The sequence below is a fragment of the Megalobrama amblycephala genome, linkage group LG4, assembly GCF_018812025.1.
Source record: "Megalobrama amblycephala isolate DHTTF-2021 linkage group LG4, ASM1881202v1, whole genome shotgun sequence".
NCBI lineage: Eukaryota > Metazoa > Chordata > Actinopteri > Cypriniformes > Xenocyprididae > Megalobrama > Megalobrama amblycephala.
Window position 1 is genome coordinate 44255391 of NC_063047.1, and position 72089 is coordinate 44327479.

Consider the following 72089-nt stretch of genomic DNA (forward strand, 5'->3'; position numbering starts at 1 on the left):
ACTATACAACCTGACAAGGGATAGTATACATAGGGTTATGTAAATAACACACATAACCTAGCTCTAGCCTAGCCGCTAAGCTATGGGCCTTCTTACAGGGCCACAAACCTAGTGAAGCCTGGGCTTCACCTCCAAATCTCATGAATAGGAGAAAGAAAGTGAAGCTCACAAGCAAACAATGTCAGGCGGCCGATTAAGGCCGACCTAAACATCTACATATTAGCTGAAGTGACAAGTGCTATCAAATTCAGTTTGCCAAAAACCCCCTAATTTTCCTGACTACATGCTCAGAAAGCTATACAGGAAATAAGGTCTTATTTTAAATGAATAACATATAGACCCTCCTGCGGCTCAAAAGCCAAAAACTCCTAATGCTCCTTTTTACATGAAAGGATGGAATCTAAGGTTCTTTAAGCTTAAAGATCCTCTTACTATCAAACAGAAACAGCGGGCTGATAGAAACAATGACTATGGGCCAGCCATCAGTCTGACCATAAGAAGCATCTGAGCATGACATATGTTTATATATACATATACCCCTAGGAGGTGGAAGAAGAAGAAGAGGAGAGGGTAGCTATAAATCACCCTATATAGCTGGGAGATCGATTACAAACGCAACAGTGTTTACAATCGATCACCCGTCTCACTCTTCCTCCTCCTCCCGTCTGTCTGGGTTCAGATACAAATCTGAATGGCTAGGGGTTTTTCCATTCCTCACCGATCTCAAACGCGGAGATCAGAATGGAATGAAAAGTATGGAAGCTGCCGTATCAATGGACAGAAAGGAACCGCTCGCCGAACCGTCCGCACGCGGCCCCTCTCTTAACGCGCCTTCCCGGCAGCCGCAGCCCGCCGAGAAGCGCGTCCCAAACACACAGCAGCTCGCATACACCCATCAGAGGAGCGCTCGCCGCTGGACGCGATGACGCGTCCACAAGAGGTCAGCAGAGACACCCAATGTGAGACTTTGAGTTTCTTTAACAAGTTTTCTTAGCGAGTTATTTTGTATTAGAATGAAAGAATGTGCTTAAATTATGTTATTAAATTAAATTATTGACAAATCTAGTAATTTAGAGGTAAATAAAATTTTAAAAATATCTTTAAAAAAAGCATTAAAAATAGAAAACTATTGATGAAGCAACAATTCCAAACTCGTCAGGGAAGTATGTGTTTCAGGTTCTGGAGGAGAGGATGAGTGTTAAACCTGAGTTCTGTTGAAAATAATGTTGATCATATCATCAACTTAATACTGTGTGTAATTTAAACTGAAATGTGTTTGTTTAAAAAGTTACGTCATGAAACTGTATTGATAACTTTGAAAATTAGGCAGTACATTTCTAGGTTTTGCACTGGATAGAGAGAATAACTGTTGAAATTGGGTGTGATTTGTGTCTTGTGTTCAGTTTCAGTGTCTCCATCATCATCATCATCATCATCATCATCCTCACAGACTGAGATCAGTCCAGGTCGCTCTGTGACTCTCTCCTGTCAGTTTTATTCTGGATTCTCCTGTGATGATTTGGTCCGTTCTAAAGGACTTCATCTGTTGTGGGTGAATCAGGCTGGTGTTGATCTGAAGACAGACTCCAGATATCAGATATTATTCTCATCAGATCACTGTATCATCACTCTGACTACAACACTCCTGAATGAAGATGACAACAGAGAGTGGAGATGTCAGCTTACTCTCAGAAATCAACTCCAGACCTCAGTCAGATACACTGTCAAGTATTCAGGTTAGGAAACAATCTCATGTCTTTATAAAAATCTTATCTTTTTCTAACAGTCAACTTCTGATACCCCGAACGGATTCTCACTCTACAACAATAAACAGACTGAGACAATACTATCAGAGTTTGAGGGCAGTCCTCATTCTCATTTTATTATTTCTTGCAAAGGCAAAAGCTAAATACACACTCTATGCCAGCTAAGCTGGAAGATCCATGGGCCAGATAAATAATTACATTTTAAAGCTTACCCTCTTCTCTAATCAGTATATGTTATTCTCTAAGAGAATCAGGTGTCTTCTTTGATCTTCTGAGGGTTGTGGTCTGGCGCCGACTTCCGCTTGCTTGTATGCTCTCTTCAACAGATCTTCTTCTACACACACTTAACAGCTGTTTTTATATTCAGTTTTGACACACATTAGCCCTATATTTATGCACATGTGGCTTCTACTTGCGTTAACATATTACATGTAAGCGTCAATTGCTATGTTATTTGTGTCTATTACCTTTTTTGTAAATACATTTCCTTTTTGCGTTAATAGCTTTAGCAATACACACATTTTTTATTGTACATCTTAGGATTTCTTAAAGGGGTGGTTCAATGCAATTTCACTTTTTTAACTTTAGTTAGTGTGTAATGTTGCTGCTTGAGCATAAACAGTATCTGCAAAATTACAGCGCTGAAAGTTCGAAGCAAACGGAGATATTGTCTTTTGAAGTTATGGCAGTTTATTGCCTACAAAAACGACCGGTTTGGACTACAACACGTTAGTGACATTATAAACCCTGCAAAACACCCCCCCGGAAACACGCAACAAAGTGGGTGAGGCCATGTGGCGCAGAAGAGTTGTGTACACCAGACGCGAGCGACTTGACGTGTCAAAAGATATAGAACCCATTATAATCAGTGATATTTTCTACACTGGATGCGGCGCTGAAGAAGCTTCCAGAATCTACACAAGTTCAATGCTGGATTTGCACAAAGGCTTTTAAGGCTTTTTAAGGCTGTAAGTACATTTTATTGTTTGTACATGTCTTTTAAACGTATAGTTCTGTTGCTATTTTTGGTTGTATCAAGGTCATATACAAAGACCAACTCGTTTTTGCTTCACTAACCAGTTAACTAAATTCTAGTGCATACTTCTCCAACAAACACCAACAAACTTCTATGTTCATAGACAAACAGTTGTTCATGCTATAAATTAAATGCTACTTTTACAAAAATGCTACTACTCAGTCATGTATTCAGCTACAGTAAAGCTTTAATCAGGATAAAATTGTATATTGAAAGCTAACAAACAGCAGTGACAGCATATCTAAACTCTGACACAAATACTAAATGAAATGCCATTGATAAACGTCCTTTAAAAGCCGCAATTGCGATTGACCCTCTTCATCTGGGTCTGATTCGGCTCAATTTGATACAGCAATATAGACGCTATTATTTACATTTTGACTGAAGCAATGGATGGTAAGGGGCGTGGCGTTTCCAGACGCTTCAGCGAATCACGATAGACTGGGCCAGCAACCAACCTGCTAATCAAACTGAGCACATTGCGTATTTTGGAGGGAGTGGCTTCATAAAAGCAGGAAGTCAAACGAGCCGTTCATATGACAGTGGAAACAGAGGTATAGAATAAAAGTAAAAAAATATATGAAAAATACAGCGTTTTCAAAAAAAAAAAAAACGAAGCATTAAGACATGTTAAACTGTGCCCCCAAAACACAATCAAGCCTAGAAAAAAAAACACTGAACCACCCCTTTAATTGCTAGACATTTATTTCCTATCTGTCTTCATTATCAGTTACACACAACAATGCTTCTGTCCCCCAGAACCCATGTTCATCTACACACATAATGCAACATTTGTCATCTTTACAGGATGTGATACTCTCGAGCCACAGCATGTGTTTTTGTGTCACATTTATGAAAACTTCATAGACCCCAGAGATTTTCCAAGTTCAACAATTTTGTACTTTATATTATATCTTTTCTTATCTTTTAAATCTTTATCAAATTTTTTGGAAGAGAACACTCCAATTCTCTTGACAGCATGTTTAAATAAATCAATCAATCAAGGTGACAGCCTCTATTTAAATGTTTATATTTCAAAAAACGAATTGGAGTAGAAATAATTTTAAAGTTATTAGACCTATTATTACATTATTATTATAAAAAAAATGTCCTTAATTGTAACATAAGTTTGTATACAATTCAGTTCATTTTATCCTACAATATTAATGTAGTAACAGCATTAGTTTTTTTCTTGAGAAAATTTGTCATCTACTGCACCTGATATACAATAATTTAAAAATAACTTCTAGCCTATCAAATTGAATTGCAAGTTTGTGAATTGAAATGCATATTGTGACATAATGATCTTACTCATCTTTTCATTATTGTTAATAATGGTTGCACTCTTAAATGTGCTTTGAAAATCACCAGCTGATAAAACCTGTGCTCCAGGGACAATATTCATATAACATCTCAGGCTAAATAATGTAGATCTTGACACAGAAAACATCATCAATAAAATTATTAAAATGTTTAGTCTCCTTCTGTTTTTTTTTTTTTTTTTTACAAGACACACGTATTATCATTATGTTTGCTGGTGCGCTGTGGCAAGCTGCATGCTTGAGTTTGAGCACTGATTATATTTAGGCAATTAAAGGCTCATTATTATGATTTATGGCTTATTCATATAAATGTGATTTGTTGACTAATAGCTTAAATGAACAACTACTAGTCGACTAAAAAAAACTTTAGTCAAGGACAGCTATAGTTGTGACTATATTTCAGTTTATTGTATAAGTACATAAAAATCTGTGAACACAAAATATACACTGGAAATGAAAGTACTGAAGTGAAAAGCAATAAACATACCTGCATTAGCAAATACAAATATATATATATATATATATATATATATATATATATATATATATTGAGAACAAGAGTCTCAACAATTATATAAACATAACATCTAAAAAAACAACAACATAATTTTATGTTTTCATTTAGTTAAAGTTGTAGTTTTATAGCTAAACATTAACACTAATGCTGTTAATATATATTCAGGATACTGTTTTTGTCTTCACAATTTCAAAGGTAACTACATGACTGAACATGACACTTCTGAACCCAGAAGAGATACACTGGTTTTTAGACCAGCTGAGACTCCACATCCCAGGAATTTTGCCTCCACCCCAGTCAGACCAATAGATACACCCGTGTCGAGTCCAAGTCCCACTTTCACACTAACTGGACCGGCTTTAGCTGATGCACTGCCGACTTCAGCCTGAGCCATTGCTCCTAATCCAGCCACACTGATTTCAACACCAGCTGAGACATTGGGGCCTTTGGCTTCTGCCTCAAGTATACTGTATTCAGCATGAGCTCGTCCAACTCCTGCTGCTACAGAGGCTCCAGCCCTGGGAAGTCTCTCTCCTGCTTCATCTTTATATTCCATATGTTTATATGTTTCCCTTTGAACATAGGTGCCTGTTACACTGGCATCTGCTTTTCTATCATATGTGTTAAATACATTTATGGCATCGAAGAGATCAACATTAGCTGATACAAGTTCCACACGTGGCCTGAATTCTTTATCCCATTCCGTTTTACACCATGTGTTGCATTCAAGTAATGTCTTATTTATGTCACTTGAAACTGTGAACTCTACTTTGGGTCGTCTTTCCTTTAGCACTTTGTAATAAATTTTACCAGGTTCTGAAAATAAAATAAATTAGCATGAATGCAGTGCAAATTAAGGGACAGACATAAAAACAAGCTTTATATGCAAACAAGCTTTATATATATATATAATGTCAGCTATAATGTAATATATGTATTACATTATAGCTGCCATTTTATTTACTTTAATGTTAGAACATCATGAAGTTGAATAAATATTTTTACTCAACCTTGCAAGCTGTTAGTTCTGTATTTGGTGTTATTTAGTCTAGGTCTAGGATATGTTTTGCCTACTCAGTCCTCTTAAGAGAGTGGCTCTAATTATTCCAAAAGGCCTCTATATCTTCTGCATCGTCATAATCTGTAATGCTTGTGTCTCTTGTGAATGGAGATGTCCAGAAGACATTTTCATAGAGTTGTGAAATATGGAGCTTTTAGGGTGTGAAGCTATTCTCTGTCTGACTGGCATGAGCACAAACTATTGTGTATCACTATCACATTCAAAAGTGTTCAACTCACAAGATTTTAGATCAGCTTTAGACCTGCAAACAATGACAGCAGAAGACAAAGCAATAGTCCTCTTTTGAAATGGACTTCAGGGAAGAGTTCCCCTTGATTTAAATTTTGGAATTAATGAATGCTGCCCAAGCCATGGGTCAGGATTGGAAGAGCTGAACAGATTGATTAACGCAAAATCTAACAAATGGTTGCGCAGCTTGCATTAATGTCTTACTGCAACACTTTTTAAGAAAAAAAAAAGAGCTAATAAAAATTCATGTGTTCAAATAAAATAAACCAAAATGTGTTGTCCTGCTGCTGTATTGTAGTGAATTACTTTATAAAGTGAGCAGTGATGGATCGACAAGGACTCAGTAATGCATCCATGAGGGTCCGTGCACCTTCGGATAATTTGTTTTTTTGTTTTTGTCTTCTAAACGGAAAAACGAAGAAAACATTTATTTATCACATAATCCGCCAAGTGGAAAAACAATAAAACCAAAATGGATAAACAGCTTGATTATTCTCATGGGGAGGGTCGAATATGTGATAAATGAATGCTTTCTTGTTTTTCCGTTTAGAAGACAAAAAGGAGAAGACAAATTATCCGAAGGTACACAGACCCATGAGTCACCATGGAAACAGACACTAAGAAACAGTATACCGCACTACTTCCTCCTTCTTCTTTTGTTTAATGGCGATTCCCTTTCGAAAGGGAACTTCTACTCTGCGTTTGCAAAAACGCTATGGGGAACGTCACGTGATCCGATGTCTGAAAGACAACTATCCAACAATTCCAATCCCTATTGGCCGGCGACAGCCTATGACATAATATGGCGCGACCCGGAGTATAAAGGAGCGCCTGGAGAAACAGTCAGCTTCTTATCGTCTTTCAGGTCTGTTCTGTCTGATTGAAATGGCTACGTCAACTCCAGTAAGGGATTCTTTAATATGCCTTACAAATGTTCAAGAGAGTGTGTTCATCCGCGTCCCAGGGTTTGACACTTGATATACACATATTTATATATATATGTGTGTGTGTGTATATAAAGATATCATGCTCAGATGCTTCTGATGGTCAGACTGATGGCTGGGCCCATAGTAATTATTTCTGTCAGCCCGCTGTTTCTGTTTGATAGTAAGAGGATCTTTTAGGCTTAAAAGAACCTTAGATTCCATCCTTTCATGTAAAAAGGAGCATTAGGAGTCTTCGGTCTTTGAGCCGCAGGAGGGTCTATATTTTATGTGTTTTAAAAATATAACATTGTTTTCCTGTATGGTTTTTCTGAGCATGTAGTCAGAAAAAGTAGGGGTTTTCTAGGCAAACTGAAGTTGACAGACAGGCTAGAATATATATTGTGCAGGCCACAAAATGGCCGCCTCTTAGCCACCTGTTGTTTAGAATAGCTTCTCATCTGCTGTTTTCTAGAGTAGTTTGAGTTAGCATTTGTCACTTCAATATGTATGTTCAATTAGGCCTTAATGGACTGCCTGACATTGTTTGCTTGTGAGCTTTCTTTCTCTTATCCATGAGATTTGGAGGTGAAGCCCGGGCTTCACTAGGCTTGTGGCCCTGTAAGAAGGCCCGTAGCTTAGCGGTCAGGCTAGAGCTAGGTTAGGCATGTTATTTACATAACCCTATGTATACTATCCCTTATCAGGTTGTATAGTTCCTAGTTCTGGCCTCTTCCCAAGGGAGTTGTTAGGCCGTATGCCATTATCCCCTTGCTTATGTAGGCGCAATTGTGAGATTAACAGCTAGGTTGTAGACTGTTTTGACTCCCTGATGCTGTCTCTCAGGTGGTAGGCCCTTATCTTTGCGTAGATAAGTTATGCAGGTATTGATAAGCCCCACTTCCTAGAACTTTCATGAAAATAAAGGAAATTAATTTACTCTGAGCCACTTGATATCTGTATTTATCAAGTTTGAGTTGACGATGTTTTTTTAGCTTTCGTCCTCTAAGGCTTAGAACAGATTTGAGGATCTGTATGAGATTGTTTTTCCTTTTAAACAGCATGTATATCAAAGTTTTGTGTTTTGCTTTGAGTTCTAGACTTTTGTCCTACATTTATATGTGAGCTTACTTATGCTGCCACAGGTTAGCACCTGTTCTCATATTAATAGGCCCTTTTTGCTGTAAAGCGGCCTCTATTTGAAAGGATGGTGACTATATATTCCCCATTTAAAGGTGCCCTAAATTCAAAAATTGAATTTACCTCAGCATAGTTAAATAACAAGAGTTCATTACATGGAAAAGACATACATTGAGTCTCAAACTCCATTGTTTCCTCCTTCTTATATAAATCTCATTTGTTTAAACGACCTCCGAAGAACAGGCAAATCTCAACATAACACAGACTGTTACGTAACAATATTTGCATAATGCCAGCGAACATCTTGTAAAGATCCATTTGAGGGTTATATTAGCTGTGTGAACTTTGTAAATGCGCTGTAATATAGTCAACAGCTCATGTGGCAGGGAGCACGCAAATTAAAGGGGCGGCGCTGCCTAAATCAGTGCATTGTTAATGATGCCCCAAAATAGGCAGTTAAAAAAATTAATTTAAAAAAATCTATGGGGTATTTTGAGCTGAAACTTCACAGACACATTCACATGTGTCACTGAGTGCATCACCTGTTGGATTGCATACACAGGGTAGTTAGAGCCACTTTTTGAGGAAAGTTGGTATCTATTTTAGCTCCCTGGTGATCTTGTTAGCGGTTATATTGCATATAACTCGGATTGTAGGCTTTATTATATGTAGCCTCCTTCTAGTTAGCAGTTGTTTTCTACAATGCTGTTTAACTAATAATAGTTTGCTCACATATGTACACTGCCACAGGCCCTGCCACGTGTCTGTTTGAGGTAGTAGGCCTTATAGCCTCCCTTACACCATGTTGACTTTGTTTGGTTCCCTTCACATGTTACATAGTCACATGTTTAGGGTACATTGCCTGTTGGAATGTGTAGCCTAGTGCAGGTTGCAGTTAGCTTCCCATAGTTATGTTGGGTTAGAGCTGGTTCCCTGTAGCTTGGTCCCCTTTTTAAATTCACGAGCTGGAGCCACGTGTCATTGCAGGATAGGAAAGATGGCGCCACTGCGTTTGGCTGGCCGTCTACATCTGCCTTGTGTTTTATCGTTATTGTTAAATTTGTCACACTTTGCACAGAATGTGTCACCATTGTTAGTATATGATCGCCAGACTCTTCTGAATATAAGGAATTATTTTGTTAAACCTTCAATCTGTGGCTTTAGTGGACAGTCTAAGATGCCACCGCCATTCCTGTCATCTGTACCTTCGTACCTGTGGCGTGTGCCCTGCCTGTTACCTGCCATTAATCACTACCGAAAGCGCAGCAGAAGGCGCTGCAGAAGGCGCTGCAGAAGAAGCAGTAGACTTGTCAGATTAAGAAGAGCCTACCTGACCCTGTCCTCGGCATCTGATCCTCGTTGCCTCAAGGAGCTCTCTCAAGAGTATGACGGCTACGTCGTTAAGTGTTCCTCGGAATACTGTTATCGGTGGCTTCGACCCGTTGTCCCCGATGCTGAGTACACAACTGCCTGTCGACGGCCCGTGAGGATTTACAAACGGCATCCCATAAAGGAGAACCATCGCCCGATTGCACGCATCTCCCAGCAGTCTGGTCTCAACATATTACGAGTTGCTTTGATCAACGCCAGATCGCTTACAAACAAAACTTTTATTTTAAAGGACTTTTTTATTTCTCACTCATTGGATTTTCTTTTGTTGACGGAAACCTGGGCTAAACCAGGTGACAACAGCATCTTCACGGAGCTCCTCCCACCTCGGTGCTGTTTTTTCAGCTCCCCACGTGCATCTGGGCGCAGAGGAGGCGTGGCTACTGTCTTCAAAGACAATTATAAGTGCCGACTTTTATCTATAAATAATTATTCTTGTTTTGAACTGCAGTTATTTTTGAGTTTACACGCCCTGTGTTGTGTGCTGTTGTTTACCGTCCTCCTAAATACAACAAGAATTTTATCCAAGAGTTTTCTGAGTTTTTAGCTGATGTTGTCCCTAAACATGATCAACTTTTGATTTGTGGTGATTTTAACATCCATGTTTGCTGTCCGTTTGATCAGCTGGCCACTGATTTTAAATGACTTTTGTCGTCTTTTGATTTATTCCAACTAATGGATCGACCCACACATCTTATTGGTCACACTTTGGACCTTATTATTTCTCATGGACTCTCTATTTCCCTTACTGAAATATCTGAGACTGCCATCTCAGATCACTTCCCTATTATTTTTTAATTTCCAATTTTGTCATCAACAGCCAATAGGTCTCTTGTTTCTCCATGTTATCGTTGCATTTACACCTCCTCAACAGCTGAAGTGTTTACTGCTGCTTTTATGGACTCTAAACTTTATGCCCTCAGTGAATCTGTCTCTCCTGCATGCCCTGATGACCTTTTTCATCCTTTTATTCCACTTGTTCTGAAATCTTGGACTCTACTGCCCCTTATAAGCACAGATCTCCTAAGTTAAGAGTAGATCCCTGGATGAACGATGTCACCAGAGACCTTAGGCAGCTCTGTAGAAAGGCATAGTACAGATGGAAGAAGGACAAATTACATGTGTCATTGGAAATATTAAGGAGATGTCTTTCTGATTATCAAAGGGCTGTGAAGGAGGCAAAGTCTAAATATTTGTCAAATATTATCACCAATAGTGGCCATTGTCCCAGGGTGTTGTTTAACACAATTAATTCTGTTGTGAACCCACATACCTGTTCTCCAACTGATGCCTCAGTCTCCTGTTGTGAGAATTTCCTTCACTTTTTTATTAATAAAGTGGAGTCTGAGAGAGAATTATAGGGTACTATGTGTCAAAAATGATTGATTTATGGCCCCTCATAAAAATATTTCCCCCCCCCCCCCCCCCCCCCCCCTCCCTCCCTCCCACCGGACTGGACACCTGTTTGGACACCTGTTTTGGCCACCTGTTTTTGTCCTCCCCCACTACCCCACTACCCCTCCCTACTACCCCCACTAAGGAATTTATGACTGTGTTTTGGACTTTGTGTGTTTTTGAAGTGAAAATGTTTGAAAACGATGCTTAAAGTTTTAAAATGTAAAACAGTGCATCGGGGTGACAGACATGGGTTTTTAAGGGATGTTTTTATTAAAGAAAGTTATTTCACATATTTAAATGTTTTTAAAAGACATTAATGAATTGTACAATTAAAACACAAAGACAATTTAAAAAAGTTCAGATCTTCTGAGACAAAAGTATAAAACAAGTGCACTAAGTAACATTAAGCACATTAAGTATATCAAGCAATAGCTGTTAAAATACAAATGGGTTTTTCAAGCAAAAACATTTCTAACATTTACTGTTAATGTTTTTAACAATAAATAATTCTTACACCGATCCGTGAAACACGTCCTATCTCATCCCTGACAAATTCAGAATGAAGGCAGAATGGCCTGTGAAGACACTCACAAGTCTCCGCCCCCTAACACGCCTCCAAACATCAACGTCATCCGCCCCTAACAGGCCCACCTCAACACCGAAAGATAGAATGTGTATATTTAAAAAGCCCAGTTAAATAATTAAACACAAGATTTTAACAAAAAGTGTCAAACAAACAATTGCATTAGCATTAAGTATATTAAACGGACACCTGTTTTGGCCACCTGTTTTTGTCCTCCCCCACTACCCCTCCACCCCTCCCTACTACCCCCACTAAGGAATTTATGACTGTGTTTTGGACTTTGTGTGTTTTTGAAGTGAAAATGTTTGAAAACGATCAAAAAGTATTCAAAAATGGTGCTTAAAACTTTAAAATGTAAAACAGTGTATCGGGGTGACAGACATGGGTTTTAAGGGATGTTTTTATTAAAGAAAGTTTTTTTTTTTTTTTTTTCACATATTTGAATGTTTTTAAAAAGACATTAACGAATTGTACAAACACAAAGACAATTTAAAATGTTGTTAGATTTTCTGAAACAAAAGTATCAAACAAACACATTAACATTAAGTGTATTAAACAATAGTTGTTAAAAGACAAATGGGGTTTTCAAGCAAAACATTTCTAACATTTACTGTTAACGTTTTAGCAAAAAATAATTCTTACACTGATCCGTGAAACATGTCCTTTCTCATCAATGGCAAATTCAGAATAAAGGCAGAACGGCCTGTGAAAACGCTCACAAGTCTCCGCCCCTAACACGCCTCCAAACATCGACGTCATCCGCCCCTAACAGGCCCACCTCAACACCGAAACATAGAATGTGTATATTTAAAAAGCCCAGTTAAATAATTAAACACAAGATTTTAACAAAAAGTATCAAACAAACGCATTAGCATTAAGTATATTAAACAATAGGTGTTAAAAGACAAATGTTTTTTTAAAAAGCAAAAACATTTCTAACACTGCAATTTACTGTTAACGTTTTAGCAATAAATAATTCTTACACTGCACCATGAAAGACATCCTATCTCTTCGTTGTCAAATACAGAATGAAGTCAGAATGTCCTGTGAAATCGGTCCCAAGTCTCCGCCCCTAACACGCCCCCAACACCGGACACCGGAGGGATAGATGAGAGCAGAGATGCACATTTAAATGGGAATAAAATAAAATAACGCTTATAAATAATGATGTTTTACATCATTACAGAATGAAGTCAGAATGTCCTGTGAAATCGGTCCCAAGTCTCCGCCCCTAACACGCCCCCCAACACCGGAGGGATAGATGAGAGCAGAGATGCACATTTAAATGGGAATAAAATAAAATAACGCTTATAAATAATGATGTTTTAACATTCTTTAGTTCATTAACTCATTAACTGTTTAATTTATTTTGAGTTCATTAATTGATTTATTCACTCTTTGATAGCATCATCTACCTCTCCCACTGGGGGAAATTTATATATGGAGTAAAGTATATTGAAACTGTTTAAAACTATGTGCTTTAAAATTTAAAAACATGAAACGTGGGAGGTAAACATTTTTTTCACGCACATGTAACATTTTCACATCATTCAACTTTAAAGTGATGCGGTTTGTTAAAGACAAAAAACATAGGCTAGCATTCAGGCATAGTAAAATGTTATCAGAAAAGGTCAAATGTGTGTATATATATATATATATATATATATATATATATATATATATATATATATATATATATATATATATAGTAAAACATTATGCTTTAAAATTTTAAAATGTGAAAGAATGTATTGGATGACAGTGACAGACATTAGGGAGTCAAGGAATGTTTTTATTAAAGAAAGTTTTGTTTCCACATACATCTGTATAGTTTTTATTTTGAAGACATAAAAATAAAGTGTACCGTTTAAAACACAAAGGCTTAAAAGATATTTTAAAGAGGTACCAGAAAAAGTAAAAACAAGTTAGAGAAAGCATTTCAATGGCATTAAAAACCAAAAAGTCAATGTTCAAACATTTAAAACATTTTCAGAAAAAAAGTAAAACGAGTCAGAAAAAGCCTTTTCATCACATGAAAAACATTAAAGTCAATGTCCAATCATTTAAAAATGTAAAACAAGTTTTCCAAACACAGTTTTAAAAACGGTAAAAACAAAAGTCAGACATTTTAAAACGTTATCAGAAAAAGTGCTTTGAACTTTTAACAAAGGTAAAACAAGTTAGAGATCGTTTTTCACATACATTTGAAGAAAGCTTCTTTCACAATAACAAACATTTCACATAGGGTCTACAACTTTAATAACTTTTAAAAAGATGTATATTGTTAAAACCCAAAGGCCTATCCAGAGCTTTTTAAGCATTATCAGAAAAATGTAAAACAAGTTAGAGAATGTCTTTCACACAAGATAACAGAAAAATAACAGGGTAAAATATCAAACACGTGCATTAGCATTAAAACTATCAAGCAACAGTTGTTAAAAAGATGAATAGTTTTAAGCAAAACATTTTAACACTGCAATTTGCTGCTAAGGTTTTGTTTAGTTTTTAACAAAAATAACTCTTACACTGCTCCATGCAATACATCTTCACTCACCAGCGATAAAAGTAGAATGAGAATAGATCGGCATGTGAAGCCGCTCCCAAGTCTCCGCCCCCTAACACGCCCCCCAACACTGGAGGATAGACATGTGCAGAGGTGTATATTTAAATGGTAGTAAAATAATTAAACAAAATAATGTTTGTGAATAAAGTTTTAACATTTTTTTTTTTATCCATTAACTTATTGATTTATTCTTTCTTTGATAGCATCCTCTCCCACTGGGGGGGGAATTTATATGTGTTCCACCATTTGAGAATGTGTTTTTGGAGTAAAGTATATTGAAAACTATATGCTTTAAACTTTAAAAACACAAAACATTTTTTCACGCACATGTAACACGTTCACATACAACTTTAAAATGATACGGATCGTTGAAAACTAAAACGTAGTATTCAGACACAGTAAAATGTTATCAGAAAAGGTTTCTGAAAACCATGTAAAACATTATGCTTTAAAATGTAAAAATATGAAACAAGGTTTTGAGGTTAAACAATGCAATCAAGGGTTGTTTTATTAAAACTCTTTTCATATATACATTTGAAGGGTGTTTTCCCCCCAGAAACAACATTACAAATGTTAAAAACAACAACAAAAGCCAAAACAAAAAGTTTTTTTTCACATGATGTTCAACAATCTCAAAAGAGGTCAACAGTGCTTCTAAAACAATGTCTCAAACATGCTGTAACGCAAAGTTAAAATGTTGCGTAGTCCAAAGAGAAAAACAGTGTTATACCGGACGAAAAGATGCACGAGAGAGAGAGAGAGCTGTCATAATTTCCCCACGCCCCCGGGTTTAATAGGCTAATATAGCTAAACTTAAACGTCCGCATACATGAAGTGAGAACAAATATACAAATAAACATTAACATAACATAACAACATAACATAACATAACATAACATAACATAACATAACATAACATAACATAACATAACATAACATAACATAACATAACATAACATAACATAACACACAACAGTGGTTAAAATATGTCCAATAAGAAGTTTTCCCATTTTTAACATTTAACAGTGGCTTAATCTGTCCCGTTTCAGACGTCATCACTCGCAAATGACAAACATTTGAAAGAGGATTTTGTGTAAAGCTGCACGAACATCCAAAGGAAAGACATAGCCCACAACAAACAAAATAGCCTAATGAAATATACAAAATAACATTTAAAAATATGATTTTTGTTCATTTTAGTTAATTTAGTTATATTTACTCTTAGATCTTTTCAAGCCTAATACTTTCAAGGCTCTCCCCCCTCTACAACAACAACAACAACAACAACAACAACAACACACACACACACACACACACACACACACACACACACACACACACAGTTGAACGTCTAAACTTTTACGACATCACGAGTGATTGTATCATGCTGTTAGATAACGAGAAAGGTTGTCTGGTCGGGACGTAGAATCAGTAACGCGTGGATATTAGCTCTTCAAAGACTGTAAAACATCTAAGGATGTTTCGGGGTATTTTACAATAGCTCTGGTGAATCTGGAAGAGTCTGACATTGTGAACTTTGTTTGGCTTTGTAAACCTAAGGATTAATACAGGTCGATTAGGACATTTTTTCCAAGTCATCTCAATGGCAAAATGTGTCCCAATCACCCCGAATTCATATTGCGTAGGTTTTCTCTACAAGAAATTGATGAAAACAGTAACATTACTGCAGCTTTTAGTTGATCAAGTACTGTTATTTTACTGAAACAAGACAAAAAGAATGTTTCATTTACCCCCAACAGTTATTTTTCCCAGTTAGCCATAGGCCTATAGTTATTCCTTTTATTTTTCAGACCTAAAATGTTGATCACTACAGGCATAGTTCAAACATGCAATACTCAAGAAAGCTAATTTTGGTGTAATCTTTGTGAGCTCTCACCCAGAACAGAAAACTTTGTATTAGGTGTTCTAGACAAAAGCTTCATACTAACAGAAAATATTATGTAAGTTAAACTGTGAGTGTACTTTAACGTTATACAATATTTTCAATACGAATATTATGGTTTCATGTTGCTTTAAAGATTTTTGTTTGTTATTTGCTAATACTTTTTCAACTAACACTTCAACATCCAGCCCAAGATGTACAGTATGAGCTAAGGATCTTAAAAGGCTGTTAATCTTAAAAGGCTAAGGCTGTTAAAAGGCATCCACACTCTGGTAAAATCATTAGTTCAAATTTAAAAAATTGTGTTTGCACAAAACTAAATTCAAGAGATGAGTTTACTACAAAAGTGTGTATAAGGCATATAGGACGACACAAATTAAAGAGATGTATGAGCTAAGGATCTTATTTGGCCATAAATAAACATGTAATGGGATGTTCAAAGTGACACAATATACAGTTAGATATTCTCCTACTTCATATGTCTGCAAATAGTTGTGCCAAAATCTTTGAAAAGTGCCAGTTAGCTATAAATAATACAGAAATCCTCTCTCCTGGTCTATTGCGAAAGTTTGGTGATTTGTAAATGAATTTTTTCCCCCACTAATCGCTGATGTTGTTTACATTTTGTTTCTTTGTTGTTTTATTTATTTATTTATCTATTTTTTAACATTTGTACAGTTTGTAAAGACTGCTCTCTAAGCATGGTCAAACATGTTCACAGGAGTTCATGAAAACATAAATACAGCATAAAGAGAATTAAATGACCACCTTTCTACATGACACTGCTTAAGACTAAACAGATGACATTTCTTTTAGGTCATCTTTCTGGTATGTCTTCGATGTGGGATCACAAGACACGACGCCCCAACAACAAAAAAAAAAGCGAGTCTTGCTGTTTTTCTGTTACCTAATACAACTATTACACTTCAGGTTTTTCTACTATTACACTTAAAGCTGAGCATTTCACTGTTCTTTTGTGTATGTCTCTAAACATCCATTAAGTAAATTAATTACAGTTGAAAAGAAGTCATTTTAGGTAAAAGGTGGGATGATTCATGACTTTTAGGTGCCTGTCTATTAGGTCTGATCCACAAAACAGATGGTGTGCTTTATGTCTTAATAATTTGTTCTTCTTTTTATGAAAGCATGCTTTGAGATAACTTATATGTGAAACATGCTCAGTCACATTCAGTCACTCTGAATTCTAGTTTATATTAATTGAACGTTGTTATTCCCCAACATGTTTAACAATGCTAGTTTTCTCTGCCTCATCAAAGTTCCCACAAGTCACAAAGTTCTAGTAGTATAGTGAATCTGAAACCATACCAAATATTAGCATGTAACAGTTTGGAGACATTTGTGTTTTTATGATTCTTTGATTTTTGTTTGCATTTCTTCTGAAACTTACTGTTTTAGAAATTGTTTACCAACTTTTAACATCAACATTCTCTGTGTCTGTTTTCCTTACACTTTTGGCTGGAAAAACAACAACTATGTTTATTTGCTGTAATGCTAGTGAGCTCGAGGTGTTCATAAATAGATTTTTTTTGGGCAGTATGTGTATACAGAATGTAGCAAAAGGATCTTTGAAATATTTTATTTTGTAAAACATCTGCGTAGCGAATGGTACCTTTAAAATCATAGTTTTATTATTAATATCATTAAGTTCTTTGTCATGATTATTATTTTTGCTTTTATTTTTACCTCCTAAAGAATCAGGTTTGCAAGTTGTGTAATACCGTTTTTATGAACTCTTGACCACAAAAGAATGAGTTAAGTGATTCAACCTTTTATTTCAACAATATATTGATGAATAGATACGTACATTGAAATAATAAAGAAAATGATAAAAATAGCATTAAATAAAAACAGCAAAACAATAATAACGACATTACCGTTTGTCTAACCAAAAAAGAAAATCTCTGCAGGCTATCATGTTTTGTTCTAGCTGATTAGAGTTTCAACTATTTCATCAATGTCAGTTTTCTCATTTGTTGAAAACATACGTCAGTTACACATGTACACATACAGAGAACCTCTGTAACTTTGAACAATATGTACGTCATGTTTTAAGTTTTAATTTTACTCAATATATTTTTAATTAGCTAAAGGTCTATAACGGAACTTTACCATGTTAATATTTGGAAAAAATTGCTTAAAGCCTACACAAAATGAAATACATCCTATCTTCTTTCTAAATTCATGTTATGGATCTTAATGTAAACAATTCACCTATGCATTTTTTTTTTGTCCTTGTAATCTTTAATCATATTATGCTAACTGAATCTTTTGGTGTAATTAATAGACATCTCTGTTTCATCGTGGCCTGCCTTAATTTTATAAAGTTGTTTATAGCTTGACGACAACCCCCTTTACACCACCCTCCATTGAGGGAGGGTTTACCCCAATCAGATGTCCTGATAACCCACAACGATACACAGAGCTCAGTTGCTCTCTTAAATGAGTTGACCTTCAGTGCAATGCCAGGTTGACGGAGTGGACTCCTGTGCTACTACTACATATCGTTGATTAAAGGTTGAAGGAAATTTATCTGTTTGTTACATGGATTGTCTGAGACTGATGCAAACTGTGATTCTTCGACTAATACTACTTCAGGGGTCTGACCTATAAACCACAACTTCAAAGCATTAATGCGCAACAAGGCCTGGACAATAGTTTAAGGACTCGCTCGAGATTCCAGGAACTATTAAAATCATTCAGCATTGAATAAGAGACAAAGTTTATATCGTGCACAAAGTTGAGTTCTCAAAAAAGTCTATGTTCTACGCGGCAGATTTCTGAAATGGCTACGCAAAAGCTGATGGAGTGTGATGGAGAGTTCTGATGAAGATCATCGATGCTGCATTTGAATTGAATAACGATTGTGCGGGGGATACCAAATATGTAACAAATCTCAAAAATGAAATGGACATTGTAAGAGCCCTGAAAAATTCATGGCCTGATACAATCAGTCATACAACAAGTTTGTGTATTATTAACAGCAAAGAGTCAGTCTGTGTAAGTATTTGAAAAAGTTCTGGATGTGATGTCTGAATATAGCAAACGAGTTCAAAGTTACAGAGGTTCTCTGTATGTGTACATGTGTGACTGACGTATGTTTTCAACAAATGAGAAAACTGACATTGATGAAATAGTTGAAACTCTAATCAGCTAGAACAAAACATGATAGCCTGCAGAGATTTTCTTTTTTGGTTAGACAAACGGTAATGTCATTATTATTGTTTTGCTGTTTTTATTTAATGCTATTTTTATCATTTTCTTTATTATTTCAATGTACGTATCTATTCATCAATATATTGTTGAAATAAAAGGTTGAATCACTTAACTCATTCTTTTGTGGTCAAGAGTTCATAAAAACGGTATTACACAACTTGCAAACCTGATTCTTTAGGAGGTAAAAATAAAAGCAAAAATAATAATCATGACAAAGAACTTAATGATATTAATAATAAAACTATGATTTTAAAGGTACCATTCGCTACGCAGATGTTTTACAAAATAAAATATTTCAAAGATCCTTTTGCTACATTCTGTATACACATACTGCCCAAAAAAAATCTATTTATGAACACCTCGAGCTCACTAGCATTACAGCAAATAAACATAGTTGTTGTTTTTCCAGCCAAAAGTGTAAGGAAAACAGACACAGAGAATGTTGATGTTAAAAGTTGGTAAACAATTTCTAAAACAGTAAGTTTCAGAAGAAATGCAAACAAAAATCAAAGAATCATAAAAACACAAATGTCTCCAAACTGTTACATGCTAATATTTGGTATGGTTTCAGATTCACTATACTACTAGAACTTTGTGACTTGTGGGAACTTTGATGAGGCAGAGAAAACTAGCATTGTTAAACATGTTGGGGAATAACAACGTTCAATTAATATAAACTAGAATTCAGAGTGACTGAATGTGACTGAGCATGTTTCACATATAAGTTATCTCAAAGCATGCTTTCATAAAAAGAAGAACAAATTATTAAGACATAAAGCACACCATCTGTTTTGTGGATCAGACCTAATAGACAGGCACCTAAAAGTCATGAATCATCCCACCTTTTACCTAAAATGACTTCTTTTCAACTGTAATTAATTTACTTAATGGATGTTTAGAGACATACACAAAAGAACAGTGAAATGCTCAGCTTTAAGTGTAATAGTAGAAAAACCTGAAGTGTAATAGTTGTATTAGGTAACAGAAAAACAGCAAGACTCGCTTTTTTTTTTGTTGTTGGGGCGTCGTGTCTTGTGATCCCACATCGAAGACATACCAGAAAGATGACCTAAAAGAAATGTCATCTGTTTAGTCTTAAGCAGTGTCATGTAGAAAGGTGGTCATTTAATTCTCTTTATGCTGTATTTATGTTTTCATGAACTCCTGTGAACATGTTTGACCATGCTTAGAGAGCAGTCTTTACAAACTGTACAAATGTTAAAAAATAGATAAATAAATAAATAAAACAACAAAGAAACAAAATGTAAACAACATCAGCGATTAGTGGGGGAAAAAATTCATTTACAAATCACCAAACTTTCGCAATAGACCAGGAGAGAGGATTTCTGTATTATTTATAGCTAACTGGCACTTTTCAAAGATTTTGGCACAACTATTTGCAGACATATGAAGTAGGAGAATATCTAACTGTATATTGTGTCACTTTGAACATCCCATTACATGTTTATTTATGGCCAAATAAGATCCTTAGCTCATACATCTCTTTAATTTGTGTCGTCCTATATGCCTTATACACACTTTTGTAGTAAACTCATCTCTTGAATTTAGTTTTGTGCAAACACAATTTTTTAAATTTGAACTAATGATTTTACCAGAGTGTGGATGCCTTTTAACAGCCTTAGCCTTTTAAGATTAACAGCCTTTTAAGATCCTTAGCTCATACTGTACATCTTGGGCTGGATGTTGAAGTGTTAGTTGAAAAAGTATTAGCAAATAACAAACAAAAATCTTTAAAGCAACATGAAACCATAATATTCGTATTGAAAATATTGTATAACGTTAAAGTACACTCACAGTTTAACTTACATAATATTTTCTGTTAGTATGAAGCTTTTGTCTAGAACACCTAATACAAAGTTTTCTGTTCTGGGTGAGAGCTCACAAAGATTACACCAAAATTAGCTTTCTTGAGTATTGCATGTTTGAACTATGCCTGTAGTGATCAACATTTTAGGTCTGAAAAATAAAAGGAATAACTATAGGCCTATGGCTAACTGGGAAAAATAACTGTTGGGGGTAAATGAAACATTCTTTTTGTCTTGTTTCAGTAAAATAACAGTACTTGATCAACTAAAAGCTGCAGTAATGTTACTGTTTTCATCAATTTCTTGTAGAGAAAACCTACGCAATATGAATTCGGGGTGATTGGGACACATTTTGCCATTGAGATGACTTGGAAAAAATGTCCTAATCGACCTGTATTAATCCTTAGGTTTACAAAGCCAAACAAAGTTCACAATGTCAGACTCTTCCAGATTCACCAGAGCTATTGTAAAATACCCCGAAACATCCTTAGATGTTTTACAGTCTTTGAAGAGCTAATATCCACGCGTTACTGATTCTACGTCCCGACCAGACAACCTTTCTCGTTATCTAACAGCATGATACAATCACTCGTGATGTCGTAAAAGTTTAGACGTTCAACTGTGTGTGTGTGTGTGTGTGTGTGTGTGTGTGTGTGTGTGTGTGTGTGTTGTTGTTGTTGTTGTTGTTGTTGTTGTAGAGGGGGGAGAGCCTTGAAAGTATTAGGCTTGAAAAGATCTAAGAGTAAATATAACTAAATTAACTAAAATGAACAAAAATCATATTTTTAAATGTTATTTTGTATATTTCATTAGGCTATTTTGTTTGTTGTGGGCTATGTCTTTCCTTTGGATGTTCGTGCAGCTTTACACAAAATCCTCTTTCAAATGTTTGTCATTTGCGAGTGATGACGTCTGAAACGGGACAGATTAAGCCACTGTTAAATGTTAAAAATGGGAAAACTTCTTATTGGACATATTTTAACCACTGTTGTGTGTTATGTTATGTTATGTTATGTTATGTTATGTTATGTTATGTTATGTTATGTTATGTTATGTTATGTTATGTTATGTTATGTTATGTTATGTTAATGTTTATTTGTATATTTGTTCTCACTTCATGTATGCGGACGTTTAAGTTTAGCTATATTAGCCTATTAAACCCGGGGGCGTGGGGAAATTATGACAGCTCTCTCTCTCTCTCGTGCATCTTTTCGTCCGGTATAACACTGTTTTTCTCTTTGGACTACGCAACATTTTAACTTTGCGTTACAGCATGTTTGAGACATTGTTTTAGAAGCACTGTTGACCTCTTTTGAGATTGTTGAACATCATGTGAAAAAAAACTTTTTGTTTTGGCTTTTGTTGTTGTTTTTAACATTTGTAATGTTGTTTCTGGGGGGAAAACACCCTTCAAATGTATATATGAAAAGAGTTTTAATAAAACAACCCTTGATTGCATTGTTTAACCTCAAAACCTTGTTTCATATTTTTACATTTTAAAGCATAATGTTTTACATGGTTTTCAGAAACCTTTTCTGATAACATTTTACTGTGTCTGAATACTACGTTTTAGTTTTCAACGATCCGTATCATTTTAAAGTTGTATGTGAACGTGTTACATGTGTGTGAAAAAATGTTTTGTGTTTTTAAAGTTTAAAGCATATAGTTTTCAATATACTTTACTCCAAAAACACATTCTCAAATGGTGGAACACATATAAATTCCCCCCCAGTGGGAGAGGATGCTATCAAAGAAAGAATAAATCAATAAGTTAATGGATAAAAAAAAAAATGTTAAAACTTTATTCACAAACATTATTTTGTTTAATTATTTTACTACCATTTAAATATACACCTCTGCACATGTCTATCCTCCAGTGTTGGGGGGCGTGTTAGGGGGCGGAGACTTGGGAGCGGCTTCACATGCCGATCTATTCTCATTCTACTTTTATCGCTGGTGAGTGAAGATGTATTGCATGGAGCAGTGTAAGAGTTATTTTTGTTAAAAACTAAACAAAACCTTAGCAGCAAATTGCAGTGTTAAAATGTTTTGCTTAAAACTATTCATCTTTTTAACAACTGTTGCTTGATAGTTTTAATGCTAATGCACGTGTTTGATATTTTACCCTGTTATTTTTCTGTTATCTTGTGTGAAAGACATTCTCTAACTTGTTTTACATTTTTCTGATAATGCTTAAAAAGCTCTGGATAGGCCTTTGGGTTTTAACAATATACATCATTTTAAAAGTTATTAAAGTTGTAGACCCTATGTGAAATGTTTGTTATTGTGAAAGAAGCTTTCTTCAAATGTATGTGAAAAACGATCTCTAACTTGTTTTACCTTTGTTAAAAGTTCAAAGCACTTTTTCTGATAACGTTTTAAAATGTCTGACTTTTGTTTTTACCGTTTTTAAAACTGTGTTTGGAAAACTTGTTTTACATTTTTAAATGATTGGACATTGACTTTAATGTTTTTCATGTGATGAAAAGGCTTTTTCTGACTCGTTTTACTTTTTTTCTGAAAATGTTTTAAATGTTTGAACATTGACTTTTTGGTTTTTAATGCCATTGAAATGCTTTCTCTAACTTGTTTTTACTTTTTCTGGTACCTCTTTAAAATATCTTTTAAGCCTTTGTGTTTTAAACGGTACACTTTATTTTTATGTCTTCAAAATAAAAACTATACAGATGTATGTGGAAACAAAACTTTCTTTAATAAAAACATTCCTTGACTCCCTAATGTCTGTCACTGTCACCCAATACATTCTTTCACATTTTAAAATTTTAAAGCATAATGTTTTACTATATATATATATATATATATATATATATATATATATATATATATATATATATACACACATTTGACCTTTTCTGATAACATTTTACTATGCCTGAATGCTAGCCTATGTTTTTTGTCTTTAACAAACCGCATCACTTTAAAGTTGAATGATGTGAAAGTGTTACATGTGCGTGAAAAAAATGTTTACCTCCCACGTTTCATGTTTTTAAATTTTAAAGCACATAGTTTTAAACAGTTTCAATATACTTTACTCCATATATAAATTTCCCCCAGTGGGAGAGGTAGATGATGCTATCAAAGAGTGAATAAATCAATTAATGAACTCAAAATAAATTAAACAGTTAATGAGTTAATGAACTAAAGAATGTTAAAACATCATTATTTATAAGCGTTATTTTATTTTATTCCCATTTAAATGTGCATCTCTGCTCTCATCTATCCCTCCGGTGTTGGGGGGCGTGTTAGGGGCGGAGACTTGGGACCGATTTCACAGGACATTCTGACTTCATTCTGTATTTGACAACGAAGAGATAGGATGTCTTTCATGGTGCAGTGTAAGAATTATTTATTGCTAAAACGTTAACAGTAAATTGCAGTGTTAGAAATGTTTTTGCTTTTTAAAAAAACATTTGTCTTTTAACACCTATTGTTTAATATACTTAATGCTAATGCGTTTGTTTGATACTTTTTGTTAAAATCTTGTGTTTAATTATTTAACTGGGCTTTTTAAATATACACATTCTATGTTTCGGTGTTGAGGTGGGCCTGTTAGGGGCGGATGACGTTGATGTTTGGAGGCGTGTTAGGGGCGGAGACTTGTGAGCGTTTTCACAGGCCGTTCTGCCTTTATTCTGAATTTGCCATTGATGAGAAAGGACATGTTTCACGGATCAGTGTAAGAATTATTTTTTGCTAAAACGTTAACAGTAAATGTTAGAAATGTTTTGCTTGAAAACCCCATTTGTCTTTTAACAACTATTGTTTAATACACTTAATGTTAATGTGTTTGTTTGATACTTTTGTTTCAGAAAATCTAACAACATTTTAAATTGTCTTTGTGTTTGTACAATTCGTTAATGTCTTTTTAAAAACATTCAAATATGTGAAAAAAAAAAAAAAAAAACTTTCTTTAATAAAAACATCCCTTAAAACCCATGTCTGTCACCCCGATACACTGTTTTACATTTTAAAGTTTTAAGCACCATTTTTGAATACTTTTTGATCGTTTTCAAACATTTTCACTTCAAAAACACACAAAGTCCAAAACACAGAAAAAAATATTTTTATGAGGGGCCATAAATCAATCATTTTTGACACATAGTACCCTATAATTCTCTCTCTAGTCTGTCAGACAACTCACGACTAAGAGCTCTGGAACTGATTTAGCTGTTGCTGCAGCACATTCTGCAGTGTTTGAACAGTTTGAACCAGTCACACTATCATTTCTTAAGGAAGTAGTGCAACAAATGAAAATTACAAATTGCCCCTTGGACCTTGTTCCAACCAAATTGCTAAAAGAGGTTTCTACCACTGTAGGGCCTTTTCTGTTGGTTTACATTAATAAATATCTTAGCTTAGGATCTGTTCCTGCTGCTTTTAAACATGCTGTGGTTAGGCCTTTTCTTAAAAAAAAACTAATCTGGATCCCTCAGTTTTGTCTAATTTTAGACCAGTTTCCCACCTGCCCTTTCAAAAGTGCTAGAAAAAGTTATTTTTACACAATTACATTCTTTTTTAGAAAATAACTCAGTTTTTGAGAAATTTCAATCGGGATTCAGATCGGGACATAGCACTGAGTCTGCACTGTTAAAGGTGCACAACGATATTGCTCGGTTTGTTGATGCTAAGAGCCTTGTTATTTTAGTACTACTTGATCTCACGGCGGCCTTTGATACAGTGGACCATGAAGTCCTTCTGTCTCGCCTTAATCACCATGTTGGCATTCAGGGTACTGCACTTCAGTGGTTCTCGTCATATTTGACCAATAGAACTTTTTCTGTAGCGATTGGGGACTCGTCCTCTTCCACCACCTCTCTCTCTTGCGGGGTGCCACAAGGCTCTATTCTCTGGCCTGTTTTATTTTCACTTTACATGCTGCCTCTCGGGTCCATCATAGCCAGGCACAATATAGCTTATCACTGCTATGCAAATGATCTGCAAATTTACTTGCCTTTGAGTCCAAAAAATGCTGACGCAGTTGGGTCACTAATTGATTGCATTAATGACATTAAACTATGGTTAGAGCAAAATTTCCTTCATTTAAATGAAGAAAAGACTGAGTATATTTTATTCGGAGAGTCTGTAACTTCCGACTTTAATGCACTGACTTCAAAGCTTAGACCATCAATCAGAAATCTCGGTGTGACTTTTGATAGTAGCCTGAAATTTGATAAACAAATTGACAGTGTGGTTAAAGCTAGTTTTTTTCAATTTCGTCTTTTTGGCCATTTTTGAATCTCTCTGACCTTGAGAAAGCTATTCACGCTTTTATCAGCTCAAGATTATGTAACCAGCTGACATATGGGTTGGGGACTACAACTCCCAATAGTCTTTGGGACAATTTTAAGAATTGCGTCATTACGTAGTTGGCATGCTATAAATAGACGCACAGAAGTATAGCGCGTCCTTGTTTCATTCATTCATTGAACCTGGAAATAAGCGTGAGCTTGCATCAGATAATGTTGTTCTTAATAGTTAATTTAACCAAGGGCTGGTCCTGTTTTGAGCAACGAGACTGTTATATTGCCTCATGCTGCTCATGCTTATAATTGTTTGTCTCTAGGTCACCTTTATGTGATTTTGAACGCGGGGCATAAGGCAGTCGTATGTATTTGTTTTATCAAGGTAATGGGTTTATGCAAGGATAATAGTAGGTTAATTTGGGTGGGCAGAAAGTCGTTTTATCTTGTTGTTGCATTTCAGAAGTCCTTGTGTGTTGATGGTGATTGGCCTAGTGATGCAGTCTTCAGAGTGTTGAATGAGTGAGAGCGAATTAGGTAATGACAAGTACCATTTAGTTTTTTTTTTTTATTTCATTTATATGTTTGTATTTTATTTGGTTATTTGTATGTTTTATTTTATTTATATGTTTTCATGAAAGTTTATTTTGTAGGTTCCTTTTAAAGACGAACCGTGTGGTTGATGTATTCCTTTTTTTTTTTTTTTATCCAGTTAATTTAAAGGTATTTGATTAGATTAAATAATTTGATTTACGCAAATTTGTATTTCAGTTATTAATAAAAGATTTTTTTATTTTGCAGACTAGCACGGCTATTGTTATTATTTGATTTCTTTTATTTTTGGTGAATTACCCTCATTTTCCTTTGGATGTTGTGTATTCATATTATTGTATACTTTCAATTGATACTGTTTTCTTTGTTTTCTTTTTAGTTTTCCATCTTACTTCCATGGCAGCTGCAGGGTCTCCTCCAAGGGTGTGACTGGTGAGGTGGTGGGCATTCTTCTGTGGTTTCTGGTGATTTATTTATCCTTTTGAGTGCCGTGGAATTTTGTACTGTATTTGGAGTGTGCATTGCAAGTAGTGGCTATATTTTTCTACACACGTATAGTTGTGCCCTGTTGGAGCCCTGTGGTTTGTCATAAATTTGTTTTGTTTTTGTTGTTTCTCCTTGCTGAATGATGTGTACTCATGTTTTAAACATCTAATTGTTTTTATACAAAATCTGGTATTTATTATTGTGAATAAAAGCTTGTACAAGCAATACATTCTTACTACAGCCTGTGGCCAGTTATTCACCCACTTGTGGTGGGTTTCAATTAGATTATTGTAATGTACTTTATGCTGGTGTCTCACAGTCGTCCCTCAGGCGCCTTCAGCTGGTGCAGAATGCTGCAGCCCGTCTTTTAACCAATACACGCAAACGTGAGCACATAACCCCGATTCTTTATTCGCTCCACTGGCTTCCAGTTTCTTTTAGAGTTGATTTTAAGATTCTATTGTTTGTTTTTAAAGCTCTCAATGGCCTTGCCCCTCCTTATGTAACTGAGATGCTGGCTCTGTATCAGCCAACCAGGGCTCTTAGGTCAACAAACCAACTTTTACTGGAAGTCCCAAGGTCACGGTGCAAACACTGGGGTGACCAGGCTTTTTCTGTTGCTGGGCCCAGACTCTGGAATAAGCTCCCGCCGATATGCGCACTATCACTGACCTGGGCCTTTTTAAAGCTAAGCTTAAAACGTATTTATTTAGACTGGCTTTTAATATCTAGCAGTTGTGGTGGCATTTTGTGTATTTTATTCATTTTCTTGTTGCTTTTTAATTTTTGTTTACATTGTTTTGTTTTTATTGGAAAGCACTTTGGTTCACCTTGAGTGTTGTAAAGGGCTGTATAAATAAATGTTGATTGATTGATTGATTGCATGATAGGCCCTCAAGGCCTCCTTTTTTAGTCGACTTGTTGGCAGGATGCCTGGGAAACCATGCCACCATCGGCCACGTCCCATCGCCGACGGATAGGCCCTAAACAGGCCTGTTCTCGATGTTTGGCAGCGATTCATGTATTCCCTCTTTGGAAATTTCTAATACATGGCCTCTTGGGTGGTATGGTTAGAGTAGCCACGTGTTTACTAAGGTAGGCCTACCTCGGCCTCCGGTGTAACGTGGAGTTCAGTTATGTACTCCCCTTTCGCTGTGAGAGTAACAGGGTGCTTTTACCCTGTATTTTGAGTGGCTGGCCCCTCAGGTATATAATGGTAGTGAAACCTTACTGAGGTTTGGTTTATAGCGCTTAGATTGTGCTCCTAGAAACGGCCACTAGTCTTACGCCGTGTGTCTTAGAGGTTGCTAGGCCCTATGGGCTGCCTTTTTGAACACACTGGTGTATGTTTGTGTATATTTCTCTTTGAGAATTCTGTATACACTTCTGGTTGGCCAGAAACCCAAGTGATAAATCCAACCTCCTTTGGTCCGGTTGTTTATCGTTCTTGGTGCCTAAACACTGCCACGTGTCTGTTGAGGTTATAGGCCCTGCTAGGCCTTCCTTAATACGTGTTGGCGCACACTGTACTCCTCTTGCTTTAAAGAGTAAAAAGGTGCTTTTACTGAGTACACAGCTTGTTGGATTGTGTCAGGTGGGCTTTGCACTTCCCTATTAGGGTTATATTTGTAATAGTGCTTAGTTCCCTAAGCTGATCATGGTGGTAGGCCTTAATCAGGCCTCCTCCTGAGATTCAGCCCTAGGCTGGTTTGTGCTCCCCTGTATAAACAGGCATTTAGCGCACAACCTCCTCAGTGGGTTAATTAAGCACTGTGTAGATCCTAGGACAAGCAGATTATCTCCCTTCAATACGAGGGTTCATAGCACTTAGGTGAGTTCTGCTCTCCAGGATGCCCGTCTCTATGTGTGGGTTTGAGTTTGTTTCTGCCTCTTTGCAGTCACTCTTACTTACTATATTCTATGAAGAATGCATTTTTAGAGGCTCTGTATTCAGACAGGATTGGCCAAGACTAAGTTTGTCTCGTGACAGACCAGGTCGGCCTCCCTGGTGGCATTGGGGGTGACTTCGTTCCCCTCTAGTGACTGGCCGAGGTTCCCTTCAGTTCTTTGGCCACATTCCCTTAAAGGGACCACTTTCTCTTCGGAAAAGCTGGTTCCAGACGCCTTAGCAGATTCTTTAGGCCCTCTGAGGAAGGCCTTCTTGAAGTTTAGCTTGGGCTGTTGGCCAAAGGGAATACTGTCACTGACAGCCTGGTGTGACCCGAAGGGGAGTTGCCAAGCAGTTCTCTGACTGCTCTGGAGCCTTTGTCTCAGCCATATTTCTTGGCAGGCACTCTCCTTAAGCATGGTGGCGTGGGTATATCGTTCCCCATAGCGTTTTTGCAAACACAGAGTAGAAGTTCCCTTTCGAAAGGGAATGTCTCAGGTTACGTATGTAACCATGGTTCCCTGAGAACAGGGAAGGAGACTCTGCATTTCCTTGCCATGCTTTGGGTTTGCTGCCTGCAGAACAGTCCCTCAAGACGATAGATGCTGACTGTTTTTCCAGGCACTTCTTTATACTCCGGGTCGCGCCGTATTACGTTATAGGCTGTCGCCGACCAATAGGGATTGGATAGTTGACTTTCAGACATCGGATCATGTGACGTTCCCCACAGCATTTTTGCAAACACAGAGTCTCATTCCCTGTTCTCAGGAAAGCATGGTTACATATGTAACCTGAGACGTTTACATACCTAGTGCATAGCGCCAACTATTTGGTGTTCAGCAATAATTTTTTCAATCTTTTGTTCAATATATTTTTTTTTAATGACCGATAATAAGAATTATATTGATTATTTGATTGCTAACAAACACATAACTGCAATTGATTCCCATTTTACAGGTTAACTTCATGCTTGAATTAATGTAAATATAAAGTTAAGAAACACAGTTAAAGCATCAAAAGAAAGACTAATGTTAAAAAGGCAAGGGTCAACCACTAACCAACTAAAGCAAACACTGATCAATCTTAATGTTTTTATTTATTTTTATTTTTATTATTTATTTATTTATTTTCAATAAGATATCAACACCTAAACCTCTGCTAGTTCTCATAAGAACTTTAAGATGAATGAAATAAAAGCAAACTGGAGTGTAATAGATGCTGATATTGTGAGGGATCTGTTAGTAATTGTTCTGTTGCTGTCAGTCATATGAATGAATTCCGGGAATACCTGTAAAATAAAAGTTTTAATTTAGTTTATTTAGTAGCTTATTTAAAATAGGATTTTTTTTTAATTGTATGGTTTTTGTTTGGCACCTGCTGCCAAATTGATTGGTATTTTACAGGTATTTCCTGAAATATTACATTTTTTTTTATGTTTATTTAAATTATATTATTTTACTGTATAAAAATACAGTAATTTTCCTGTATAAAATAAAAAAAAATGTGAATTACTGCAATTTATCATTAATGTCATAATACTTAAAATAACAGCCGAGTTGTTAATTTACAGATATTGTTCGTAATTTTACAGTTTTGAGCACAATAAAATGACCGTTAGGATTATTTAGTGTTGTTATAATAATTCTTTATAACTAATACACTTTATAATAACACTTTATAATGATGTTCAGTTATAATTCATTTATAAATTATCAGTTAATGATGAACTAATCATTTACAAAACATATACATTCATAAATGATTAATTAGTGATATGGTAACTGTCACAGACACGTCAGGTTCCACCTCACTCCCTTACCCACGCACTCAATCACCAGCGTACTGATCACCGCCACCTGTCACTCATCAGCACCGCAATCAGCACCACCATATAACCACCACACTCACACACAGTCTTTGTCCGGTCTCGTTTGCACTACGATACATGTATGCTTACCTTAAGGACTCCAAACACCAAACTTACCTGCTCCAGTTGTCTCCTCCATCTCCTTCGTCTCCCGTTCTCCTTGTGTGCTTACCTGCCTGTGTGTGTGAGTGTCTCCGCCAGCTTCTACCATCTCATCCCTTCACCTGCATCTGCAGGACATTATCAGGACAGTATTACATTCCCTTCAGCTCTCAAGAACTCTTTATCTGCTTAACATTACTCCGTGCTCTGCTGTTTGTAAATAAACTCACCTGGATTGTTTATACCTCTGCCTCCGTGTCTCTGTTGTAACAGTAACATTTTATGAATGTTTTATTAATTCAGCTATAAGTCACTTATCAGTTATTAGTTAATGACAAAGTACTATTTTGTATGACAAACTTTAATATTTTGTGGTATGCTAACGATTTACAAATGTGTTGTAAGTTATCTTTAAAAAATGTGTAAATCATGAAATAAATCAAACAGATCATTAGTAGATGGTTAATAAGTTATAAATTGCACCTCGTTGGTTGTGAAGTTGCACCAGACTAATCACATTACTAAGTTATAAATTGGTACATTATTTATCACTTATAAATCATCTGAGTATTTGTCAATTTTCTCAATAAACAATTTTTAATCATGAACAAACCATTAGTAAATGATCAGTATATGATTTATTGATGAAGTTGTAAGCTGGTCTGTGTTCAAAAGCACAAACATGCAGGTATGCTAAAGCACTATTTTTAAGAAGAGTAATTTATTTGTTTTGAAGTGGATAAACATTTATAAATACCTTACAGTCAGGTGATTCCAGTGGATTATGTTAAATCCTTTCACTCATCAGCACAGACTTGTGTTCTGTTTGTGGATCTAGTGATGAAGTCAACCTCTGAACCGACTTTACCTTCCACTGAAGCTCACATCAGGTGCACAGAGTTTAAGACACCATGTGTGTCAGAGAAGACAGCTGTCTATACCCTCACCAGTCAGCACTCTCACTGCAGTACTCACTACAAAGTGTTCAACACCTGTTATAGATGATGTGTAAACACATGAATAAATCATTTACAAAGCTTTCTGCATCCCCTATTCTAAAGTGTAAACTATTCTTCACTTATAAATGTATTACATATCATTTGCAGATCTTCTTTATAAATTATGTCCAAACTTTAATTTGTAAATTTACCATTTATTTGCCATATGCAAAGGTTCTGGTATACCTTTCAGTTATAGGATATAAACATCTATTTGAATCCCTTAATCATATTCATTTTATAAATAATTTTTATGCAAATATATTTCACTATTATATAGATATATTTGAACCCCTAATTCACTCCATACCTAAACCACTTTTAAGCCACTTCACAAAAATAGACAAGAGAGTGCATGGCTCGAGCACACTCAAAGTCGCACGCTCTCGTGTAAACAAAACAATCAGGGCTCTGTCAATAAACCAGAAGGAACTATCATGCCACATTTCAGTGCTTTTCTGGCCCAGCTCCGGTCCACCATGCCACTTTTCATATGAATTTGTATGACTTCACTCGTACAAATTAGAAAGTTTTTTGCTAAATCATATGTATTTTACCTGTTGCCAAATTCAAATGAATTCATAGAAATGGCCTACCCCTAACCCCGCCTCTAAACCTACCCATCACTGGGGTTTAGACAAATCATATGAATTAGCCACCTTGTAAAACATATATGAATTGGTCTTGAGATAGCGTTGTGCATACACATAAACCATTATCTACTTATATAATTCAAATCATGTAAATTGTTAGGTTGTATAGATTAGGTCAGCAGGAACCAGGAACACTTCCCATAACCGGGAAAAAAAGTGCTTAACATTCTTGTGTCCCTCCATTACTGCAATCATTAATAACTCTTTATTTACTGGTCAGGTTCCTTCAGCGCTTAAAGTAGCTGCCATCACACCTGTTCCTAAAAAATCTGGTTGTGATGTTGAGGACCTGTCTAACTACAGGCCTATTGCACGTCTACCTTTTTTGGCTAAGGTTCTTGAGCGAGTTGTTGTTAGCCAGTTGCAGCAACACCTGTCTATTAACAATCTCCTTGAACCGTTTCAGTCCGGATTTAGATCAGGTCATAGCACTGAGACTGCTTTTGTCCGGGTCACAAATGATCTCCTCATTGCTGCTGATATGGGGGTTTGTAGTATTTTAGTTTTATTGGACATTACAGCTGCTTTTGACACGGTATCTCATGATGTTCTTCTTGAAAGGTTGCGTGTATGGGTTGGAATATCAGGTACTGCACTTGAATAGTTTACATCTTATCTTACTAATGGATTTCAGTTTGTGAGCCTGGGGAAAAATCAATCTGAACCAACATGAGTTCAACAGGGTGTTCCACAGGGGTCTTTACTTGGGCCCATCCTGTTTAGTATTTATATGTTGCCTCTGGGTTCATTCATTCGCAAGTTTGGGTTAGGGTTTCACTGTTATGCTGATGATACACTATGTCAGCATGCACCCTAATCCAAACCTTGCAGTCACAACTCTTACGGCCTAAGAGCTCTTTAAAGACTCACATTTTTAGAGCTGCTTATTGTAATTGACTATGACTTGTTTTATTGTATTTTCAATGTTGTTATTTTATAATCTGTGAATGTAGCGTTTTGGGTCTAAAAAAATTGCATTAGAAATAAAATGCATTATTATTATTATTATTATTATTATTATTATAACACCTGATGTACTCGCTACATCATAAGAAGAATGGTATCTACGCTAATATTATTCTCACTGTGTTTGTCCCGAGGTTAGCCGCAGCCTGTCAGATCCGGGCCGTACCCAGATGAGATGAAGGATCTACATCTAGACATGATGATAATGCAGCCCTGACATTTCAGCTAAACTAGTTTCTCATGGATGGGGATACACTCAAGCTGTGCATTGTTTGTTTGGGAGAGGAGCATGAGAGGGCTGATAGTGAGCACTTTGAAAAATCTTTGTTAAAAATTACTCTTTAAGGAGGGTGCTTCGACACTTGTTCCCCTAAGGTTCGGGTCCCGCTGCTGAGACAGAGCAGCAGCTTCGATTGTCGGGTTCGCAAATGGATTGGACAGAGGGGTTTGAGACGGACCCAGTCCTTTCTCTACCCTCACTTGTCAGGTCCAGTGCCTTATCTCAGGGCTTGGAAGGGAAGCTAAACTATATTATTTTGTTCTCATGCCAATCCTACAGCAGAAATTCCTTAAATTCTGTGATACTCTGAAAGATTTTATGGAGAAAATGTTTTGACAGGATCATGTAGACTCACACAGACATCAAGAATCAGCATATGAATCTCAACAATTGTGACAATCAAGAAATATTAAACTGAATATCACAAAACAAGCTATTAAAGTCACAAAAAAAGCTTTGTTGATTGTCACCATTGAGGAGCAGAAACTGTTTTAAATAAATCTTTTTTTAGGTGCACAAAGACACCAAAAATCAGTGTAATAAAAAAAAAAAATTAAAAAAATCAGAATACCAGATTCACTGATACCCCACGGCTACTGTAAATCATGTGAAATTAACTGCTAATGTAGATCTCATCATGTTGTGGGGGCTGATTCACTGATATCATCACCAATATGTGGCCAACATCAGCTGATGAGATTTTCTTCTGCATTTTTTGATATAACACGTAAACCTGTAAACCTGTTGTAGACTCCCAAAACAATATTAGGAACGTTTTAAAAAGGCATAATAGGGGCACTTTAATAAATTCATTATTTTAAACTGTAGTATTATTTAAAATTTATCTTTGAAATGCCAAGTCATAACAGATGAAATGTTATTATTTCAAATGAAGTAAATTGTAAATAAGTCAAGTCAACTGTTTTAGGGGCCGTTCACACAGAACATGTTTTTTCCATTCCAATGTGCTACTTTTCCATTGATTTTCTATGTGAAAACCCACTAGACGGACGTGCAAAACTGTTGGACTCACGTCTTGCGTCTTTTGCAGAATCTTGCACATGACGTGGTTCTAAAAATGCGGTACTCAAGTTAAAATCAGTTCAACTTTTAAACCAGTTGAACTTTTTTTTACCTTGCGTTTTTCCTAATTTCACTGCCTACATTTCACGTTTTTCAAAGCAAAAACGCTTTCTGTGTGAACGAGCCCTTAAAGTATACTTAATTGAGGCCACATTTGGGCCAAGACGTGATGTCACAAGTAAGTACAAAGCAGAATTATGAATATTTCTATGCTGGTGTCCCTATTACCTTGTGCATGGGAGACCAGGGCCACAATTTCAGTACTTAGGCACAAAAATACTTACAGATAATTGTAACACAAAAAAAATAGAAAATGCCAGAGCAAAATCAATCATTTTAGCCTGCAAAAAAAAAAATCAGGAAAAAAGTCCTGCAAAATCCTGGTGGGACTGCCTGTTAATTTAAGATTTGTTTAAAAATATGACAACAATCACATATACCATACAGCAATATCAGAGAGTGCTTGGGAATATTCACACATAATTTATACACATAAAACATACCAAAGGTAGAAAATGAAACATTTTAGAAGTAAATAAATACACAAATGCAATGTTAATAAATATAACTATTGAAATGGTCTTACCTTCATGTTTATGGTGGCTTAATCTTTGGTTTTCAGACATCAACAAGTCTAAAACTAATTTACACACATAAAACATACCAAAGTTACCAAATACATAAAATACATAGATTAAAAAATAAATCGCCTCAGGTTACAACTGTAACCCTGGTTCCCTGAAGAGGGAACGAGACGCTGTGTCAAGACGTTGTGTAAATGCCTCTCTGTGATTTTGTCGTGACGCATGTATGAAATCAGTCCAATGGCATGATGGAACATCATAGGCTGGTGATGTTTCAACCAGGAAACTATAAAGCATACCCGAAAACAGACCGTTTCTATGTGAAGCCATTGTGCACACTAAGACGACAGCCTAGTGGAGTGGGCCTGAACAGCCATAGGTGAAGACTGACTGGCCGACTCATCCGCCAGTGAGATAGCCATTTTATCATTTGAAGGCTTTGGCTGCGAGTGCAGCCCCAACCTCCAGTCTTTCTGTGTGAGGCCACAGGTAGTGATGCACTGCTTTTTCTGTGCTCAATGTGAGGAGCTTTTAGAGGGCCTAGACTGCTCATGCTCAGTAGTCTCAGGCACATGAGGTTGGCAAGGGATAAACGCCACCTCCTGTTTCTTAGCCTCCTGAAACCTCTCAATGACTGAGGTGACAAGAGATCATGAGGAGAGAGCAGGGTGTAGAATGATTTCTCCTTCATGTCAGAAAGATTTAACCAGAGATATCTCTCTGTGGCCATCAGGGCTGCCATATACCAGCTGATTGACTTGGCCATCTCCTTGGAGGCCCGGAGAGACAAGTCTGTAGCACAACACAGCTCTCTAAAAGTGTAAGCACTAGCTTCTCCGCCTTCATCAATGTCCAAAAGCAGGTCAGCTTGGTATGCTTGAAGGATTGCCATGGTGTGAAGACATGCAGCGGCCTGACCTGCTGCCGAATATGCTTTACCCACCAGCACTGAAGAGGTTCTTTATGGCTTGGTGGGTAGCATCTGGGATTTAAAGGATGTTGCAGACTCAGGGGAGGTATAGCTCACAAGTGTCTCTTCAGCTCTGGGTATCACCCCATAGCCATGGTGTTTCTGCCCCAGGATATTAGAATAATTGGAGGTCTGAATGCTGAAAACATGATAGGTTTCTAGAGGTTTCTTAGATGTTGTGATCTAGATAAAATAAATCTTTCATCTAATTTACTTTTTTGCTAAACCTCCTGTCTTTCAGCAGGCCATTCAATACTCAGCTTAGCCACAGCGTGAGACACAACCTCTAACAGCTCCTCGTACGCAGGAGTATGAGGTGGCGAGTCCTCATCCATCTCATCCATCTCCTCAGAGCTGGATAGTTGCAGTACCGGTACTTCTATCTGGGTGGAAGAAACTGCAGTGCATGCTTCCAAGCCCTGAGATAAGGCACTGGACCTGACAAGTGAGGGTAGAGAAAGGACTGGGTCCGTCTCAAACCCCTCTGTCCAATCCATTTGCGAACCCGACAATCGAAGCTGCTGCTCTGTCTCAGCAGCGGGACCCGAACCTTAGGGGAACAAGTGTCGAAGCACCCTCCTTAAAGAGTAATTTTTAACAAAGATTTTTCAAAGTGCTCACTATCAGCCCTCTCATGCTCCTCTCCCAAACAAACAATGCACAGCTTGAGTGTATCCCCATCCATGAGAAAACAAGGGCAGGGAGATGCAAGTGTTGTTTGTCAGTGCCCTCCACTAATATTGGCACCCTTCATAAATATGAGCAAAGGTGGCAAATAAATCTGTGTTGTTTTGTCATGAACACCAGTTGGAGTGCCCTAGTTAGCCATTAGAGGGCACTCCAACACGGACTATTTCTCACCACACTTGAACTTCAATTCCCCTAACACACTTCCCGGACTCATTATCCTGTTTCATTGCATCCAGCTGTTTTGTGTTTGTTCATTAGTGTCTGTCTATTTATACCTGGCTTGTTTCTGCTTTTGTTGTTTTCTGGTGTTTTCATGTATGGTTTCTGGTTTCTCCGTTTTGGTTTTCCTTGTGTTTTTCTTGTTTTTGTATGGACTGTTTCTGTGGATTTTGACCCTTGCCTGTTTGGATTACGTTTCTGGATTACCCCATTAAAGCTGCACATGGATCTTACCCTCTCATCTCTGTGCTTTGCGTGACAGAAACCACAATCATGCAAAGATCCAGCAGTAAGAGAATCCGGTCATCGGCCAGCAAGTCGGGGAAGTCAGAGTGGTCCCCGAGATCTGAATACACTTTCTCAGAGAGGTATGGAGGTGCGGGCATTCACCCAGGTGTTCTGGTCACGGGTGGAGAAGCTAAATCACCCCGATGCGGTCCTCAAGGACATATTCAACAATTGTCTTGATGATCCTCTGCCACAATGGGAGATGGAGCTGGTTGGGAGGTTAAATTTCTGGAACTTTGCCAATTACCTGTACCTGCGTAAGAATGGGCTCAGCCCTGGCTTTTATATATTCATTATATTTTACTTAACCTGTTAATGATGTATCAATTAATAATAATAAAAAAGAGAAAATCAATAAATTTTATGTTTAGATAAGATACTCGTAATCAGATTACAGTTACTTTTTTATGGATTACATGATTACATATTATTTACACAATGGCAGTAAGTTATTCACAATTCATTGATTCTCCTAATTTTTTAATGTTTATATTTTTTCAAAATATATATATTGTCACGTTCTTTACAATGGTAATAAACTCCTGACTAAAAGAGAGAATGCTATTTTTATACTGAAACAGACACACTACAACGGTACAAACAATTTCACACAGAGCACTTGCTGAAGATACAGAAGCTAGCACAGTCTTGTTTCGGGGTATGCTTTATAAACTTTATAATTTCCTGGTTGATGACGTCATCCATCTATGACATTTCATTCCGTCTCTGGACTGATTTCATACGTGCTTATCAACATAATCGCGCAAAGGCATTCCCACAGCATCTCAACGCAGTGTCTTGTTCCCTTGAAAGGGAACTAAAATATATAGTTATTGCAACGTTAGAAAATATAAGCCAGCTATTAAAATGGTCTTACCTTCATGTTTAGGGTGGCTTAATTCTCGGTTTTCAGACATTTCTGAGTCCAAAACTTTTGATTGGCCTTTGGTGGAGCCACAATTTATACACATAAAACATACCAAAATTAGAAAATGAAACATTTTAAAAGTAAATAAATACACAAAATACATATATTAACAAATATAGAGTTTTTGCAGTGTTAGTAAAAATAGGGCATCTATTAAAATGGTCTTACCTCCATGTTTATGGTGGCTTAATTCTTGGTTTTCAGACATTTCTGAGTCTAAAACTCTTGAGTGGGCTTTGATGGAGCCACATAAATTATACACATAAAAAATACCAAAGTTAGAAAATAAAAATGTTTAAAGGTAAATAAATACACAAAATACATATATTAACAAATTCTACAAAAATGTTTTTGCAATGTTAGGTCATCTATTAAAAATGAACTTACCTCTATGTTCACGGTGTCTTAATTCTCGGTTTTCAGACATGTCTGGGTGTGGCAAGTTTAAAAAGCTCAAAAGATGTTTGTGGTGAAGTTATGCCTGATATTGCGGTGTCGAGAATGTCAGGTACTTCCAGCCCGATCTTCGTATCGAGGATTGTATTGTTTTAGTGAAATGATGTAACCGGCGATGTTTGAAGCCTCGCTTGAGTGCAGTGCTTCGAGATGGGTCTCTCGGAACAATCTGTTTTTTCCCCTGTCTTGCTACAGAAGCACTTCCTGTCCTGTCCACTTTCACATTCACTTTCACTTATCCATTCTAAGGAACTCTATTCCTATATGTTCAACAAAAGCAATGCCCAGTTACAAAATTATGAACCAACACTGAACATTTCACAGAATTAATACATGTGTTTATGTGTGTGTGTATGTTAATGTATCATGAACCACATAACACACATTTTGGTGTTGACACTGACAATTTTTTTCCTGCACCATATTGCCATTGAGCTGGTGTCCCTACAAGCATCGAGAAATGAAACGCTTTTCAACAATCTGGCAGAAAAGGGTCCGTGTAAAACACATTTCATCACAATTCAGTTTTCAGACCATAGGCCTACAATGCAAATGCAAAAATGAAAAATTGAAACCAGGTGTTCATATTTTTTGTGTACTTAATTAGTAGATACTTATGCTAAATTATGACTTTAGAAATAATTTGAATAAAAGAAATCTAATCGATTTTCTATTTTTCCATTTATTTATTACTTTATTTATATACATTATACTCTTGGTCAGGGGGTCCGTATACTTTTGCGTCCATTCGTTTTTCCTTTTTTAAACAAGAAATGAAATATGGAAAATGCGGTTTCTTTGTTTTTTATTTTAACACTGATGAATAGAATTAGCAGATACAAGCCAATTTTCTTTATGCAAGATTATTTTATTAAAAATAACATAAATGATATACAACTTGTTATTTAATATGTAAAAATGCTAAATTTAATTTACAGTGTTTTGCGTCATACACACAGACGCTAAAGCGCCTCTAGTGTCTTTTCCTCTGGCGTCAGTAGAATGACTCGCTTCAAGAGCCTGCCTAAATGACACTGATTCATTTTCATTCGTTAAATTACTATTATTATTTTTACATTTATATTTTAACCTAAACATTACATTTCTAAACCTTAGTCCTATAGCCTCTTGTTTAGCGATCTAACATGATCGAGTTCCCGCTTGTGGTCTCAATCCCGTCATTTTTTATATGAATAAAGGCCAAAACGACATCTAAATTACCGTCACTGGACATTAACACTTTCGTGGCTTAATCCTAAAACAACAACCAGGAAAAAACTATTTTCTCGCACATTTTCTTGTCATCAACAGCATCTAAGGCTAAGACAACGGCAACGTAAACAAAGTGGAAGGACAATTTAATGTTAAGCGTTTAATGACTTTCTTCACACGTTAATAGTTCATTTCAGAATAAAGAGATGATCTGAATGTCTTGTTGAATGAGTGTTGATAGTCTGAGGATCATCAATATTAACAGAGAAACTGCTGAAAACACTCTTTATTTCATGTCAATAGTTCCTGTTTTCACTTCATTTATTATGCTGATGTCTTCAGATCTGCTGTAAATTGACACTTAAAGCTCATTTCATTGCTGTCAACAGAATAATGTTCAATTTAGAAATAAAATGTTCTGAATTAGCATCAGTTGTTTTACAAAAGACTGATATAAATTCTGAATGCAATTAGTTTAAGGGTCAAATACAAAAAGGGGTTAATATAGCAACAAAAAAGAAAAACTTGTCAGTACAAAAATCATTTTCTGACATTCAAACACTGTATTTAAGGATCACAGTGCAGCCCAAAATACTCTTTAATTGTCATTTTAACTAAGTTTTAATCATATAAAATTTAACTAAATGTAGTTCTCATATTTCATATATTCTATTCAGTACAGGCAAAAAATAAAATTAAAAATACACTTGCATTTAATTGGTTTTTGATGTTAAATAGATTTTTAAATTCATTTAATTTGATGCAGACACTAAAATTTGATATCTGGGGCCCGTTCTTCGTACGTCGCTTATTACATCCGAGATCAAATGACACATCCAAGATGATATCATCGTGCTAATCATGATCCGGCTAATTGGGTTCTTCGAACACACCTGTTGTGTATGATTAGTATCGCTGGATTGAGTTATCTGAGATAATTGCGCGTTCATGTGTTGGCTTAAAAGGGGATATGTATCGATAGTAGAAACATTGATCAGCAATGCAGCGATTGGCTGGAGTCAAGACGGCAACGTAATGACATCATAGAATGAGAAAAGACACCTGACGAAAAACTTGACGAATTTCTAGACATTTATAAGGAAACAGCCAAGCGAATAAATGACAGAAGAACGACATAAATGTTAGATAAATGAAATGTGCATTTTTTTTTTTTTACATGATTACCCAATTATTTAGGCTATATTCACAATTACTATTATTTGTACATCCAATTTTTTATTTCAATGTTGTAATTAGCAACTAATTTACCTTTGAAGCATATTTGACAGCATTAATTAAAGTTTCTTAAGGGTCAAGATCAAGTTATCTGCATCTCCTGCGCTTCATCAAGCCACTCCCATAATATATGTCGCGGTTCAAATGCACAAATGCATGTATGGCATAGACATCTGTACATCATGTGTGTAAAACTTCAATAACAAATATTACGTAATTATTCCCTCACGAATGAATCTCTCACAGAGTAAAACTGTCGGTGTCTATATTATGACACTACACGGCATTATAGTATTATTTGCAAATTTATTTTTAAATCATTATTATTGTCCCTGGTTTACATTAGTGTACTCTTGTGGGAAAGTAGCAGAGGCTGGGACAGACTTTAAGCATCACCTCCGCTGAAAAAGATGCAATCTAATCCTGTTAACATGAAATAAGCCTGCTCCCGAGCAGGTTTGAGCTTACGGACCTGTTGCTATAAAACGTTATTTTAACCCTATAAAAACAAACACAGTAACTGATATTTTTGATTTTTTTCAGACCTCCCATACTGGAATTCATCATCAATGAAGCTCCTCCCACATCACTCACATCATCAGAGAGGCTCCTCCCACATCACTCACATCATCAGTGAGGCTCCTCCTGCATCACTCACATCATCAGTGAAGCTCCTCCCACAGCAGTTCATCAATAAACTGCGTGACTCGCCATAGACATACATGGAGAAAAGTAGCTCCGGCTAGAATGTTCCTCCGCAAGACGCGTGCTGTTCTGTTTATTAACCACTAGAGCGCCAAAAATCGCGGACAGCAACTTTAAATTACGATTATTTTGAGAAAATGAGAGACGTTTTTAAACATTTTTTTATTCAAGTTGTCATCACCATTTCTGAACAAACTTATTATTAGGTAATATACACAACAAGTTTACGTTTTATCTTAAGGTTTTCATTCAGTTTAAAACATTAAACAATATGTGTAAACAAAAATATCAGCCTAAAGAACAAGCATTATAAGCTCAAGCAGCGAGCGGGAAAAAACACTGCAGAACGTAATGTACATATAATGTACACTAGAGTCAGAATATGGTTACCATGTTTATATTGTTTCACATTATAATGTTGAGGAAAAAAATAAAATAAAATGTGTATGATTATATTACCATTATCTCTCTATCTCTCTCACTCACTCACTCACTCACATACACACTAAAATGCTGAATTAAATAAATATTTTTTTATTTGTACGAATTTGTGTCATTTTTCATATCAGACCCCATCCCCACCCAAACCCCCGTCGCTGCCGCCGCCGCCGCCGCCGAAATCTCACTCTGAACTCAGTTCAAAACTTGAGAGCCCTGGAGAGGTTCAAGCACTTCTGCACATTCAGATACACAGTCAAACTATGAAATGAGACATAATGTTCTTTTCTAACAAAAGCTCAGTAAAAGGAAGTTTGAGAAACTTTCATAATGATTGTCAACATCAGATCAAACTAAATATTTATGTACAGTGTTGTAGTCGAGACCAGTTAATTCGAGTCCGACTCAAGACCGAGTCCAGAGAGGTCCAAGACAAGTTCAAGTTCACATAAGGTTGGATCTGAGACGAGACCTAAAGAAACCTAAAGACCTAAAAGAATATGTAAATGTTTCAGTTTAGGGTAAAAAGGCCACATAGAAGGTGGTGTAAAGGCAATTTGTTAGAAAAGATTTCCATTTTGAATAAAAGCTGTTATTTGTAACATTTTTAAATAAAAGATTTTAAATCGGTCGACTGAAAAGAGATGGTATTCATCCCTCCCGGGATGGTGCTGCTCTTCTATCTAGAAATTTGGCAAATAGTCTTAGAGCTAAACCATGACAAACCAGGGCCCAGATCAGGACGCAGACAAACTGGCTAAACCGACCGTCTGCTAGCCGCCTCACGTCACAGAACTCAGATAATTCACAGCACATAGAAACTCTTTCACCTAGATATTATCACATAGAGACTGTGTCTGTACCTCGAACTAGTAAATACAAAAAACTTCCGAAACCTTTTAAGGGTAAAAATTTAATTGATGTTCAAAAAATGAAAATCACAGATAAATCAGATAAACAAATGATAAAGCTTGGGTTACTGAATATTAGATCTATTTCTTCAAAAGCACTTATTGTAAATGAAATTATCACAGACAATAAACTAGACTTGCTGTGTTTGACAGAAACCTGGCTAAAACCAGACGATTACATTACTTTAAATGAATCTAGTCCTCAAGGTTATGATTATCGACACAATCCTCGACAGAAAGGCAAAGGGGGAGGTGTTGCTGTAATTTATAGTAATATATTCAGAATCATTCAAAAGAATTTCAAATATAATTCCTTTGAAGTGATGGTGCTTTATGTAACATTATGTAAGTTGACATTTGTGCTGGCTACTGTATACAGGCCACCAGGGCACCATACTGACTTTATCAAAGAATTTGCTGATTTTCTATCAGAGTTAGTACTGGCTGCGGATAAAGTCCTTGTTGTTGGTGATTTTAATATCCATGTAGATAATAATAAAGACGCATTTGGATTGGCATTTGCAGACATTTTAAACTCTATTGGAGTTAGACAACACGTGTCAGGACCCACTCATTGTCGTAATCATACCTTAGATCTAATACTGTCGCATGGAATTGATATTGATGCTGTTGAAATTCTACAGCAGAGCGATGATATATCAGATCATTATTTAGTCTCGTGTATAATACAATTAGCCAAGGCTACAAAACCACCACCCAGCCATAAATATTGTAGAACCATCACGTCTACCACTAAAGATTGCTTTATAAATAATCTCCCCGAGCAGTTTCATCGCCTTAGTATACCTGACAACTTAGAAGAACTCGATGCTGCAACAGAAACTATTGGCTCTCTCTTTTCCAGCACATTAGATGCAGTCGCTCCTTTACGTCTAAAGAAGATTAAGGAAACTAATCCAACGCCGTGGTATGATGAGCACACTCGGGCTCTAAAACGAGCTGTTAGAAAAGCTGAACGTAGTTGGAAGAAAACAAAACTAGAAGTTTTTCGCCTTTCGTGGAAAGAAAAAATGATTGAGTACAGAACGGCTATAAGAAATGCTAGATCTACTTATTTTTCAAATCTCTTAATAGAAAACAAACATAATCCTAGGTATTTATTTGACACAGTGGCTAAATTAACTAGAAACAGAGATTCAACTGCTGACGTTTCCATAGAGCACAGCAGTAATGACTTTATGAACTTCTTTACTTGCAAGATTGATAATATTAGAGAGAAAATTAAAAACATGCAACCGTCTACAGTTTCGCTTCAGACAGTGCACTGTAGTGTCCCTGAGGTAAAACTAGAATCATTCGCCGCTATAGGAGAGGAAGAATTATCTAAACTTATCAAATCATCAAAATCAACGACATGTATGTTAGACCCAATGCCGACTAAACTACTGAAAGAAATGCTTCCAGAGGTCGTAGGTCCACTTCTTGATATAATTAATTCATCTTTAACACTAGGATACGTGCCAAAAACCTTTAAGCAGGCTATTATTAAACCTCTTATTAAAAAACCTCAACTAGATCCGAGAGATTTAGTAAATTACAGGCCAATCTCGAATCTACCTTTTCTGTCAAAGATACTAGAAAAGGCAGTTTCAACACAACTGTGCTCCTTTTTAGAAAGAAATGGAATCTGTGAGGATTTCCAGTCAGGATTTAGACCATACCATAGTACTGAGACTGCTCTCGTTAGAGTTACAAACGATCTACTCTTATCATCCGATCGTGGCTGTATTTCTCTATTAGTGTTATTAGATCTCAGTGCTGCTTTTGACACTATCGATCACAACATTCTTTTAAAAAGACTTGAAAACTATATTGGCATTAGTGGAATTGCTTTGGCATGGTTCAAATCGTACTTATCTGACCGTTATCAGTCTGTAGTAGTTAATGAAGAGATGTCGTATCGATCACAAGTTCAATATGGAGTACCACAAGGCTCAGTACTAGGACCGTTGCTTTTCACTCTGTACATGCTGCCCTTAGGAGAGATAATTAGGAAGCATGGTGTTAGTTTTCACTGCTACGCTGACGATACTCAGCTCTATATTTCCTCGCGCCCTGACGAAACCTACAAATTCACAAAACTAACAGAATGCATAGCTGACATTAAAAACTGGATGACAAGAAATTTCTTATTATTAAATTCAGAAAAAACTGATATCCTAATCTTTGGACCAAAAACTTCCTCACGAAAAAACCTTGAATACTCTCTAACACTTGACGGGTGCTCCATTAAACCTTCGTCCTCAGTTAGGAACCTGGGTGTGCTCTTCGATACCAATCTTTCATTTGAAAGTCATGTTTCTAGTATCTGTAAAACCGCCTTCTTCCATCTAAAAAATATATCTAAATTACGACATATGCTCTCAATGACAAATGCGGAACAGTTGGTTCATGCATTCATGACCTCAAGACTAGATTATTGTAACGCTCTACTGGGTGGTTGTTCTGCTCGGCTTTTAAACAGACTACAGTTGGTCCAAAATGCGGCAGCTAGAGTTCTTACTAGAACCAGAAAGTATGACCATATTAGCCCAGTTCTGTCAACATTACATTGGCTCCCTATTAAACATCGTATAGATTTTAAAATCTTGCTACTTACTTATAAAGCTCTAAATGGTTTAGCTCCCCAGTACCTAAGTGAGCTCTTAATGCATTATAGTCCTTCACGTCTATTGCGATCTCAGAATTCAGGCCAGTTGATAATACCCAGAATATCAAAATCAACTGAAGGCGGCAGATCCTTTTCCTATTTAGCACCTAAACTCTGGAACAATCTTCCTAGCATTGTTCGGGAAGCAGACACACTCTGTCAGTTTAAATCTAGACTAAAAACACATCTCTTTGCTCTTGCATACACATAACACATTATCAATACATTAACATTTTTCAAATCCGTTAAAGGATTGTTACGCTGCAATAATTAGGTCGGCCGGAACCGAGAACATTTCCTATAACACTAGATATACCTGTACATCAGAATAAGAATGGCATCTACGCTAATATCTGTCTCTCTGCTTATCCTGAGGTTTGCCGGGTGCTGGATCCAGGCCGTATCCAGATCAGATGGAGAACCTGTGTCTGGACCTGACTACAACGTAGCCCAGGAGACAATGGGCCTACAGATCCAGTTCTGGCTGCATCTATAATTCAGATTTTTAATCTCCGTATCCGCTTACATATATTTATATATAATCTATTTTTAATCTCTATAATAAAAATGTATAATTCAGATTTTGATCTCCATATCCATTTACATATATTATATATATCTTCCAAGGGGTTTTTTTCCCTCCTAGGACTTTTTTCCCAGTGTTAGCATGCTGGGTTTTTCTCCTAGGGGTTTTTTTCCACCCCTGGGAGTCAGCCGACATTGGCTTAATGTAGCACCATCTTGTATATGTTACATATTACCACGCTTGCTTGTACAGCTTATTTTTAACCACTTCTCTTTTTTCTGTGCTTCTAATATGTAAAGCTGCTTTGAAACAATTACCAATTGTAAAAAGCGCTATATAAATAAATTTGACTTGACTTGACTTGACTTTCTCAAACAGCTCTACTGTGACGACTCGGATGTTATGGCTCATAAAAGTAAACTTCACAACCGTGAGATTGTTGTGAAAGGATTCTTTTGGCTCATTCCTCCAACAGCCTCCAGCAGGAATCAATGGTATGTCCAGTGCAAATATTATAAATAATAACATTATATATTGTTCAACTACATTGAATCAGCAGTGCCGATGAACTGATAAATAAATAAATAATAAATAAATCCACAACATTATATATAAATAAATATATAAATAAATAAATGTGCACATTAATACATTAATCCACATTTGCCTGCATATATATATATATATATATATATATATATATATATATATATATATATATATTAAATGTGCAAGGACAATAATAATTAAATAAAACAAATGTTGCATACAATAAAAATATTAATGGAAATGCTAAGCTAAAAGTTGACTTCTTTCCTTTTAAACGTTTATTCATTTTTTAATTTAGCTCCCTATTTTTTTTATTTTTAAGACATTGTAGTTCTTGACATTGTATTTAGACTTTTTTTCTAGAAATTTAATGAGTTTAATCCCGCATTATAATGAATTTAATCTTTAGATGGTTTTATTGGCCCTATCCTCTTCCATAATTTATGATTTAATTTATTTGCATATTTATTTATTTATTTATTTATTTATTGTTTTTGCAGGTTTCATCCTCCATGGCAGACGGCACTCAAACCTTCACTACAATGGCTCTATATATATAGTTTTTCTTAGTTACTAACCCAAACATATTCATGAAACATTGACCTGTAGTCCCTATAGTTGTGCTATGTGTGCCATGGGCGCCACCATGTTGTTTTGTGCCGTAGTACAGATAATCGGATCTGTCTGCTTAATTTAAGTAAATTCATCCACTTCTTTCAAAATACAGTACATGACAGTACATGGCCAGTGTACTGGGGATAAACTGTACAAACGAGCTGTTAGAAAAGCTGAACGTAGTTGGAAGAAAACAAAACTAGAAGTTTTTCGCCTTTCATGGAAAGAAAAAATGATTGAGTACAGAACGGCTATAAGAAATGCTAGATCTACTTATTTTTCAAATCTCTTAATAGAAAACAAACATAATCCTAGGTATTTATTTGACACAGTGGCTAAATTAACTAGAAACAGAGATTCAACTGCTGACGTTTCCATAGAGCACAGCAGTAATGACTTTATGAACTTCTTACTTGCAAGATTGATAATATTAGAGAGAAAATTATAAACATGCAACCGTCTACAGTTTCGCTTCAGACAGTGCACTGTAGTGTCCCTGAGGTAAAACTAGAATCATTCGCCGCTATAGGAGAGGAAGAATTATCTAAACTTATCAAATCATCAAAATCAACGACATGTATGTTAGACCCAATGCCGACTAAACTACTGAAAGAAATGCTTCCAGAGGTCGTAGGTGTCACGAATACAGCTCCTCCGGTGCATCCTCCGGGCCACCGGAGGGAGCCCTCTCCGGAATACTGATTCGCACCCATCTGGACTCCATCTCCCATCGGCCCGCATTCCTGGGACTGATCACATTGCACCTGCGCCATATCACACCACACTATTTAAGACGCACACACACACACAGCTTCGCGAAGTCTTGATTTGCTTTTAGTAGTCATTTCTGAGCGTTTATTTTGTGGACTGATATCTCGTTACGTCTTGGACTGTTTATCTCTGCTGAACCCTTGCTGCATACCCTGAACTGTGCCTGTTTACCGTCTCTGAGCTCTTGCCGCCTGCCTCGATCCCTGCCTGTGACACGACCCAGCATCTAGCCGCCAGCCTCGACCTTCTGCCTGTCCCCGATTACGATATTGTCTTGCTCCTACCTGTGTACATCTATCTCAAATAAAGCTGCAAATGGATCCGCTGCCTCCAGACTCCTCATTACAGAAGACTTCGCCACCAAGTGATCCAGCAGCACTGGCCCAGATATCCACCGAGTTAACCGCTCAAGCCAGCCAGCTCGCCATGCACCATCACCAGCTCTCACGCCTCACCTCGCTCACCGAGGAGTTGGTGAAAACGCTTCAAGGCCTCCGGCTCAATCCTCCCGAAACCCCAGGAATGCAGCCGCCGCGCCGCCTCAAACCCCTCCGGCCGTCCCGAATCCTCGACTGGCCCTCCCTGAAAAGTTCGACGGGACACCAACTAAATGTAAGGGGTTCCTTTTACAATGTTCTTTATACGTAAACCAACAGCCATCCATGTACCCCACGGATATAAGTCGCATTTCGTTTGTTTGCTCGCTGCTGTCGGGGAAGGCTTTGGATTGGGCCACCGCCATTTGGCGCGATGACGGATCGGCATTTCCCTCATTCACAAACTTTCTACAGCGGTTCAGAGAAGTGTTTGAGCACACCGAGGGGGGACAGAGCCCGGGTGATCAACTGCTTTCACTAACTCAGGGCAAAGCCACCGCGGCCGAATACGCACTACAATTTCGCACGTTGGCTGCACAAACCAATTGGGTAGAAGATACCCTGAAACTGTTATTTCGCCGGGGCTTAACAGTGGATTTACAAGCTGAACTGGCATGCAGAGACGAGGGCAGCACACTGAACTCTTTCATCGATCTGGCAATACACATTGACAATTTGCTGCGCACTCGACGACCTGGTCGCGTCCCCGGGGCCAGCAACACAATCCCAGAACCCATGCAGCTCGGCTATACACCTATTCAACCAGAGGAGAGAGAGAGAAGACGTCAGCTGCACCTATGCTTCTACTGCGGTCAACCTGGGCACATCAAAAATAACTGTCCGGTCCGACCACCACTTCCAAGCTCCAGAGCGGTGAGTTCTCTTCCACTCCCCACCTATTCATTCAACTGTCTGAAAATTCCTGCGCAACTCCTTGTTAAAGACCAAAGTATCACTACTTATGCTCTTCTGGACTCAGGGGCGGCGGGTAATTTCATGTCTGCCACTTTCGCCAGAGAACACAACATCCCACTAACTGACTGTCATTCCTCATTAACAGTGGAGGCGCTAGATGGCAAGCCCATCGGAGAGGGGAGAATCACACACGTCACCCTCGAACTCAAATTACGAATCGGCATCCTTCATCAAGAATCCATCTGCTTCTATGTAATTCATGCACCTCAAATTTCCATCATCCTTGGTCTGCCCTGGCTGCGCTCACACAACCCACACGTGTCATGGAAGGAGGGGAGATACTACATTGGGGAGAACATTGCCGCACACATTGTCTACAATCAGTTTACCCGGTGCCGCTACGGTCCATGGAGGTCAACACTGAGGGACCGAACATTCCCGCTAAATATTCCGACCTCGCAGTAGCCTTTAGCAAGGAAAGATCCACTGAACTCCCTCCTCACAGGCCCGGCGACTGTGCCATCGATCTTCTACCCGGCACAGCACCTCCCAAGGGACGAATCTTTCCTCTCTCTCAACCAGAAACCACAGCTATGAAAACCTACATTGAGGAGGAGCTAGCCAAGGGATTCATCCGACCGTCCACTTCACCAGCGTCCGCCGGGTTCTTCTTCGTTAAAAAGAAGGACGGGGGTCTGAGGCCTTGCATTGACTACAGGGGTCTGAACGACATCACAGTAAAATTTCGAACAGTTAAAACAGGCCAAGTATTTCACCAAGCTAGACCTCCGGTGCGCCTATAATCTCATCCGCATCCGGGAAGGGGATGAATGGAAAACGGCCTTTTCAACAACCACTGGCCACTACGAGACCCTCGTGATGCCGTTCGGCCTGTCCAATAGTCCAGCTGTGTTCCAGTCTTATATCAACGACGTATTCAGAGACATGCTAAACCGATGGGTCGTCGTATATATCGACGACATCTTGATATACTCTAGTTCCCTTGAAGAACACGTCCAGCATGTAAGAACTGTGTTACAGAGACTGATCGAACATCGATTGTATGCCAAGGCCGAAAAGTGCGAGTTTCACCAGACGTCCACAGCGTTCCTGGGGTATGTCATCAGCAGAGATGGGGTAGCTATGGACGACCGCAAAGTAAGGGCGGTGCTGGATTGGCCCAAACCACACACACTCAAAGAACTGCAGCGGTTCCTGGGCTTTGCTAATTTCTACAGGCGATTCATCAGAAACTTCAGTTGTGTAGCTGCACCATTGACGTCCATGACAAAACGCTCGTCCTCCCGCCTGCACTGGTCCCCTGAAGCTGACAGAGCTTTTCAAGAGCTGAAAGACCGGTTCACCTCGGCGCCCATCCTCCGTCACCCTGACCCGGAACGACCGTTCATTGTGGAGGTTGACGCCTCTAACACCGGTATTGGCGCTATTCTATCCCAACGCCAGGGCGATCCTGAGAAAATGTACCCGTGCGCCTTCTTCTCTCGCAAACTATCGTCTGCTGAACGGAATTATGATGTAGGAGATCGAGAACTGCTGGCCATGAAGGCCGCCCTAGAAGAGTGGCGGCATTGGTTGGAGGGAGCGCAACACCCGTTCACCGTGTTCACGGACCACAAAAATCTGGAGTACCTACGTTCAGCCAAAAGACTAAATCCACGCCAAGCTCGATGGGCCATGTTCTTCACTCGATTTGATTTCAAAGTCACATACAGACCCGGGTCCAAGAACACCAAGGCGGACGCTTTGTCTCGACAGACTGAGGCCACCGAATCGTGTAAGGACGAGGAGTACATTATTCCTAAATCGTCACCCAATTCATCCATCACTGCGTCGCCTGTCAAACCTCCAAGTCGCTCCACCAGCGACCTGCTGGACTGCTCCAACCTCTACCCGTTCCTCAACGGCCCTGGTCACACATTGCCATAGATTTTATCACAGACCTGCCTCCCTCTCAAGGCAATACCACTATTCTGACTGTAATTGACCGGTTCTCTAAAGCGTGCAGACTGATACCACTCCCCAAACTACCCACAGCCTTTGAAACTGCTGAGGTACTCTGTAATTACATGTTTCGACTGTATGGCTTACCCAATGACATTGTGTCCGACAGAGGGCCCCAGTTCACCTCCCGGGTCTGGGCCGCTTTCTTCAAACAGTTAAATGTCAATATCAGTCTTACGTCAGGCTACCACCCAGAATCCAACGGCCAGACCGAACGAATGAATCAGGAGCTCACTCGATTTCTCCGCACCTACTGTCATCACCAACAAGCAGACTGGAGTCGTTATCTCATGTGGGCAGAATACGCGCAGAATTCCTTGCAAAACCCGCCACCGGCATCACTCCGTTCCAGTGTGTCCTGGGGTATCAACCACCCTTGTTTCCATGGTCAGGTGAGCCCTCAGAGTTACCAGCAGTCAGCACATGGATGCAAAGAAGTGAGGAAACTTGGGATGCGGCTCATCAACATCTTCAACGTGCCGTCAGGAGACACGAAACCCAGGCCAACCAACGGCGTCGACCCCAACCTCGGTATGCTGTGGGCCAATGGGTATGGTTATCCACCCGAGATCTCCGGCTGAGACTCCCATGCAGAAAACTCAGTCCCAGGTATGTCGGGCCTTTCCAAATTGTAAAACAAATCACCCCAGTATCCTTTCGTTTAGATTTACCTGCTAATTACCGTGTTTCTCCTACTTTCCATGTCTCGCTGTTGAAACCCTCCGGGGGCCCGCGAGGAGATCCGGAGGAGGCTCAGGACCTGCAACCCCCACCGCTGCTGATAGAGGGCGAGGAGGCCTATCGTGTTCGAGAGCTGCTCGATTCAAGGCGCCGGGGCCCGAGGCTACAGTACCTGGTGGACTGGGAGGGGTACGGTCCAGAGGAGCGATCCTGGGTCAATGCGAATGATATTCTGGACCCCAACCTCTTGGAAGAGTTCCATCGGACGCATCCGGAGAGACCGGCCCCACGACCTCGTGGTAGACCCGGCGTCCGCCTCCTCGCGTCTGGAGCCGCTCGCAGGGTGGGGGCTCTGTCACGAATACAGCTCCTCCGGTGCATCCTCCGGGCCACCGGAGGGAGCCCTCCCCGGAATACTGATTCGCACCCATCTGGACTCCATCTCCCATCGGCCCGCATTCCTGGGACTGATCACATTGCACCTGCGCCATATCACACCACACTATTTAAGACGCACACACACACACAGCTTCGCGAAGTCTTGATTTGCTTTTAGTAGTCATTTCTGAGCGTTTATTTTGTGGACTGATATCTCGTTACATCTTGGACTGTTTATCTCTGCTGAACCCTTGCTGCATACCCTGAACTGTGCCTGTTTACCGTCTCTGAGCTCTTGCCGCCTGCCTCGATCCCTGCCAGTGACACGACCCAGCATCTAGCCGCCAGCCTCGACCTTCTGCCTGTCCCCGATTACGATATTGTCTTGCTCCTACCTGTGTACATCTATCTCAAATAAAGCTGCAAATGGATCCGCTGCCTCCAGACTCCTCATTACAGTAGGTCCACTTCTTGATATAATTAATTCATCCTTAACACTAGGATACGTGCCAAAAACCTTAGCAGGCTATTATTAAACCTCTTATTAAAAAACCTCAACTAGATCCGAGAGATTTAGTAAATTACAGGCCAATCTCGAATCTACCTTTTCTGTCAAAGATACTAGAAAAGGCAGTTTCAACACAACTGTGCTCCTTTTTAGAAAGAAATGGAATCTGTGAGGATTTCCAGTCAGGATTTAGACCATACCATAGTACTGAGACTGCACTCGTTAGAGTTACAAACGATCTACTCCTATCATCCGATCGTGGCTGTATTTCTCTATTAGTGTTATTAGATCTCAGTGCTGCTTTTGACACTATCGATCACAACATTCTTTTAAAAAGACTTGAAAACTATATTGGTATTAGTGGAATTGCTTTGGCATGGTTCAAATCGTACTTATCTGACCGTTATCAGTCTGTAGTAGTTAATGAAGAGATGTCGTATCGATCACAAGTTCAATATGGAGTACCACAAGGCTCAGTACTAGGACCGTTGCTTTTCACTCTGTACATGCTGCCCTTAGGAGAGATAATTAGGAAGCATGGTGTTAGCTTTCACTGCTACGCTGACGATACTCAGCTCTATATTTCCTCGCGCCCTGACGAAACCTACAAATTCACAAAACTAACAGAATGCATAGCTGACATTAAAAACTGGATGACAAGAAATTTCTTATTATTAAATTCAGAAAAAACTGATATCCTAATCTTTGGACCAAAAACTTCCTCACGAAAAAACCTTGAATACTCTCTAACACTTGACGGGTGCTCCATTAAACCTTCGTCCTCAGTTAGGAACCTGGGTGTGCTCTTTGATACCAATCTTTCATTTGAAAGTCATGTTTCTAGTATCTGTAAAACCGCCTTCTTCCATCTAAAAAATATATCTAAATTACGACATATGCTCTCAATGACAAATGCGGAACAGTTGGTTCATGCATTCATGACCTCAAGACTAGATTACTGTAACGCTCTACTGGGTGGTTGTTCTGCTCGGCTTTTAAACAGACTACAGTTGGTCCAAAAAGCGGCAGCTAGAGTTCTTACTAGAACCAGAAAGTATGACCATATTAGCCCAGTTCTGTCAACATTACATTGGCTCCCTATTAAACATCGTATAGATTTTAAAATCTTGCTACTTACTTATAAAGCTCTAAATGGTTTAGCTCCCCAGTACCTAAGTGAGCTCTTAATGCATTATAGTCCTTCACGTCTATTGCGATCGCAGAATTCAGGCCAGTTGATAATACCCAGAATATCAAAATCAACTGAAGGCGGCAGATCCTTTTCCTATTTAGCACCTAAACTCTGGAACAATCTTCCTAGCATTGTTCGGGAAGCAGACACACTCTGTCAGTTTAAATCTAGACTAAAAACACATCTCTTTGCTCTTGCATACACATAACACATTATCAATACATTAACATTTTTTTTTAAAATCCGTTAAAGGATTGTTACGCTGCAATAATTAGGTCGGCCGGAACCGAGAACATTTCCTATAACACTAGATATACCTGTACATCAGAATAAGAATGGCATCTACGCTAATATCTGTCTCTCTGCTTATCCTGAGGTTTGCCGGGTGCTGGATCCAGGCCGTATCCAGATCAGATGGAGAACCTGTGTCTGGACCTGACTACAACGTAGCCCAGGAGACAATGGGCCTACAGATCCAGTTCTGGCTGCATCTATAATTCATATTTTTAATCCCCGTATCCGCTTACATATATTTATATATAATCTATTTTAATCTCTATAATAAAAATGTATAATTCAGATTTTGATCTCCATATCCATTTACATATATTATATATATCTTCCAAGGGGTTTTTTCCCTCCTAGGACTTTTTTCCCAGTGTTAGCACGCTGGGTTTTTCTCCTAGGGGTTTTTTCCACCCCTGGGAGTCAGCCGACATTGGCTTAATGTAGCACCATCTTGTATATGTTACTTATTACCACGCTTGTTTGTACAGCTTATTTTTAACGACTTCCCTTTTTTCTGTGCTTCTAATATGTAAAGCTGCTTTGAAACAATTACCAATTGTAAAAGCGCTATATAAATAAATTTGACTTGACTACAGTTACTTACACAGTGTGTCTGGGTTCAGTCAGGACCACTTAAGTCAAAAATTACCATAGACAATCTGTTTAGTCAATTTTTTATTGGCATATTTTGCTGAAGTTAAATTTGGCGGTGTGGCTCCTGTCCTTTTCATGAGCTCCATGGAAGCGAAGACCGGGAACAGCAGCAACTTCTGGGGACAACCTCACATTTTTAACTGGGAGAGCAGCACAAAATCCCCCTATTGAGAACAGAGCTGCATCAGTGACAACAGAATGACACTGATTAAGTTAGACACAAGTGTACGGAGGAGGTGGGTTGCAAGCAGCGTGCAGTGGAAGCAGCCAAGCAGGCAGACAGACGGAAACTACGTTTAAATAACGTGCCATATTTGAGAGTTGCCAATAGAGTCCATAGGAGTCGGATCAGCTGATATGTGTGGGATTGGAATTTGCAAATCAACTGATAGTGGAGCTTGACTACGAGACCTGCCTGAACTAATGCAGAATGCTTGATTTATGACTGATTTTGATATATGAAGAGCTAAATATGGAACTCAGAGAGTCCAGGAAAAAGATACAAGATGTATTGAAAGATAAAATATATAACCAAATAAATTCGATTGTGATATCCTATGATTTGTACGGTGATCAGAATCCACATCGGATCTCAAACAGAAGTTATTTCAAACACTCACTGCCATCTGAAAGTGAGTTTTGAGCTAAGTATTTTAAATGTTTTAGTGATGTTTGCTGGTATATTGGCTGATGCTCTACAATCTCATAGAAAAAGTCCACCTTTGTTCGCAACCACTCCTCAAGCCTAAGCTGGCCCGCTTTGGCCTAAGGTATTCGGTGGGCCAAAAATGGAAGCCCCAGCGGTGTCTGGCCCTGGCACACACTATCACGCTCACTTTTGGCCCAATTGTACCAATAATTCAACATTTTAAGTGTATAATGTTTCAGTATTAATGTTGCAATTCATATTCCTTATATAACCCATGTTCTCCTCATTTTTTCATCTTATTAGCCGTCGAGGCCTAGTCATACTGTTAAAAGTGCAATAGCTGAGGGGCTGAGAGAGGGACGACGGTTAAATCCTGTATGTTTTCATTCATATTCTGCAACAATAGTTCTGGTTAAAGAATCATCATTATTAAAGCTCATAGCAGATGGAGTATGTTTTGAAGAATTACATAGAACAAGACTAAATTGTCCATTCGCAGAACGAAAGTGTCTATTAACTATGAAATCTGACCTAAAATTGATAAAGAGATGATCAAGTAATTGCATTTGCATTGTGTTTCACCTGCGATTCATATAGTGTCTGATCATGTTTGCTTATTGTGTGACTCAGGCTTCTCCTTTATCAGGTCTAACAAGAAGAACAACATCTCTATGCCAAGTGAAATATGATCTAAACGCTGCTGCTCCAGCTCTTCCCTTATTTTTTTCCTCTTTTCATTCTTGTGATCTGTCTGTCTGGAGAGTAATTCACTAAAGATGGCAGAGGGAACTTCAACACCCGCAGGTAGGGAATCTCTTCACACGGATTGCTGTTGGCTTCTGTTCTTAGTCTTAAAGTTCTTCAAATACAACTAATAAAGAAACATCACAGACGAATGACCATTTTACACCAGAAGCGGAAGTAATATCCTTTGAACTCAAGGAAAAGTATTTCACAATGTTTATGATGACGCAGTAACACCAACCGCACCTTTAGCAAAAAAACAAAAAGCAGAACAAAAGCAGACAAAAACAGCAAAATGAAATGCAGCACCATAACATTCATCACCTTAGCATTGAGGTTTTATCTGACATTATTGTCAAAATTGAGTTACATATTCTTATGTGATGTTTTTTATTAAGTTGCGTACGTGTGACTTATTTAAGAAAGCAAAAAGGTTATATCTATAAATGAGTATGGAATGCAGAAAACAGTATCTCAGAATTACATAGAATGCAAATAGGACCTTATAATTCCAAGGTGGTCATTAACTTTATTCGTTTTTGTTTTTTTATTCATTCATTCATTCTTATGGCAGAGTTTCTTAGATTCTGTCCTGGAGGGCCACTGTCCTGCAGAGTTCAGTTCCCTTAATCAAACACCTGAAAAAGATAATCACGTGACCTATCAAAATACCCACACTTGCAGTCTTTGCACTTGACCACTCGTCTACTTGCATGATTTCCTGCATTTGGCCTCGTGTTCAAGTGGGCGTGAAGATCACAAGTGTGTGTAGAAGTTTTGATCATCTCATTATGGGACACACTTATAGCATTTAAAAATTGTACACTTTTTTATTTTCAATACTTTGCATTTTAAAATAAACTTATAAATGTCTGTTCTGTAGTCCCTATGTAACAGACAAAACCATTTAAAACTTGTGCCGCTTTAAGTGATAAAAGGCAGTTGCAAAGGTTGTTCTGTCAAGAAAATTAACTTAAATGAATTAGATATTACATTTAATTTGGTAGTAAAACATTACTTGTTGCATTTTACTGGTGCAAAGATGAGTATGAATATAATGTGTATTTTGTACATTAAGGGCACAGCGCTTTGGCATTATTAAGACTTGGGCAGTTACTTTCTGTCACGTGCACACTCTCTCAATTGGCCAAGACCGCAGGTGTGGGTATTTGGACAGGGCAAAGGTCTTCAGAGTTTGATCAGGCTTTGAGCTAAACTTTGCAGGACAGTGGCCCTTCAGGGCTGAATTTGAGGAACCCTGTCCAATGGTATAATTTAAACATCTTGCATCAGCAAGAAAAAGACATTGATATTAAATGCATTAGTGTATCACATCACTATTTTATTACAAGACTAAGCTCAGTGTTTGTATTTCCCTGGCCATATACAGGCAGATTCATTCTGATGAATATGGAATCTGTTTGTCCGTGCAAGTGAGACAAGAACTGCTGTAGAAATCGGTCTGTGTGCAGTTTTACAGCCTTTGATTCCTTTATAATAAAAATGTTGAAGACAAAGTTTAAGTTATGTTGACATCCCACTACTCAAGATGTCAATCAGTTTCACTCAGTTATGTGACAGTCATAAGCTCCATAATGAGGGGAGACATATTAAATAATTAAGGCATCATTAACAGCAAATAATATTTTTCATTTTTAAAATATTGTTTCATCAATTTATTCTGATGAAAAATGCTTTTTTGATTTGTCTTAGTTTGTTGTCCAATACTTTTCATGCTATGTAAGTAGGACTTGACTTTGCCATTTTATGACATCTATAAATGTAATTTCCTTAAATAGCATTCTTTGTATTTTCTGTCTCTTTCAGAGATGACAACGAGCAGCTCCGGTCCAGATGATCCAGAGATCCGGATTCTTCTGATAGGTAGAAAGGGTTCTGGGAAAAGTTCATCTGGAAACACGATACTGGGAGAAAGAAAGTTTAAGTTTACACAGAATGAAACTGAAGTTTGTGAAGAAGTAACTCAGATCGGAGAGAAACAGGTTCATGTGATTGACTGTCCAGATCTACTGGATCCAGATCTAAATAAAGAGCAGTTGGAGGAACTGAAAGAGCAGCTGGTCTCTGGATGTTCAGCAGGTCTCAGTTCAGTTCTGCTCACTGTTCCTCTAGTGAAACCTCTGGAAAATGAGGAAGAGTTCCTGGATTTCATTAAATGTTTATTTGGTCCTGAAGTTCAGAAGTACATCATGATTCTGTTCACACATGGAGATGAACTGGATGCACTGGATGAACCACAGACCATTGATGAATATCTACAACACAAAGATCATGAGGATTTACAGAGACTGGTGACTGAATGTGGAGGAAAGTTTCACTGTTTCAATAACAGGATTAAATCAGTTGATCAGAAACAAGAACTACTGCAGAAGATTGAAGGAATGATGATGGAGAACAGAGGGAAATTTATCATGAAACAAATGAGGAGGAGAACAAGCATGAATGTTCCTGGTGTCATTTGTAAGTGACTTTTATACTGTTGCCATTATAAATGACTTCATAAATACAAAAATTATGGCAATTTGTTCACCAAGTAATAATAATAATAATAATAATAATAATAACTTAATTTTTACATAGCGCCTTTAAAGTAGCTTCTCAAGGCACTTTACATATATACATACAAAAAATACAAATCAAGACAGTCAAGAAAAAGCTACCCTAAAAAATTCTGTGCATCTCTGATGTGAGGAGGAAGTGCATTCCAAAGCCTAGGAGCATGGGATCCCTAGTGAAAAAAAAAGTATACTTTATTGTATTTTAAATATATTCCTTTTTTCTATAGTACACTGCAAATATACTAACAAAAAATGTACTATCATTAAATATATAAAAAGTATATTAGTATCATATTTTCACAATGCAACTTTTAACACACTTTAAAATAATTGTACTTTAGTATATTTTCTAAAAAATATATTTTAGAAAAATATACTTGAAGTGTAAGTTCAGTTTATTTTTTAAAAGTGTATTTATTTGCACTTTATAAAAATATATTTGAGGTATATTTTAACTGTGTGCTGAAAATGATCATTGTAACAATGCACTGAAAGTATATTTAAAAAATACATTATTTAATATCCTGAAGTTGTAGTGTATATAATGTTAAATTTGAGTATATTTTTTAAGTTTACTTCTTCATCCTTGGAATTCATTATATTACTTGTGCTATTTATTTCAGTATGAATGCATTACAAGCATTACATGCATTATTTTTTTACAGTCTATGATTACAAGCCCATTTAGTATATGCAGTGTAGACTATACAATTTCCAAATATGTTTAAATGTTTATTAAGTTTACACTGGCATAATCATTTTACAGTCGTACACACAAATCTATATTAAACACACCAGCAGCAGCACAAGTAATGCGAAAAAATATGTCGAGTGGTTAAACTTATCGGAATTCAAATGTCTCTTCAACTTGGTCTGTGACCAATCAGATTTTGTTGCTCACTGCCTTCAGCCAACCAGAGCTGCTGACGTCACGGTCGTCGTCTGAATCCCCTCGCTCAGTCACTCAGGTGAAGTATAATGTCGCAATGTATAATTTATTTAATAAAACACTGAAAGCGCAATACATCGCTCAATCTTGGGGATTCTGACCAGTTCAATCAAGTGACATCGCAGCCTGACCGTGATGGCGACGACGACCGGCTAATCTAATGGCCTACGCGATCCTGAAAGAACCGGAGAAAAGTGCTGCTATTGGGAGGTGAGTTGTAGTCTAACAGTTAACAAACTTTATTTTATTTTCATTAACAAACGGAGAGCGATATTTCGGCTTGATATCTCCTTTTTGAGTTTGTGTGTGGTGGTTTATGGCACATGTTTGTGTGCAACACCAAAACATTCATATGATTGGTCAAATCAGCCTGTATTCTGTATGATATTAATTCATAAAGTGTTTTATACTTGACTATGTACCGAAAACAATATCGACATGCCATTCTGATACAGTTCCCTGCTGCTAATCCTCATTTACTGTTCAACAATAGTATTGGTTCATTGTAGGATTCAGACAGACTATTGTAAACGCGAATAAAGAGTTGAACATGCGGTCTTATATCTTTATTCTGTCAACAGATGCTGTTCTTCACGAGTCTCTGCGGTCATCATTGTGCCATCAGACACAATGAGAAGCTCATCAGAAAATGGAATATAATGTGTAATTTGTATTTGTGTATAGAGGGTCACCATGGTCCAATATTTTTTTTTTTCTTTAATGAAAAACATGGTAAGTTTTGCTGAATCTAAGTTTAAATAAAAACCATTGGATTTGTCAATGAAATATGTCTCTTCATTAGTGATGTTACATTTTATTTATTTTAATGGCCTTGAAAACAAATGCATTCAACTTTGGGAAAATGTGTTCAACTGTATTTAAATAGTAGCACAACTGTATTGTGTGAGATTATGTAATTCAGAGTACAGTAGTCAACATTTGAAGTGGATCAAAAAAGTTAGGACAACTTTGATTAAAGGTTTTGATCCGCTTCAAATGTTGACTATATTATACAAAGTATAAGTAATAACGAAGTGTATTGTTATTGACTGTAAAGTGTGTAATGTTTAATATTTGGAATAAGCCAAAGGTACTGAGCATACAGTATATACTATAATATATTCAGTGTATATTGCTTGTGTTTTCTGAAGACACTCGTAATTATTTTGTAATGTACTCAAATCACAAATAAAGTGTACTTATAACACAAAGTGTACTCATAACAGAAATAAAGTATACTCACAACACAAATAAAAGTATACTTATAACACAAATAAAGTACACTTTAATATCACTAATCAAGCATGTAATTAGTCCCAGACATATACTTAAAGTGTACTAAGTATACTTGAAGTTGTTCCAATTTAGCACACATAAGTACACTAAATATACTTAAAGTTGTATTTTAATACTACTTAATTTCAACTTAAATATACTTAGTACAAAATTAGTTGTTTCAAAATAGCACACTTTAAATGAACTAATCATTAACACACTTGAAATATACTAATAATTAGTCTTGCTGCAAGTATACTTAGTATACTTTTTTTCACTAGGGATGAGAAGGCCCTATCCCCTACAGAACGCAACCGTGTCTGTGGGATTGCCAATAGACCAGCTTGTGAGGAGCGCATTTAGGAACCCCAGCCAGAAGTGCATTGCAATATTCAATGCAGGAAAACACAAAAGTGTTAATAAGCCTTTTTCAGTCACCGAGAGCGATAACATAGAGCAGAGTCTAGCAATATTTCTGAGATGAAAAATGGAGTTCCTTACAGTGTACTGAACATGTGAGTCAAAAGACAAACTTGAATCAAATATTACTCCTAGATTTTTTAATTTGGTTTGTGATTCCAAAACGGAGTCATCTACGTTTAAAAATTGTGAACCAGATTTACAAAGCTCTGTCTTATCACTAAAAAGGTTTTGGGACAACCATGTTTTTATCTCAGAAATACAATGTGTTAAAAAAGGAAGGTCCAAATTTTGACTAGGCTTAGAGTGAAAAGTGTAAAGTGTAATATGTCTTTGTAATATCTGTCTTTTGTAGTGCCAGGAGGGACTCCATCAGAAGATCCAGATGAGCTTCACATGATTCCTGAGAAGAAAAACCAGATCAGGCTGGTTCTGCTGGGAAAAACTGGAGCTGGGAAAAGTTCCTCTGGAAACACCATCATCGGCAAAAACGTGTTTAAATCTTCAGCCAGTTCAAAGTCTCAGACGAAACAGTGTCAGTCAGAAACTACAGTGAGGATGGGTAAAGAGATCTCAGTCGTCGACACACCTGGACTTTATGATACCGAACTCAGTGAAGAGGAGATTAAGACTGAAATAGGGAAATGCATAACATTCACTTCTCCTGGACCACATGCTTTTCTTATTGTGATTAAAGTGGGTCGATTCACTGAGGAGGAGAAAAACACCATAGAGAAACTTAAAGAAGTGTTTGGAGAACAGATGAACAAATACTCCATGATCATCTTCACTCATAAAAAACTGTTAAAGAATACAACCATTGAGCAGTATCTAGAGGAAGGTGATCCAGATCTCAGAAAGCTTGTAGAGAGTTGTGGAAACAGGTTCTTCTGTCTGGACAATGAGTCTACCAGTTTCCCACAGTTCAGAGATCTGATCCGTAAAATAGAGACGATGATGGAAGAGAATGGACACTTTACAAATGACCTGTTTGAAGAAACAGAGAAACACATTCAGGAGATCCAGAAGCAGAACTTGGATAAGAAAGTGGTGCAGTTCAAAGAGAAGCACAAACGAGGCACTCTAACTGATTGGCAGGAAATATACTGGCGTTTAGCAGAAGAGTCACGACAGGAGGCTAAGAAATCTTTTTCTAACACGTTTATTGCAGAACTTCTTATGTATCCTCTTGTGAAAGGAACAGATATACGCAGAGCACTGGAGACAGTGGTGACCCTTGAGGAGAGGGAGAGCACCATAAAGGAGGCTGAGAGCAAAGGATTCAGACACGCAGAGGCCGTTCAACTTGCAATCAGAGCCACACGGAAACTAGTAAAACAGAAAATGTGTACAATTCAATGAGAAACTCAGTAATGATCAGACACACAAGGCAAACATTGAATTACTACTGTGAACAAAATGTGCTAAATTAATAAACTTACCTTGCCTAAAGCATTGTGTGTTTTCTTCTGTTATGTTTACCATCTATATATTCTTTACTCAACTGAAGATAAGAGAAGGCATAAAACGCCAGATTTCCTAAAAAGAACAAAAGTCATCCAACTCACAAGACAATATAGGTTGTTTGTAACTACCATCAAATACGACCCGTACGAGCGTTCCCTAAATTAGCGCCCTACCAGCAGCAGGAGAAGATATGTCAACGTCACTTTGTTTAAAAAGCACTGTTTAAAACAACAACTGTTGACCAATGTGCTGTACGTAAACATTAAACACAATAAAATAAAACAAATAACCAACCAAAAGAGATAACATGACACAATGTCATTTATTAAAAGCTATTACAAAAAAATAAGACTTCAGTTTTGATTTAAAATGACCTACAATTGTGGCAGTCCTACTAACCGGCAGACTATTCCACAATTTTGGCGCAGCTTCTGCAAATGCCCGGTCACCTCTGAGTTTTAATTTTGTTCTTGGAACTACTAATATTCCCTGATTTGATGATCTCAAAGACTTCCATGCCTGGGTCATATTCCAACAAAAGATCAGTAAGGTAAGAAGGTCCTAAGCCGTTCAGAGCTTTATAAACCATTAAAAGGACTTTAAAGTCAATTCTATAGCAGACCGACAACCATAGTGACTAAAGTGGGTGTAATACGTTCATATTTCTTTACCCCAGTCAGGAGCTTGGTGCTGCATTTTGAACCACTTGAATTCTAGAAAGTGAGACTTGATTTATCCCTATATAAAGTGTTGAACCTTGAGGTAATGAGGGCATCAATAGCACTCTCAAAGTTCTTAAAAGACAGAAAAGACTTCACCTTTGCCAGTGAATAACATTAGATGGAAGAAACTATTCACAGAGCTGACTGAATGTTGAACTTCAAAGCACTATCCAGACTCCCATGTTTTTTTACACATCAGAGTCTCAGAGAGAGGACTCAGTATATCCAAATATGATAATCTTATTTTCATTTAAATTTAAATTTAAACAATGTACAGCCATCCAGGCCTTTAAAGGTGCCCTAGAACCCTTTTTCATTGGGTTATGTACTGTCATACATTTGGTAATAAAAACTCAGATATATTGTTTTTATGCTTTTCCATTTTTCTTTGATGTTGCTAATCCACAGTTTCTGTGAGAAGCAAGAATAATGACCCGGTCAGTCCGCTGGGAAGAAGTTAGGGAGTTAGATAAGATGTTTCCAATTAAAAATGATTTACACACGTCAGGTGGACACAACTATTATGGGATGTTGGTGATTATTATGGGATGCTGATGGACTGAGGTGAAAGTGTACTTGTATAATAAAAGGAAGTAGGATGGTTTTATGATCATTTATTTATTTATCCAATCAATTTTGAAAGTCTTTGTTTGTTGGAAAATTAATATGTATAATTTGACTGAATAAATGATGTTTTATAAATGTAGTTCAGGAGGAACAAGTCAAATAAGATACCCAATCATTTCATCATCTTAATCATTACGTCATCTCAACCAGCTGTCAACAATCTGTAATCAACATATCTACCCAATCGGCATGAGTTCAGGCCTGTATATAATCACAGTCAAACTCACCCAAGGATCCTCGACAGTTTCCAGAATCCCTCCACCACCCCGTCTCCTCACACTCTCTGGATTACTTCATATAACCTAAAAGGAGGGGGGGGGTACTCTGTGTTCGGGCCGATTACCGAGCTCGGAGCCCTCTCCCCGGACAGCACGCCAAATACGTTTACCAATTAATTTACCTGACTTATTTGTAAGTGTGAACTCGTGAAATACTCTTTATGTTTGGAGCTCACTTCGTAGCTCTCTGAGGTATGTTTTGGTTGTAAGAGAGACAACCCTGAAATTCGGATTGATAATTTTACAATTAAATAAATTTACTATAAATACTATAAATTTGGATTGATAATTTTACTATTGAGTGGTCTGACTTCAATCTCATTGGTGAATTTCCACCACAGTTGCTCTATATTTCGATCTGTAAAGTGTTCAAAGACCCATTACTTCATATCTGAGTTCATGTGTGTTTAGTGTGAAATCATTTTTTGATACTTTGATTAATACTTACAGTATATGGACGCTTGATAAAATGCTAAATTCTTATGAAGCATATAGAAACAGTCCACATAAACTGACATAACCATATCATACTAAGTATTAAATTGATTCCAGTAATATGTTTTATGAATGTACTGTGTAAAAAGTGAAAGCATGACAAGGGTTTGGTTAAGCAGAATACACTGTTTATTGATTTAGCTGGATCACATGTAAAGACTTCAGGAATTAATACAGCTGAATAGAGATATTCATGAAGTTACAAGACATTGTGATTAAATGACTGTAATAGTCATTACTAGATTGCCTCAACTTTGAACAGCAATGCAATCTGACATTATGGAGTTATGAATAATTATGTGAATTATACTTCATATATGCTGTCAGTTAGTGCTTTGTGAATAATTGTTGTTTTTATTTTCATTCAGAGCCACAGTCAACATCATCATCATCATCATCATTATCATCATCTTCAACACCAGCAGAAACCCGGGACAGTTTATGGGAACTTTCTGATAATCACATCCATTAGGGGTGGAACAGTTCAGATTTCTCACGGTTCGGTTTGTATCACGGTTTTAGTGTCACCGTTTCGGTACAGTTCGGTATGTGCTGTGTTCAGTAAAAGTAAAATAAAGATAAAGAAAATAAAAACAAATAATCTAACTACAAGAAACAGCACAAATAAATACATGACAGCTAAGATACAAATGAAATAAACAAAGCTTTACAGGTTTTTCAGGTTTCTAACAGCTTTTGGGTATAGAAATTGAATAAAGTAATCAAATATAAAATAACACTGCATATGAACTTTATTGAAACATTATTGAAGTTACAAAAGCTGTTCAGTCAAGAGTGATTTCTCCGTGCTTTGTCGTTCAATTAACATTAAAACACAGAGAGCAGGAATATTAGACTGCTGTCCCTTTAAGACATAATTCAAAGTACACTGATACTGATACACATGCACTGTCTGTCTCGTTTTTCTCTTTTCCATTATTATACCAAGTTCTGTCATTTATAAAAATGAAGAAATCAAATTAATTGTAATTTTAAGCCACTCATTTATGTCAGACCAAAAGTCTCTAAACACTGCAGTTTCAATTTCAGAATCACAGAAAGTACAACTATTGTGAATCGACTGTGAACGTTTAAAGTGTCCTTATCTTTATCTTCTTAAATGTCCTTATCTTTGGGAGTATAGGAAAGGAAATAATGTATTAATGTATAGTGGTCTATTATGTAAAGGATCATAATGTGACTTGAACTGTACATATATTTAAAGTTCCTCTCAAATTACTATGAATCATAAATCGAATCAAATGTGACCAACCAACACTACACTATTATGCTGCCCCACCAAGTTTTCAAATCCCCCAGTCACGCAATCCTAGAAAGTGGAAGTGATGTGGAATATGGAGCGGAGCTGCTGTTCAGCTGTGTTCAGTGTTTGTTCTGCAGCTGAGAGCAAGAATGAGCAGCAGCTCCTCAAACTCACAGCATGAAACATGAACAGCTGAACTGAACTGACTATAAACTCATTTCAGTGGCTACTGAACACATGTTATAAAGCACAAAAACACAGACACAAGCAGAGAAACATGAGTTTGTTCTGGAAACTTTATTCATTCTGTCACTGATAATCTCAATAATGGACATCTGGCGCCTCCTGCTGGACCCTCAGAAAACAACATCAACACACACCAGGACTGAGAAACTGGAGAAACTTGAGGATATCTCTGTAAATCGCTGAAGGAGGAGCAGATGTGTCCGTGGAAATCCATTTACTGAAAAATGGGAACTTGACCGACTGCTTCATTTCCACTTTAAGAGTGTCATTAAAATCCTCCACATCTGGATCACAGTATTGTGAAATAAACATTATTAGTGATGTTTTATCAGTGTTTAAGTGATGAATTTGATCAAAGACTGAAATACTGTCAGAGAATGAAAATCTGCTATAGAGATCTTCAGGTTTCTAAAGTCAAATCAAAGTTTCTCCTAATACGAGTAAATATTAAACAAGTGTGAAAGGACACTTGACAAGGTCAATAAATTAATGATGTTGACAGTATTTGTGTGGAGTGAATCATATGAATATGAATCAATATGAATCAGATTGACAGGTCTGAGAGATTTGATTCACACATCTGTTTATTTCTCACACTTTCCTCCATCGTCTGATTCCAGCACTGAGCTTTAACAAACCAGCCTGATCTCACAATCAAAACGTACATATTTAGACGTAAATTAAAACTGTCCAATACGTATGTGCCTTTACGTATTTACATTGTCTTTTACGTATTATCTGGACGTAATTACAGGTTCGATACGTATCTAAATTTACGTTAAAACAACCTCAAATACGTACAAATATAACGTGTTCTCTGACCAGTCAGTTATCCATAGAAATTTGCTCATTTGCTTTTCAATGCTAAATCTAAATTTCATTGCATATCTGCTTAATTTATGTTAAATACTTATTTTGTTATGAAGCCTTATGAAATATTAACGATAAACGTTGTGATTCCGTTGCTATGATTTAAAATAACAATAATCTGACGAAACCAGAAAAGACCGTGTGCCCGACCGGATTGATTTCAGGGCTGCAACACAATCAGAATCGCTTCGTGGTTGACGTCTTGTTCTTTCTGGTGAGTTTTTAATTTGAATTTAATTTGTTAATGTATGTTTGTGGTCTGTTTTATGAAATATATTCTTAAGTACTCAGTTGTTGTTGTTTTTTTTATCTGATAACAAGTGGTTTTTAGCTGGTAATCGAAAAAGTGCATCGACTCTGAAGTGATGCTAGGTTTTAGCATTGGATTACGTTAGTCATTAACACTAATGGGTATTATTATTAATCTAATTTAAATTAATGTTTTTGATGCATTTGTTGTGGGGGTTTTTATTTTCTCAGATCACACTTTTTATGACACAATGGCGCATAACGATAAAGAATTAAACGAACTTCTCAGAAAAGGACGCGCTGTTGCTGTATCCCTCGGAAACGTTTATGATCGCACCCAAATGGATGCTGTCGTTAAAGAAGGCCACACTGACCCTGCCAAAATGGACCTGGATCAATGCATCAAACAAGGGCAAACGGTTATTAAAAGTCTTGACAATGCGAGTTCAATAAATAATCTGGATCATCTTTTACAAGAGTCCATCGAGCTGTTTGGACAAACAAACCAAAATGGCCCAAAGGTTAGTCTCTTTGACCATCCAAACTTTACGGTAATCATTATATTGAAAATTATTAGACTGAAAATTATGAAATATGGGTGGAACAACGGATATCATTTATTTATAAATATTGTATTATGTTATTAATTTAAGATTACGACATTCCTAATCCTATTAATCTTGAAGTGCAAAACAAAGTGTTAAGTTTTTGTAACAGAACATGAAACATTAGAGTCATAATGATGCACAGATATAGTTTAATGTTTGAAATTTGCAGGCAAAGAAGAAAAAAAGGACCCAGTTCAGTGGTAAAATCAGATATAAAATCAGAGAGAAGTCACGTCCAAAACAAGCAGCGGCTTCTACTTCACATGGTAAGGTTTTGTTGACCTAAACAATCATTTATTGTATTGTGAAGCATTAGTTTTGAAATGCAATGTTTTGACTCACATTTACATACATTAATCAGATTCCAGAGTAAAATCAAGGCCATGTCTAAAGCCAACAGAATTTCATCATGACCAGGGTCCAGATCATGGTTAGTCAAAATTAAGATTATTACCTTTTAACATTTATTATTTTGTTGTTGTTAATTCCTGTTTATTTATATTTTTTTTGCATATAAATAACTATATATTTTTATGATGTACTACAATAAGATGCAGTTTATATGATTATATGATTAAGATTTATGACACTGCTGTAAAAATAGTGTCCACACATGCTTTGCTTAAGTGTTAAAATGACCTTTTTTTTCCACATTAGATCAACTGTGCCTGACATTGCAACAAAAAGCAATGCTCTGTTGTAAAGTTACTTAAAGGTACAATCTGTGATATTTTTTTCCGCTAGAGGTCGCTAGAAGCCTATTCAAAACAAAGGCGTAGTTTGATGACGCCAAGTTTTAGAGCGGAAACTTGGGACATGTGGTCTCCATCTCAACGGACGGTGCAAAAGAATAGGGATTGGAGTCGGGAAGAACTCATGTTCATGGATGTGATTATTAACGTTACTGTAGTGTGAAGCAGAGCAGGACCGAGTGTTGCGGGAGCTGAACGAGGAGCTGGAGCGATTGATCAACACACGCCTCACGAGCAGCGGAACTTTTATTATGACACAGTCGCCGGCGCCGCTTCCGCTTTTCCGGTCATGAGTATGAGGTTTACGGGAGCTGTCCTTGTTGACAGAACCAGCGGCAGACGGTAAACAGTAATTATGTTCCATAAATAAGTAACACAATCCACCATAAAACGTGCAAGAAGTAAATAAGGAACTGCTTGAAGCAAGCTAGTGGTTTGCTGGACGCTAGACACTACTTCCGCATTTGTCCACGACACTGTTATCATGTGGTTTCTACGTCAGTAAAGGCGGTAACAAAGGGTAAGTGACGTCATTGACAGGCGACTGCACTGCCCCGTGTCTCTGTTTAGAATGGGAATTTTCTCATGATTTACAAGTAGTTGAAAACATTAGAGATATTGTTAGTAATCAGCTGGACAAAATATATAACACTAGCCTAGTGGTTTTTGGATATTTTACTGCGAATATCTTACATAGTGTACCTTTAAAGAGCAGCACTGCTTCATTAGACAGGACTGTTTTGCATAATTTTGACTTTTTCCTTGAACTTTTTCTTTTCTCCGGGTTGTGACAGATTCTCTTCTAAATGAGCTGCAAGACCTCCTGTCAGCTGCTAGCTTTAACATTCATTCTGAGAGTACCCCACACTTGGCATCACTGCACTGGGGCACAAGGACAGCAGCTTCATCAGAGAGATGGAGGGAGGCGAGACCCTCCTTAATCACCAATAAGCTTATAACGGAGCATAGCAAGGTACAGCAGTGTTCGGAGTGCAAGGCAAAAGTGGCAGTGGTCAAATGCAAAGACTGTTTGCCTCATCAGTATATGTGCATCGACTGTGACCTCGCTATACACCGTAAACAAGTATTCCACAATAGAAGCACCATGATTTCAGGGTTCCTCAAGGCTGTACCTCCCACCACAGTGGTGAAGCAGGACTCTGATGGGCAATACTTTCACCATCATGAAGGTACTGTTAAATTTATTTTATTATTATTATTTATGGATTATATTGATCCACATCCAAATCAAAGCACAGAGGCCATCTCTTCTCTAATATCAATGTTATCTTCTGATGTTCCAAGTAAATGACACGTGTTGTAAAAGGTCTGAAGAGCTAGTTTTAGGCTATGTTTGATTTTCCTTTGCTATAGAAAGCTAAACTAAAATCATATGTGTGTGTGAAATGAGCTATACAAATAAACTTATCTAATAACAAGCACACACTGTTAAAAATAATTTAACATGCATTCAAAAAGGTTTCTGTCCTACAGCATTTTTTTCTACTTTACCACAGTAAAGATTGTGAATATAATAGGCCTAATTAAAAGCAAATCAACTTTTATAATCCCCTGCGAAAATGAGTGTGACATGAGTGAAGATTTAGGAAAAGAAATGAGACACCATGTCCATGGAATAGCTAATATCATTAAATATGCTGCTGATAATCAGGTGAACGTAACACAAAGCCGACAAAGCTTAAATTTATTGGCTGACTTACCTCCAACGTTTCAATGGCTGTGATGTAACATTTAATTGCTAACCTGTTATTTCTTTTGTAAACAAAGCTTTGTGCTTCACTCCTGTCATAATATTCACGGTAAACAGTATTCACATAAAAAAGTGTTTTGGTGTATCACTGTCACTATCATTGTCAGACTTCCATTTTTAATTTAATTTTTTAATGGTTTTTAATGAACTTGTGAATTTATGCATTGACACTTTGTTTTTATGTTTTTTGTTTTTTATTGTAGATCGACTCTTACCAGTGGCACTTCCTAATTCCATATGTAGATGTGGAGAAGAAAAGTACACTGTTGGAATTGGGAAGTCCGTTACTGTAATC

At 37.3% G+C, this 72089-nt stretch overlaps 2 protein-coding genes across 2 annotated transcripts; one reads left to right on the plus strand and one right to left on the minus strand.

The window, feature by feature from the left end:
* Nucleotides 1-4692: 4692 nt before the first annotated feature.
* On the minus strand, nt 4693-36521 carry LOC125266186. Its single transcript, XM_048186635.1, has 2 exons — nt 36092-36521; nt 4693-5457 (listed from the first exon to the last, which is right to left on the minus strand). Exons 1-2 carry the CDS (start codon nt 36519-36521, stop codon nt 4841-4843), a joined length of 1047 nt encoding a protein of 348 aa, XP_048042592.1. The 3' UTR covers nt 4693-4840.
* Nucleotides 36522-57170: 20649 nt separating this feature from the next.
* On the plus strand, nt 57171-63886 carry LOC125267662 (GTPase IMAP family member 8-like). The gene is made up of 3 exons (XM_048189510.1): nt 57171-57282; nt 59050-59703; nt 62801-63886. The coding sequence occupies exons 1-3, from the start codon at nt 57255-57257 to the stop codon at nt 63805-63807; spliced, it is 1689 nt and encodes a 562-aa protein (XP_048045467.1). The 5' UTR covers nt 57171-57254; the 3' UTR covers nt 63808-63886.
* The last annotated feature ends 8203 nt before the right edge of the window (nt 63887-72089 follow it).

Coding starts and splice junctions, on each gene's coding strand:
- LOC125267662 (XM_048189510.1), top strand. CDS start 57,255: ATGGCAGAGGGAACTTCAACACCCGCAG. Junction 57,283..59,049: donor GGGAACTTCAACACCCGCAG/GTAGGGAATCTC, acceptor TGTCTCTTTCAG/AGATGACAACGAGCAGCTCC. Junction 59,704..62,800: donor GAATGTTCCTGGTGTCATTT/GTAAGTGACTTT, acceptor TGTCTTTTGTAG/TGCCAGGAGGGACTCCATCA.
- LOC125266186 (XM_048186635.1), bottom strand. CDS start 36,521: ATGGCAATCCTTCAAGCATACCAAGCTGACCTGCTTTTGGACATTGAT. Junction 5,458..36,091: donor CTCACACAGAAAGACTGGAG/GTTGGGGCTGCA, acceptor TTTTATTTTCAG/AACCTGGTAAAATTTATTAC.